Below are 72,089 nucleotides of genomic sequence, written 5' to 3'. Positions count from 1 at the left end.
GAGGGCTTTACAATTATATTATTCATATCCTTAAACTTTTTGATGGTTTGAAAAAAGTCTCTATCCCTCTGTTTGAATTTGTCCCAATTGTGTCTAGTAGTCTCATTAATTTGTCTCAATTCTCTGATGAGGTTTTCTGAGAAAACACCCAGATTGTCCTTTGCCATACTAGGAGTATATCTTGATCTGGGTCTAAAGGGGGTGATGCCTCCTCCTTCAATATTGACTATAGTTTCATTAGAACTTGAAGAAATTTGTGTAACTCCCAAGTCTTAATGAGAAACCTGTGCATGGCGGGGGCGTGCGAAATAGTTACCTTAGGGCACAACTGCTGAATTTCTATGGATTTGTGGGTGTAATATCCAAACTTAACTATATAGTCCCTGTAACCTTTGTTTTTTTACTGAATTTCTAATATGTTTTACAATTCTATTTACTAACAAGAATGTCCCTGTAACCTTTTTTTTTGGGGGGAGGGGGCACGGACCTCCCAACTCCTGAAGAAGAAATCACGGACTCCCACACAGGATTAGTGGGTGAAGCAGTGCAGTTTATTCAGCAAAAGAATCAGCTAAGACCAGTGTCCTCCATGACGCGTTACGCTCCTCCTGGGAGCTTGATCACATGAAATATATATATATATGTGTGTGTATATGTATATATATATATATATATATATATATATATATATATATATATATATATATATATTATCTACTGGCGGTCGCCAGTAGATAGTTATAGTTACAACCTAGTTTCCATAGGAAATCTCAAAATTCTATTTTGAATAACTTTGGCGCCGGTTGACGAATCCTCACGAAATTTTCAAAACTAATGGGGCGCTCCGTTCAGCTCCTACCCTGAAAGTCTCGGGGTGATTCATCAAGCAGGGACCGAGAAAAAAGGGGGGTCCCAAAACGCGTTTTCCCCATGCATTTTTCCATAGGACCTTTAGACACAGCTACAGCCCGAACGGCTGAACAGAATTACTTGAAATTTGGCAGAGAGGTAGCCATAAGGTCAAGGAAGTGCCTTTTGCAGGTCTGGTGTAAATCTGTTCAGTATTTCCTGAGAAAATAGCATTTAAAAGCATATATATATGTGGGCGGAGCCTAACCACACATCTCATCCTGAGATCTGATTGGCTGTCAGCACTTCATCCAAGAAGTGTTGGCAGCCATCTTGGGACCAATATACATGATAGCACCTCATTAAAAAGCATTGCAGTTAATAGAAGGTTTTAAGACTTTAGTTACATTATAAATCATTTGTTGATGGTACCATACTCATTTTAGGAACTGTGGTATGTTCTAAGGTGATTTCACCATGTGAAAAAGACTTCTGCTGGGATATCATGATTGAGAGAAAAATATTTTCTCATGCTTTTACCACAGAGGTTTGGAAGGTGATCTATAAACTAAACTGAGAGCTTATTTTCTGTAAATTCACATTATCTTTCTCAGTCATGTGAGAATGAAGTCTGACATTCTCAGTAAAACATGTACATCCAACAAGGGCAGAGACTGTCAGTTGATTCCTTTGTGTTCTACTGCAGCTTCCCAGAGTGTTCCAAAGAACTACTAGAGCGCTAACAGTCCTACTTATGATAAACGTATGGCACACCTGAAGCCATCTTGCTTGGATTAAAGTGGTAACTCTTAAAACATTTAATTTAAAAAGGAACAAAATGAGGGGGTTCATTTTTTCATAAAAAGTATGATTAGTGCTGCAGAAAGAAAAATTAGGGCACCTTTTGAGTGACTTCTCAAATCCTCTTCTATTTCATTAAAAAATTCTGACATGCAGACTGAAACATGCACTTTCAATACCAGCAGCAGTTTTCCCTGGTGAGCAGTAGCTTTACTACAGTGATCTAATGAGCAAAAAGAGTGCTAACATTCTGAATTTGTGGCAAATGTGTGACACATCTGAATGCCTTCTTGATGAAATCAAAGTAAAAAACAAAGTATTTCCTACTGAGGAGACTGCAGTAAATGAGGAAATTAGGAAACTTCATAACAAATAAGTCTCCCAAGATGGCCACCAGAGACAAAAGAGCCCAAATGTAGCCCAAATATCACCCAGATGTAGCCCAAGTATAGCCCAATGACAGAATGTCCCAGAATGTTCTTAAAAACAACTAGAGCGCTTACTGTCTTCATTATGACAAAAGTATGGCACACCTGAAGTCATCTTGATTGGAATAAACTGGTAACACTTAAAACATTTAATTTAAAAAGGAACACAATGAGGGGGTTCATTTTGCGATAGAAATTATGATTAATGCTGAAGAAAGAAAATGAGGGCACATTTTGAGTGACTTCTCAAATCCTCTTCTATTTACTATCTACTGAGGAGACTGCAGTACATGAGGAAATTAGGAAACTTCATAACAAATAAATCTCCCAAGATGGCCACCGGAGACAAAAGAGCCCAAATGTAGCCCAAAATCACCCAGATGTAGCCCAAATATAGCCCAATGACAGAAGTGTGCAAAACACTTATTATTTTGTGTTTTTGCAGTGTTATATAGTGCAGACTTGTCAGGTATTGGAGTGCTTTACATGAGCATTGGTTACATCACACAAGAACAAATTCATTTTGGTTGTAGACATGGGGAGACTAAGTGATTTGACCAGAATCACAGAATGTCGAGCTGAAGCAGAAACTTCAACCTGGTTCCCCAGTTGCAAAGTCTGCAGTTCTGGAAGTAACACCACATCCCTTTCCCCTAAGTGCAACATTTAATCAAGTGGTCAACTGGATAAAAAAACATAAAGATAACAAATAATTTAAAAGTGCTTTGTCGCTATTTGAAAACTCAGAAAATATGTCCTTATTTTAGTCTTTTAGAGCACTAACCATAATTTTGATGCCAATAAGACCCTCTCATATATGTAATTTCTAAAGGAAATGCTCTAGGTATTACAGTTTTGATTACATCAAGATGATGTCAGGCGTTCCACACTTTTGTAATAAATATAGAATGTTAGCAATCTAGTTGTTCATTAGGATACTGTTGAGAGGCAGAGGCCAGGGGCATGGACTCTGAAAATTGAAGGCAGGTAGGAGGGTGCAAAGGCAACAATTTAACCACACTGAGCAGGCAGGAAGGGCCGTGGAAGCACAACAGACTATGGAGGGCAGTGGAAAGGGGGGCAGGGGCAACAAACCAACAATACAGGACTTGCAAGAGAGGCTGTGGCAATGTAATAGACCATTGTGAGCAGAAGGAAGAGGCAATGGTAGTACAACCATACATGCCAACAGACCCGATTCAGCCAGGAAACGTCCAATGTTTTTAAGCTCAAATGGGCTTTATTTGGTCTGTCTCCTGTCTACAATCTCCTCTTTTTCAATGTAACTCAAAGGGGAAAATCAATACCCCAGTTTTTTTTCAAAATCTCCCTCTTACCAAGTTCAAAATGTTCGCAAGTATGGTACATTGGATCATGGAAGGAAATGGGATAGGGACATGGACTTGGATAACAGAGGACCGGAGGGACATGGAGAGGTGCACCAAACTGACCCTGAAGGGCAGGCATCAGGGTTTGCAGCAGCACAATGCACCACACAGGGCATGCAGGACGGGAGTGCAGCACAACAATCCATAGAAAGCAAGAGGGAGGGGACAGGACCATGCACATGGACAACAGAAAACAGAGGGGCAAGAGGCAATGGTAGCTAGCTGACCATAATGGACAGACAGGAGAGAAAGCTGCAGCATAACAGACCATAAAGGGCAGGAGGGACGGATCAGGGGCATTAAAATGGAACAGACAAGCCAGGAGGGAGGGAGTAGGGGTCTGCACATGTAAACAGAGGGCTGGGGGCAAGGGGGCAGGAGCAGCAAGATAGCCATGGAGGTCAGGCAGGATGGGCACTAGAAGCAAGACACACCATGAAGAGCAACAGTGAGACTGTGATGGCATACACACAGACCATGGAGGGAAGGTGGGAGGGGGTCAGGGGCAGCTAACTGACCATACAGGGAAGGTGGGAGGGGCCATGGCAGCACGGAAGACCATGCATGGCAAGTGGGAGGGTTAGTGGCAGCACAATGGCTATGATGGGCAAGAAGGAGGGTGCAGGGGCATGCACAAAGGACGATGGAGGATAAAAGGGAGGGTCAGGACCTGTGCACAGACAAGAAAGTTCAGGGAAAGGGGCCTCACAACAGACCACACGGGGCAGGCAGGAGGAGCAGTTGCAGCACAACAGACCAGGGAGGGCAGAAGGGTGTGGCAGTACAATGGACCATGTAGGACAGGAGGAAGAGGATAGGGGCATGGCATGTGGACAGGCAGGGTGGAGGTGGCAGGGACAGGTTACAGTCATCTGACAATGCTAGGCAGGTGGGAGGGGAGTGGCAGCTCAACAGAACACTCAGAGTAGATAGGAGTGGCAGGTCCATGGGACATGGTGGGTAAAAAGGATGGAGCAGGGGCATGCACAAAGACATCGGAGGGCAGGGGGAAGGAGAATAGGGGCAGCAAGCTAAGCACAGAGTTTAAGCAGGAGGTCAATGATGGGGCATAGAATTGGGCAATGGAGGGCAGGAGGAGTGGACTGGTACATCATACTAAATTGAGGGCAGTGGCAGCACATCAGACCATGCATGGCAGGAGGGAGGACGCTAGTCCATGGATTCACACAACAGAGGATAGGGAGGAGGGGGATGGGGCAGCAAGCTAACTGTTCAGAGAAGGCGGGTATTAGGAACTTTATTGTTTTTAAAACATTGTGTCTGTGCGAACTACTTAAAATATGAACAAGTATGCAGCATAATCTCCCTTTTATTCAGGAAGAAGAGGACGTTTGTGACTGTGACTCCGGGCTCACTTGGCAGAAACACCCCCTGACCCTCCACCCCCTATCGCAAAATGTAATGCCCGTGAAAAGGGTAGGTGAACACAGTGTTATATAGAACATAGTCCTGAGAGCACGATTAACAATGAAAACTAGATATAGTGTATGGTATAAACTATGCACCAAAAAGTGTGATATAAGATGAACCGGGCGTGAAATATAATATGCAATACATTGTGCGCAATGACAGATTCATTGGAGAGCGCGAGATAGCACAGGCACTAGCGCGTGCTATGCGATATGCGCCTTGGAGTGTAATATGCACAGGGCAGTGTTGTGTAACCTAACTAGTCTCTAAAGTTGTAATATAAAATATGTGCTGGGGAGTGTAACGTTGCATATGCACTGTGACAAAGATATGGATCCCAGATTGTAATATGTATGGCATAGCACTGTGCGTTATAACATAGGCATCGAGGAAGGCACGTTAGATGGGGCAATATAACCCGTGCGAAGACAAGTGTGGCATGACATATTCACGGGGTGGTGTTACAGTGCACATGGGCTAGAGAGTGTCATAGCATATGCACTAGCTAGTGGAATACAACACAGAGGTGTGTGGCACTCAGCAGGCAATGGTGGGTGTAACACAGCATTGGGCTCTGTCAGGAGCACGCTGTGACTCTCAAGTGATGTTCGTCCCCTTTCCAGAGAGTAAAATAAAAAGTATTACACATCCGGCAGTGGATGTGTGTTTTATTAACCGTGAGGGGGGTTTCTTGCATAGTTTTGGTCGAATTTTTGTTGAATCCCCTTTGAATGGCTTGGTGTGCATGTGTATTAAATGTGCCCATCAATAGCTACCCATGTTTGTATAAATAAACGACAAGGGTGTCTACCGGGATTAGGCACGGTAGGGCATCAGACATGTCAGAGCTTCACTAGTGGTGTAAATACATTCCACGTGGATTCATTGCATGCATAGTCGCCTTTTAATGAATATCACGCAAATCGTCATGGTGATAGGTACGTACAGTTTGTCCAGCATGTCCTAGGTGTGTCTATAAATATATATATTTTAAAAATAATAAAAAAACAGTGGCCGGACCTGGGGATTGGGGTCAAAAAAATATAATTAGGAGACAGGCCCTGGGGGATGGGGTCATCAGGGCCAATAAATTAGAATAAGAAGGGGAACCACACAGCCCCCCTTCTTAAAAAATTAAAATAAATAAAAGACTGGCATTGTGCCGGAGGCCATGCCCCCTCCGTGCAGCACTCTGCAAACGCGCCCCCAACAGGCATCTCCAGTATGCGCCAGGGAGCTGCGCTGCAGACAGGTGTTCTGAGGCCAAGCCCCTTTTTACACCTCTCTGCAACGCAGCTCTGTGGCGCTTACTGGAGGTACCTAGTGGTCTAGTTTGACCCTAGGGACCCTTAGGATTAAAGGGGACTTAATCTCTCAACTTAGAACAGCCACAGGGCGCGTTTACACAGTGGTGAAGGGAGGGGACGGGGCCTGAGGTGACGTGTGCAAACACGCACTATGGCACGTTTTAAATTGGGGATATAATTTCCCTTAAATACTGAGGGCCCCTGGGGGCTAACTAGCCCACCAAGTGCTTCCAGTAAGCGCCACTGAGCTGCATTGCAGAGAGGTGGTCCAGGCCGTGCCACTTTTTACACCTCTCTGCAACGCAGCTCTGTGGCACTTACTGGAGGTACCTAGTGGGCTAGTTGGACCCTAGGGACCCTCAGGATTCAAATGAACTTAATCTCCCAACTAAAAACGGACACAGGGCGTGTTTACACAGCGGTGAAGGGAGGGGACGGGGCCTGAGTTAACGTGTGCAAAAACGCCCTGTGGCCTGTTTTAAGAGGTAGTTTGAATCCCCATGCCCTATTATATACTAGGGGCTTACAGAGGAGGTCATGCTAATCACAGGGGGACCCCAACGCATAATGTTCCCTAGTGTATGTAGGTGTTTTCACTGTATTCTAAGTGTCTTTTAACATAGCACTGGCTCTAGGACTGGTTAGTCAGACTTAGTTACCACCAGTATCCGTCTGAAAAAGTTGAGGGTACAGGATGATTTTGCAACAAGGCTTCTTTCTGCTCTTCTTTTTGTTCTTTCTGCACGTTATCCTTCTTCCTGCACTTATCTTCGTATTTGAGGACTTCTGTTGCTTCTTTCTGCACTTCTTTTGTTTCTTTCTGTGCATTTTTTCTTCTTTCTTCACATGTCCTATCTCTGTAGGCATAGTTAGAAATTAGCATTTAAAAAACCTTTGAAATTCACAGAAAAAAACATAGGTTTCAGGCACGTTATAGTTAGGAATTAGCATTTAAAAAACCTCAGAAATTCACTGAAAAATCCATAGGTTTCAGGGGTGTTATAGTTAGCTGGACTTTTCACTTGTACAAACCCATTGAAATTCCCCCGTTATAGTTAGTTCAGCTAACTATAACTCGCGCGCCCGCAATGCACTGCTGATGACGTCACATATTACATCACTCATGACATGGTCAGTGACATCACTCATGACATCACTGATGACATCTCAAATGACATCACTGATGACATCATCCTTGTGATAGAGTGGCAGACCTCCTCTCACCCTAATATAACCTTTGATACACACATTGAAAAATAGAGACTAACATTTTCAAAACAATGGACATACCAATACCAGTTACAACAACCTCTTCAGTAATTCTAAGATCCACATACACATCCACTCATTCACCAACAGTCCTATACAGTCACTCATACATGTACTCACTCATCATATGTACTCATACACCTATACATCCTGTTACACAATGCCACTCATCCATAGAGTTACTCACACACATAGTCACTCGTGCTAATAAAGAATCAAACATACATTTACTTGCATATACAGTTATACACACACCACCACACTTACTTCTACGGAAACTTACACATACTTAGTCTTTTAAACAATCACTTATAGAAACACATACTTATTCATACAGGAACTCTTTCAATCTCTCACTCTCACATATACTCACTTATATACACCAATAGTCACATATACTAGCTTAAAACATATGAACATATGTAGTTACTCATAAAGACACTATTGAGACAGTCATTCACTCACTAACACACCCATACACACACTCATCCACCCATACAGTCCTGCACACATGCTGTCTTCAACACATACAAACAGTGAGTCACTCATTCATGCACCTATGCACTACGTAATACCCCCCACCGAACCATGCAGACACTCAGACTGATACTCAAAAAACCAACTAATAACCTATATAGACACCCATGTAGCTACTCACCAACCCATGCAGCCACTTATACACAAAGTGAGAGACTGATACAGATATTTACATATTTAAACATTACTCACTAAGCCATGTATTCACTATGATACACTTAATCAGTCAGTTACACAATCAATTTTTCAAAAACAAATCATCCATTTAGACACTTATATACCCATTTATTCTTCCATCGACCTTGAGATATACATATATAAAACATATTTAATTTTCAGAAAAACACACATTCACTGGATGATGTCATCAGTGATGTCATTTGAGATGTCATCAGTGATGTCATGAGTGATGTCACTGACCATGTCATGAGTGATGTAATATGTGACGTCATCAGCAGTGCATTGCGGGCGCGCGAGTTATAGTTAGCTGAACTAACTATAACGGGGGAATTTCAATGGTTTTGTACAAGTGAAAAGTCCAGCTAACTATAACACCCCTGAAACCTATGGTTTTTTCAGTGAATATATATATATACATATATATATATATATATATATATATATATATATATATATATATATATATATATATATATATAAAAGGTTCGTGTTATCTGTGCCCAATACGCATAAAGTGATACACTCGCGGGGGGGGTTAGTCCATGAAAAATGTATTAGAACTCTTGCAGCAAACAAAACAAGACGCGTTTCGGCAGTCCCCTTCCCCTTCGTCAGTGTCAGGCGTGCCGGAAACGGTCTCCATTTTATCGTTTTTGAAATTCAGAAAAGGGGTCATTCTAATGAATTGGCCAGCGCCATCTTAACATGGTAAAATGTACATCAGTGCCGGTATGTTAGCATCATTACATACACACTGTAAGTAATACCATGATGACAAGGTCCGGCGCGCCTTATCATTTCAGAGGTCCTCACCTCCTTGAAGGAGGTTCCACTTTGTGAGAAACCTAACATTCTCAATAGGGCTATTTCACAGATGTTCTACCACCAGGGGTAGCAAGAGTTTGATTTGCTGCTTACAAGGCATGATCGGTTCAATGTTGTCTCATTCTCCAAAATTGGACTCAGTAGTTGTCCACAGAAGAGGCTCTAGGCTGCCATCCCCACAACAACAATTGCCCGACACTCGCAGTTGGTCTCTGTGATATGTAGTTACTGGGTGGGCTTTGTGGAGCTTTCTGTATAGGAATTGCTGCCATCTCCTTCCTGTGAGAAGGGTTCAGTGCAATAGTCCCTATCCTATATTCAGACTCTGTCATTTCTCATAGAACTTTGAAGGCTGTAGGTCATGCTCCTGGAGAAAGGCAGTGAACTTCCTTTCCCCATGTGAAAGTGTTTATGCTGTTTACTGACCATTCGAGAGGTTCTGGTCTTCTGCTCCTTCAGCCCCAACTTATGTTCCCCTCCAGCCCTAAAAGGGTACTTTCTCTGCTTTTCATCCAAGGAGGTTGGGGCGCAAAACACTGCTCACTTGACTACAGATGGGTCTTTGCTGCTTCTTTCAGTAGAGCGGTAGTTGCCTGCTCCCCAGGATAGAAGACAGCTCTAACGACCCTCTATGTTGCTTCTCTGGGTAAATGTGTTGGAGGTACCAACATATTGATAGACTTCTGCCTGTGACAAGTCATTTTCAGATTTGACCTTACTAATAGCAAACATTAAGGAGTTGGTGTCTCTGAAAAGACATATTGGAAGCCAAACAGCTACTCCAGGTCATGGTAAGGAATCATTCTGGCAGCATTGCAGCACAAAAGAAAAGAATCTCTTTGCATTTGAGGAAGCTGCCGGTAGAGTCTGATGCTCACTATAACCTAACTGCAACCCCCCCCCCCCAAGAAATAGCGCCCACCTCTTCCTTGGAATTCCTTGATTGGTCCAGCCAGCACAGACACCAAAGCTTGTCCGCTGCTGCCTCATGGATAAAAGCCAAATCCTTAAAAATCATGAAAATTTGGGCACATCAACTATTTTATTTCTTTTGTGGTGGCTTTCACCATCCCATTGAAATCTGTAAAGAACTTAGGTACTGTCATCCATCAATCATTGATTTTGTTCAGGACAAATCAGTCCTGTGTCTTCTTTTTATGTTTTTTTTACATCAGGGTGCTGCACAGGTTCATTCCTCTTCTTCCCTCTGATTGCAGCAAGAGGCTTGGAAAATCTATCCCACCCAATTTCTCTGACCTTCATTGTGGCAACTCAGTTGATCCACCTCCTTATCTCACTCATTGTTTTCAAATAAAACAAAAGGCAGCACCATGAGTAGGTCTTGGCTTCCCTGAGCGCTTTACCGTCTCTGCTCATTTCGCAGCACTCCATTGGCCCTATATCGCCAAATGCTCCATCTTCAAGGCTTTGCGCCTCTGCCGTTAACAGCGCCTTACAAAATGGTCCCTTTATCTTCAGCAGTTTATTATGATTGTCTTCTCTATGGTACCTTATTTTCCACTACAGCTAATCTTTTGAAAGTGCCACTTTCAAGAAGGTGCGTATTCAGGGTTACCCTTTTTTAGGTCTAGCCTGGCGTTGCAGCGCAAAGCGCTGCTCGCTGGGCGAGAGATTTTGTAGGAGAGTAGATTTGATAAGGGGACTTGAAGCCCCGCCCCTCATTTTCATTGGCTGGCATCACCGTTTATGCTAAACGGTGGCCTGCCATTGGAAATTAGGGTTTTTAGTTGACGCCTTTTCGCCTCCGATCCGGGTCGCCTGCTTTGCTGCTGTCGCAAAGCACTTTCTAATTACAAACACATGGCCCCATAAAGACAAGAGATTGAAGCTTGTTTTTATTGCTACTCTGGCACATTTAAAGTTAGTCATCAGTGAGCAGAATGGCCATACCGGCTTGGAAACACTGAATTTCACTTTTACTCACATATTTTCCCAGGGCACTTCTGTGTCCTATTTCACCCTTCCGCCTTCTTTCCTTCTCCCCCACCGCATGTTCCTCTTTGCCTCCCCTCCCCGACCCCCACAAAAAGTGAAACAGGAAGCGGCGCAGCGGAGCTCTCGTGGAATTGAATAGGAGGAAGTGAGCTTGTTTAGGCAGAAAGAAATCTTGCAGAAGTCAGGTGGAGAGGGGACAGGCTGGAGCTCTCTGCCGAGGCTGCGATGGGTCGGCCGTGCTTGGGTCAGGTCACCCCAGCGCGGTGGGGGTGCGCCTGCCCGGGCTCATTCAATGATGCTTTTGGGTGCAGGTGATGTCCCTTGCTGGTTGTGGGAATGGGTCCCTGGAGGAGATCTGAGGTTTGGAAACACAGTATTTACTTCTGGCTTTGGCTGGTCTGTTGCCTTCTGGTGAGACAGGGTTATCCTGTGTCCAGCTTTGTGGGGAAACAACCGAGTGGAAATAGAGGGTGTGTTTGGGTGGGCTGCACAGCATGGAGGTTATTGATGCTTGGAGCTGCCAGTGCTTGGCGCCAGGTACCCTGTCTGTGCTCGCAGACAGTTCTTGGGCTCCAAGGAGCGGGTTCAAGAAAAACAAATCTGCGTCCTTGCCCCACGGTAATATCGCGTCTGTTTCTTTAAGTGTTGACACTTCGAGGCGCTGCGCCTTCGGACCTCACTAGGCCCCCCTGCTGCTGGAAGGCCAGGCGCCAACTATTGATCCTTTCACATGCATGTACCATTTCAGATCCTGTGTAAACTCACAGGATCCATGTGCATTCCGTCCAGTGCTTTCCACGTGCTTTGAGGAGCTGTGTTTACCCATGAGCTGTCACAGGTGTGTCCGAGCATCAGACTAGGCTGGATTTGTGTCCAGGTACTCATTGGGGGGCTGGGAGTCCGGATTCCTGACTCCGGAACAGGCTGGGGCGTGGTAATAGGCGGGCGGGAGTCTTACGTCCATGCTGACCACAGGGCCCTTCTCTGCCCATAGAGCCACGGGTTGCACCGAGACAGACCTTTCAGGGGCCTTGATAGAGTGTGGGCTATACAGTACCGCAGGACCAGTGGGTATTGGTATTGGGCACAAGTATACCGTCAGACTTTTCTCCTTTTACACATTTAAGGAATAGTTAAGCGTAAAGCATTAAATGCCTTTACAGTGATTTGATCAAATGTGTGCCAAAGCCTTTTCGTTTACAATAGACGGTGTTGTTTATAGCACTCCAAATGAAATTTGACTAGTTGCACGTGTGCCTTCTTCTAGTAAAATGCAATTTTATTTCTTTTAATAATTATTTTAATTGAATAGTCTCACAGCCAAGTGTTGCTCTCCAATTACATGTGGGTGAATTAATTTGTGATGATCCCCTTTGTAACATTTCATTTTACCCATAGTTCAAAAAAGTATTTCTTTAGTGCCGCCATGATTTATAGATTTCACAATAGTCCTTCAACCCCATTTCAGACCTCACAATCATGCATTGTGCCAAATAGTTTGCAGGCTTCGTAATCATTGCAAAACTCGTTAGAGTTCATTTAACTGCACTGTTTATTTCACAGTAATTAATTCAGGTGCATTGTTTTAACATCTCATTTTTATGCAACCACCCCCATTGTTTGTAATCTTGGATTACTCATACGTCACATTGTTTGCTAATTTCACTGTGGTTTAACGATCTCAGATTATTCATCAATCTCATTGTTTGCTAATTTCACTGTGGTTTGTCGATCTCTGATTATTCATATGTCCCATTGTTTGCTAATTTCACTGTGGTTTATCGACCTCGGATTATTCATACTTTCCATTGTTTGCTAATTTCACTGTGGTTTATCGATCTCGGATTATTCATACATCCCATTGTTTGCTAATTTATACTCTCTCACTGACTCTCTCTCTCACTGATTGACTCTCTCACTCTGACTCACTGACTGATTCACTGACTCTCTCACTGACTCACTGACTCTCTCACTCTCTCACTCACTCGCTCACTGACTGACTCTCTCACTGACTGACTGACTGTCTGACTCTCTCTCTCTCATTGACTCTCTGACTCTCTCTCACTGACTGACTTACTCTTTCTCACTAACTCGCTCTCACTGACTGATTCTCATTCTGTCTCACTGACTGACGGACTCTCTTATCACTGACTGACTCACTGACTGACTCTCTCACTGACTGACTCACTCTCTCAATCTCTCTCACTGACTGACTGACTCTCTCACTCTCTCTGACTGACTCTCATACTCTCTCTCTGACTGACTCTCTCACTGACTGACTGACTCCCTCATTCTCTCTCACTGACTGATTGACTAAATGGCCATTTAGTGGACAAGTTGTTGTGCTCCACCCACCATGGTCCAGTTATGGAAAATCCAAGATGGTTTGACAAATCCTGCACCTCAGCCCTCAAAAACTTAAAAAGTTGTTTAAAAATCTTACTAAGGGACAAGTTGAAAGTAAAAGAGTTAAGGCTGATATACAATCAGGCCGTTAAATGCAGGAAAAGAGCCATTCAAACACAGGCCTGGGAAGACCTAAGGGAGGCTGCCTTAAGGAGGGACACATCCGCTTTCTGGAAAACAATTAATAATTCATGTTTCCAGGATGCCAGTGTTCCCGTACTCGGCACCAATATCTTGCCGGAAGATTGGGTAGCTCATTTCAAAGGCCTTTATAATTATGTAGCGGAAAGTACAATTCCCTCTAAGGTGGAGGCAGGGGAGGTACCTGCAATTATGTTTACGTTGGAGGAGATCATTGGGGGAATACAGGGTCTATCCCCTAATAAAGCGCCAGGACCGGATGGCATTCCCCCGGATCTCTTTCTAAGTAGTATTGAGTTGTGGGCGCCCATACTGACAAGAGGGATCAATGCTGCGGTAACGTTTGGTTGTCCCAGTTCGTGGTCCACAGCGATAATTGTCCCTATATTAAAAAAAGGGTATAGGGACACTCCTCAATGTTATCGCCCGATCTCTTTGATCGACGTTACAGCGAAAGTTAGGGGACGTGTGATTTTAGCACGATTGATGGATTGGTCGGAGGAAAATCGGGTCATTACTGATGTTCAATATGGTTTTAGACCAGGGAAATCTACATCCGACCAGTGTATAAATTTATATTTACTAGTGGCTAAATATACATTAGCAAGTGAGGGGATGGTTTATTTAGGCTTTATGGACCTAACGGCCGCATTCGACCATGTAAACAGGGAGAAATTATGGGCCCTTTTAAGTAGGTTGGGGGTGGATGGGGGACTTATAAATATACTTAGGGACCTACACTGTAATACATCTGCTAGAGTCCGATATAACCATGAGGGGAACTTATCAGCATCGTTCTCTTGCACTAGTGGGGTTAGACAAGGGTGCATTTTGGCCCCCTTTTTGTTCTCCCTATATATCAATGGACTGGAGCAAGCATTACTTGATCTTAAGGTGGACTCCCCCAGGGTAGGATGTAGGCCAATTCTGGTTCTGCTTTACGCAGATGACGCGGTACTTCTAGCGCGCACACCCAGGGGCTTGCAGCGTCTGATAGACGGTTTTGTTAATTTCATGGACACACTGGATCTGTCGGCCAATCTCTCTAAATCCTATGTTATGGAGGTCGGACGCAAACCCATTAAGAAATTCAGTTATAAAATGGGTGATAATAGGATAGGGAAAGTACAACATTTTTCATATTTAGGCATTTTATTTGATCGGCGATTAAATTTTAAAATTTTGCTGGAGGAACGATGCACAAAGCTAGTCTCGGCCACAGGCTCCATTATGAATTATGGACGTAGGCTGGGATGGTGGTCCCCGGAGCAGACAGCAAGATTGTACACCTCAATTTGCTGCGCAAAGGTGTTATATGGAGCTGAACTTTGGGGCTGTAGAGAAGCCCATCAGCTTCAGATAGAGGAGAATAAATACCTGCGATCCCTTCTTAACATTCCCCAAAGTACCTCGTCTTATGTTACTCATGAGGAACCAGGATTGGCTTATATAGAGGATGTGGTTCATTTGAAGCCGATTATGGCCTGGATTAGGATTTGGGCGAACCCAGAGGCTGAACTAAAAAGGCAAATAATTATGGACAGCATCAGTAGGGATAAAGGGTTGTCCATTCCTTGGCTGAGACATGTAAAGTCCTCTCTTGAGTCTATTGGATGTAAAAACCTTTTTAGTACCCCCATGGTAATTACTTGTTTGGACAGGAAATTTGTGATGAAAAGATATTTTAACTATGTCCAATTGCAGAGAGAAACAAAAGAAGGGGGTAAGAACTCTGTTATAGCTTACAATATGTTGAAAACGGTGGTGGGGATGGAGCCGTATTTGACTCTTATGTGTAATGCTCAGGATAGGTTTATAATCACCCGTTTTAGGCTCAATCTTTTACATCATTTGCTATCTGTGCCTCATGGTTTTACTGTTTCGGTTGAGCAGAAGGGTCCCTGTGGCTGCGATCTATGATCTCCTCAGGACACCCTTCATTTTGTACTGTTATGCCCATTTTATTCAGTGGCGAGACGTCGATTTTTAGTTGGTATTTTAAAACAGGCTAAATTCAAGCAGGCCAGGGTCGCCTTGCTACATCTACAAATGGTAAATGACTCTCGGACTCTGTTTTGTGTGGTGAATTTCTTGAAGATGGCCTTAACAATAAGGAAAACAAGAGGGGTTTGTTGAATCAAAAATTAGTACTGTATTTGATGTATATCAGCATGGATTTTAATGAAATTTTTTATCTTTTTATTGTTATGTGCTTTTATGGTGTTTTTTAGATGCCGAATAAAGATTTTGAAAATGAAAAATGGACTAAATTACTGACTGACTCTCTCACTCTTTCACTGACTGACTGACTCTCACTCTCTCTCTCACTGACTGACTGACTCTCACTGACTGAGTAACTGACTCTCTCACTGACTGACTGACTCTCTCACTGACTGACTCTCTGATTGACTCACTGACTGACTGACTGACTTTCACTCTCACTGACTGACTCACGCTCGCTCTCCATCTTACTGACTGACTGACTCTCTCTCTCTCTCTCACTGACTGACTGACTGTCTCTCAATCTCTCTCTCACTGACTGATTATCATTCACTGAATGATTGACTGACTCTCTGACTGACTGACTCTCTGACTGACTGACTCTCTCACTGACTGACTGACCCTCACTTTCTGTCTCACTGACTGACTCTCACTGACTGAGTGTCTGAGTCTCTCTCTCTCTCACTGACTGACTCTCTCTCTCACTGACTTACTCTGACTCTCTCTTTCTCACTGACTAACTCTCTCTCACTGACTGCCTCTCTCACTCTCTCTCACTGACTAAATGACTCACTGACTGACTCTCACTGACTGACTGACTCGCTGACTGATTGACTGACTGACTCTTACTCTCTATCTCTGACTGACTGACTCTCACTGACTGACTGACTGACTCTCTCACTGACTGACTCTCTCACTGATTTACAGACTGACTCTCACTCTCTCTCTCACTGACTGACTGACTAAATGACTGACTCTCTCACTCTCTCTCTCACTGACTGACTGACGCTCTCATTCTCTCTCACACTGACTGACTGACTCAGTCTCTCTCTCACTGACTCTCTGACTGATTGACTCTCTCTCTCTCACTGACTGACTCTCTTACTGACTGACTGACTCTGTCACTGACTGACTGGCTCTCACTGACTGACTAACACTCTCACTCATTGACTGACTGACTCTCTCAATCTCTCTCACTGGCTGACTGACTGACTCTCACTCTCTCTCTGACTGACTCACTGACTGACTCTCTCACTGACTGACTGACTGACTCTCTCTCACTGACTGACTAAATGACTGACTCTCTCACTGACTGACTGACCCTCTCATTCTCTCTCTCGCTGACTGACTGACTCTCAATCTCTCTCTCATTGACTGACTAGCTCTCTCACTCTCACTGACTCTCTGACTGACTCTCTCTCTCACTGACTGACTCTCCCTGACTGACTCTCTCACTGACTGACAGACTCTCTCACTGACTGACTGGCTCTCTCACTGACTGACTAACTCTCTCACTCATTGACTAACTGACTCTTTCAATCTCTCTCTCACTGACTGACTGACTCACTCATTCTCTCGCTGACTGGCTGACTCTCTCACTCTCACTGACTGACTGACTGACTTTCTCACTGACTGACTGACTGACTTTCTCACTGACTGACTGACTGACTTTCTCACTGACTGACTGACCGACTCTCTCAGTGACTGACTAACTGATGGACTCTCTCTCACTGACTTACTCTCTCACTGACTGACTCTCTCTCTCACTGTCTGACTCTCTCACTGACTGACTATCTGACTCTCTCACTGACTGACTATCTTACTCTCTCACTGGCGGACTCTCTGACTCTCTCTCACTGACTGTCTCTCTCACTGACTGTCTCTCTCACTGACTGACTCTCTCACTCTCTCTCACTGACTGACTCTCACAGACTGACTGACTCTCTCACTCATTGACTGACTCTTTCAATCTCTCTCACTGGCTGACTGACTCTCACTCTCTCTCTAACTGACTGACTGACTGACGGACTCCCTCACTGACTGACTGGCTCTCTCACTGACTGACTGAATGAAAGACTGACTCTCTCACTCCCTCTCTCTCTCACTGACTGACTCTCTCATTCTCTCTCTCACTGACTGACTCAATCTCTCTCTCATTGACAGACTGACTGACTCTCTCTCAGACTCTCTCTCACTGACTGACTCACTCTCTCACTGTCTCTCTCACTGACTCTCTCACTCTCTCTCACTGAATGACTCTCACTGACTGACTCTCTCTCTCACTGACTGACTCTCTCACTCACTCTCTCTCTCACTGACTGACTCTCTGATTGACTGACTGATTCTCTCACTCTCTCCCATTGACTAACTAACTGACTCTCTCACTGACTGACTGACTGACTCTCTCACTGACTGTTATACTCGCGTAAATGCGAGACCTATTGCATTGCAAATGCTTGTTGTTCTTAGCTGCTAAGCACTGGAACTCTCTACATGCGGCTCTTTTCTTGTCATACCAGTCATCCAGTCTTTTAGAAAGAGTTGAAAACTTGACTGTTTCCTCTCTTCTCTTAGATCTGCTTCTCCATTTGCTAATCGGTCCAGGTGACAGGATACCCTATTATCGAAAAAGCATGCTATCCAAGTGTCTTTCATTCATTCATTAGAATCATACAGTTAACATTATAATAAATGTGCAAGGCCACTTTAAACATTCTAAATTCAAATAAATGCCAGCTCTAAATTCAAATAAATCCAAACATACCTCTGCAATGAGAGATATCGGCATCCATATATTTATGTTAGGAATTCTTCCGTTTTCTGGACCTACATCACTGAACACCAACTATTTAGCTTGGTTTAATATAAATGAATGTGGATCACAGGATCATGGCGCCCCTCCCATTACAATAATGTTGTGCAGAATCTGCCAGTATTCTGGCGAAGGGAAGAGTTTTGTGGGACCCTTTCTTGACTTTATCATATGAGCTTATCTGGATTCAAAATTACACTGGGCATTACTTTTGAGGACCGCATGCTGCCAATTACACTCAAAGCAAAATCTGAATTTTAAAATAAACATTAGACTTTAAGTTTTTGACTGATAACTATTTAATGTCAATCAATGTGATTTTTCTAAATCAGTTCTAATGAGTAAGTGGAGATGAACACCCTTTCTGCCATCAATGCTATGCCCAATCTTGAACACAGTGCTGGGTTTGGCAGTGCTTCACAACAAGCCCTAGCTTCTCAAAAACAATAAAAACAAATTTTTTCTGTAAAAAAACAAAAACATCACAGCCAGTAGGAGCTAGAGGAACTCGGATTTTGTCCCGCAGGACGGTAAACCTCTTAGTGGTATGGGGGTACTTCAGCAGTGATGTGCTATGCATGGGACAGCTCACCAGTGCCATGAAGGTTCTATAAACTGCACAACACCAGGGATCATGCAAAGCTAGCAAAAATTGAAGTGGCCTCCAGTCAGGTGCATGTCACTTGTGGAAATGCCATGTTTACTGCACTGCAGAACGGTGGGAGGAAGTGCTGGTGGAACGAGTACATCTAAAACAGCCACACTAGGCAGAGGGAGGGGAAACATAGGGAGTAATCTTATATGCTACTTACTGATATTATAAGAAATCTGATTATTAAATGGGGATGGTGACTATCCACCTCAAGGAATAATCATCATAACCCCTGTCAGGGTGATTCCTCAATGTAAATAAAGTAACTTGAGCTCAACCCCCTGATAGCTGTGGCACAGAGCAGACAGAATTAACTTTATGGCAATTTATAAAGTATTTATGTAATACTAAAACAGTACTAAAGTCAAAATTCAAAACAATAAAAAACACAAATCGAATTATTAGAAACGTAGAGTAAAAGTTAATTAAAAAAATTACACCAAAATGAAACAATCCAATATGGGGGACTGGAGAACTTCTAAAATTTTAAGTAAAAATACCACCGAAAAGCACAAAATGACAATGATAGTCAATAGCTGCAGTAGAACAGGACCTAGGTGCAATTTGAGGCTGATCGGTCTGGATCACGGGTCGTTTTATATTTATTTTCGAGTTAAATAAACTAGTTATTATATTTCCCTGTGCTTTACCATGCAGAGATATCCGTCCTGACTGTGACGTCTCTCTATAGTAAAGGATAGGGAAATGTTTTTAAAAATGAGTTAACTTGAAAATAAATATTAAGATTCGTGCCAGAGGGCAGAGGAAACAGTCTACAAAAGCAGAGGGTGTCTTAAAAAATGGGAGACGGTGTGGGCTGCCTGGCGATCCTACAGGGGAGAGATGTTGGGCCCTGTAGAAGCTGAAGAGGCCTCAGCTGATTAAAACATGGTGCTTTGGTGGTGTGGCTTCCCCCTTGTCCGTATGTTGTTTTCCGTCCCACCTTGATATCTGTCTTCGTAATCATTGTAAATGTATCCCTGAAGTGCTTGCATTCACATATGCTATTGTACTGTCTTTTGAGCTTTTCAATAAAAAGAGGTTAAAAAAAAGAAACTAAACATAAAAAACATTTTTGCTAAATGTTAATTCATTCGATATATTTATATTGAATGTACAACAAAAATGAAAAATGTTACAGCACTATTACATTCATTTTGAATTAAATCTTCAATTATTGGAAGTATATTAATATAAAAATATTTGAAGTATTATGCAACTTGCACATTTTGCAATAGCTAACCAGATCATGGCTGATTACCTAACTGCTGAATGTTTTGCTTTAAAAAACTTATATTCATAGATACCATCATGTCCTATATGGACATTCGTTTACAAAACAGATTAGTTGAAGGTAAAAGCTACATAGCTGAGCCAGGGACAACTATTTTTGGTTGGTATCATCAGTATGATCTCCGTATTAGGATTGCTCCGCATGCTGCGGAACAGGTAGTGGTTGTAGACAAATTGACTGTGGAAGATATTTTGGAGGGTGCCAAGGAGGTGTTCAGGGAAGAGTTAGGGCTCTTGAAGGGGTATGTACATAAGATAGAAGTTAGACCAGGGGCCATACCAGTTCAGCATAAGGTTAGGAGAGTTCCAACAATGGTTAGAGATGTGTTAGAATCGGGGGTCTCTGGCTTGCACAGGTAAATACGTGTGACAAGCAGGGACCCTCTCCTCTCGTCAGGGCAAGGAACTTACTCTTTAAAATAACCCCTGCTCACCCTCTAGGTTGCGTGGCGCGAGCAGACAAGGCTAATCTCAGAGAGTTATGGGTTAAGCATTTGTAAATACACACAGCAACTCAGTGACAACACCACACCACCACACAGGGTTTGTATAAAAAAAGTCTTCTTTATTAAAAATAAAAAAAAAAGGCTTAGCACAAGACCCAAATAACGTTTTTTTAAAAGGAGGCCACAATACTATCTTAGGAAGGAGCGTTTCTTGTTACAAACAAAATGCGTATCTTTATGTCCCGTGCGGTTCGCGCTGACTGTGCAGTTCGTTTTGGGGAAGATCGTATCCAAAAGAGTTAGCTAAACGTTTCGGACTCGCGGGTCCGATGCGCACACAGTCGGGGGCGACTCTCACAGTACCTTTGAAGTTCGTAGGGGTCGACGCGGATGATGCCGCAGGTGAAGGTGTTCCAGGAGCGTGCGTTGGCTCTCCTCCGGTGCGGCCCGGCTCCGGTAGATACCTCGGTTCGGGGCATCTGGGCGGAGCGGACGGTCCAGGTTGAAGCGGCTTCACTTGTGGAGCAAGGGATGCGCGTCGTGCCTTGGAGCGGGGTGCCAATCCGAACCCAGCAGCGCAGTACGGGGCGGCCGGTACGCTTCAAGCGTATGAGCCGTACCCTTCGGTGCGCGGCTGTGGGTTCGGGTTCTGGAGTGCGGCGCCAGGGGAGCCGGTACGCTTTGGCGTACGGGGCAGATTCTCCTTGCGGGGCGCTCCGATCCTTAACTGCCAGCGGCAGGGGCGGCGAGATGAGCAGTGCGGCTCACGGGGGGAGGGTGCAGCAGGGTGTAGGGGGCCCAGCAGTGGACAGTGTGGGTTATGACTTGTACAGAGCGGAGCCACACGGTGCGGGCAGCCACGGACACGGCTGCAGAGCAAACAGGGTTTCGAGTCGCACTTCGATCGCAGCTCCAGCGGCAGGGCAAGTTTTGAGGCAATGTCCAGCGGCTCTTGAGGCAGGAGGAGTCCAATATTCCTGGGAGTCCGTTCAGGGGGCAAGCTCACCCACAAGCCCTTGGAGATTAGGTTAAAGCACAAGTTCTACAAAGTCTCTTTCAGTCTTTTCTTCTCCTTTCTCAGCAAGGCACCCACTGCAGGCCAGTCCCCCAGGTCAGGGACAGTACTCCTCCTTCAGCTTTCCCAGGTCCCTCTAGTCGGGCAGAGGTTCTTCGTGGTTCAAGCAGGGTCTGATTTCTTAGGAGCAGGGCTCCTATCTTTATACTGCATTTCTTTTGTTCTTTGAGGCCAGGGGACCTTTGCCTTGTTCAGCCCAGTTCTTGAGCACTTTGTTGTGGTGACTCTGGATTGTCTTTTCAGTGTGCAGGGCAGAGACATCAGATGCTCCACAGGAAGCGGAGCCAGCATTGTGGTGGCAGAGCACAGCCCTATTCAGAGTTAAGGAGCACTCCTCCCACCCATCCTGGTGTAATCTTTCTATTCACCACCTGGCTGCCCGGACTGTCTCCTGGAATTCCCCAGCCCTGTCACTCACACAAACCAGACAGCAGATACACATCAGAGCAGAGGCGGGCTGAAATGGTTAGGCAAGCAAATACCAACTTTCTAAAAGTGGTATTTGCAAACACAGAACATTAAAATAAACGTTGCTAAAAGATTAATTTTATTATTCTGAGTTCAGGCATATCAAACTCGAGTTTCTACCATGTTCCCTGAGTCTGCTAGGATTTTAGAGTGTAATAATTCCAGCAGCCCATTCTGGCCTATGAGAACAGGTAGCCTTACAATAGTGAAAAACGAAAATGGCTGTAATTCACTATTAGGACATGCCACACACATCAGGGCTTGTCCTACCTTACACTTACAATGCACCCTGCCCTGGGGCCTACCATAGGGGTGACTAATATGAAGTTCAGGGAAGGTTTTGGGGGTGCCCTTGCCCAGTCAGCATGACAGTACCAGCCTGCACGCAGGTTCTGCAATGGCAGACCTAGACATTTTACAAGGCTGCTTCTGTGGGTGGCACAACCAGTGCTGCAGGCCCACTAGAAGCATTTGGATTTACAAGCCCTGAGCACTCCTGGTGCACTTTATGGGGGCCTGACAGTAAACCAAATAAGCCAATCATGGAATCCAATTAATGTATACACTTTATACAGGGAGCACTTGCACTGTGGCTCTGAGCGGCTAACACCAGCAAAACCTACAAGATGAGTAAGGAAATGTTGGACGAAATGTTGGTTAATGGTGTTATAGAACCAGTAGAAACATTAGCTGGATATCTCCAGTAGTCATCACTGAGAAGGCTATTGGGAAGTTGTGCTTTTGTGTTGACTTAAGAAGCCTTAATCAGAACATAGCTTCCGATACATTTCCGTTACCTAATATAAATGAGTTGGTCTTACTGTTGCAAGGTGGAAAGTATTTTTCCGAATTAGATCTGCAGTATGCATATCACCAAATTTGATTGCATGATTCTTCTAAACACTTGACGGTATTCATTACGATGGAGGGCACTTTTCAGTTTACGAGGATGCCATTTGGGCTTTCCTCAGCTGCAAGTGTTTTTCAAAGGATGGTGACTGAAGTCTTCAAGGGTTTGAAGAATATTATCTACTTCCAGGATGGTATCTTGGTTTTTGGTGATAGTGTAAGCACTCACAACTTGGCTCTAAAGGAGGCTCTTGCAAGACTGTCAAGAGTCTGGATTAACACTGGGCAGAGAGAAATGTGCATTTTTGGTCACTGAGGTGGAATATTTGGGTCACACGAGTTCATTTGAAGGTGTGAAACCAAAAAATACTTACTTGCCTCAATAAGGTTGGCTCCAGTTCCTTGTCATAAAGACAAGTTGGGTTCATTTCTAGGTCTATGTAGGAGAGTAGGATCTCCCTCTTATGTTGCCCCCACTTTTTTTCTGATGTGAACACTGGTTTCTGGCTGGGACCCTGCTAATCAGGGCCCCAACCTCTGTTCTCTCCAAACAACATGGAGTGCATATTAGATGCACTAGTGATTGGATACAGTGGTACCTTATGATCCCCTAGTATATGGTACCAAGGGCATAGGTACTTCAGAGGCCTACCAGGGGCTGAAGCATGTATTATGCCACCCCTGGGAAGCAGATTAAATCAGACACCACAGGCCTGCTACTGCAGCCTGGGCGAGGTAGTATTAGCACTCCTCACTATAGGTTCCCTATATCTCTACCTGCACACACATATAAACCTATCAGTCACCCCTAAGGCAGGCCCTATCAATCCTGAGGGCAGGGTGCTTGGTTTCCATGTGAGGGGGTGCCTCTGCCTGAGCAGGGCCCCTCTGCAGCTCTCATAGTCCATTCTCTGGGGCTGTTTGTGAATGCGGTCAAACCATATACTCTGAAGTGCATTCGAACCTCGCGGTAAATTTTAACTCTGGGATGGCAGCATCAAAACATGTTTGGTGTCAAATGCTTTGGAATCGTACCCCCACACCAGTAACTGGTGTGGGAGTATGATCCCACCCTTCTAGAGGGATAGACATGTACCCACTGTGGAAACATGGTAGAATCCAAAATGGATGCCACCAGACAGACACTGGGCTGCCCTCCTGCTGCTGACCGAAACTCGCAGTGGAGGAGGCCCAACAATAGGCATCCTGTCACAAGGAGGTGTAACCACCTCCGACAGGGTTTAGTGTATTGGGGCTGGGGGGGGTGCACTCCGAGTGCTTTGAAGTCATGCACTGGGGGAGCAGTAGGCTCCTCTGTGCATACACCAGTTGAGACCGGCTCATGGGCTACCTGCCCCTGCGTGAAACTGGACAAAGGGTAGTGGGTGTAGCCACCCACTCCCCTGACCCTCCCATAGGTGGGGTCAGAGCTAATCCCTCCCTTCCTTGCAGTATAAGTTAGGGAACCTTGCCATTGCAAACTAGATATCCCTGGACGACGCTCTGAAGAATCTGACTTCCAGTGAGCCTTGGCCAAAAATCCCAGATTGGAAGCTCCAACTGGATGTGGATGGCCAGGAGCTTGTTACCAGACACTGACAGTAGCCCCTGTTGGTTGTTAGCAATTTGGGCAGAACTTGGGGGCTTGACCTCTAGGGCAGATTAGGCTACATAACTTTGTTTGCCATGGGTGTACAGTCCACTTACTGGATACATCTGTGAGCAAGCTAGGTTGCATTGCCTCCCAAGTAGGGTCTGCAGGTGAAGTGAGGGATTCCCAATCAGCCAGATTAGTGGTTGAAACACATGTTGACATAGGGGTGTAGACCAGACAAGTGCCACTGTAGAGACTTCAAATTGTCAACACTGTCACATGAGCAGGGAAGCCCACCAATGGATTGACATCTACTCAAGCTCTTGGCTGAGGGTCCCTGCGTGGGAAATCAGCCTTTCTGCATGGTCACCCCAAATTTAATGCCAGTTGCTCGACCCTATACTTTTTCTGGCTTTGTAACTTTGCCCTATATGTATTGTAACCAGAGGGAAAGTGCCGGCGTTACTCATTGCAATATGATAAAATTGGTATACTCCCAATTGGAATATTAATCCTATACAATTCCCTAGTATGATACATGTACCCAGAGCCTTTATGTAAAATGTCAATAGTGGATGGCAACACCTATTGTGCAATCCACTACAGTGAACATTAGTGTGCACCAGTTTAGCCTAGCTCTAGCAGTGTAAAAAGTATTGACAGGTCAAAACCTCCCCTATTATTAAGGCACCCATTTGAGGTTAAGATTGTGTGTAGGATATATAAATGTAGTACACAAATGTAATGCTGGCCCACAGAGAAAACCAGAGTACATATTCAAATTTTTATAGCGTACTTTAGGGAATGTAACTTTTAGAAAGTTACATTTTCCATGCCTAAAGTTCATGGAGGCCAATTTGCAATGGCTCTCAACCTTCTCCCAACTATTGATTAGCATTTGAATAGCAGTAAAAAAGTGAAATTCCACCCCGGAGCAAATGGGCTGACCTGAATGGGCAGTTTTGATGCCTCTGAACCTCAAATATGCAGGTTTTTTGGCATTAGTGGCAAATCCTGCTAGAGTGTAAAAGTGGGCACACTTGAAATTACAGGATGGCTGCATATACTGTCTCGTTACCGATTAATCCAGTTCTATCCTACCAGACTTGTGTCCTTGGGATGTTTGTGCATATAGTGGCTGCCCTAAACCTGATTAGTGTTAGAACACTTGGATTACCATAGTACTCTTCCCACACACATCCCTCAGGTCCCAAGTTTAGTGTGGCCAAAGATGTTCACTAGCTGGAAAATGTCCACAATGGGTAGGGTGCCCCAGGAACTTTTAACCACTTTGATTAGGGCGTGCTCAGGAGTCATTCACTAACTCGTCTCTGGCATAAATGTAGGACCTCACGGCAAGTACACCATAGTTAACACTATGCTTGTAATGGAGTATCTAGTCCAGACTGCAAGGAAAGAGCAGACAATATTTTAGGCCTGTTAACCAAGTTATAACTAAGCATGGGGACAAGCTGAGGGTGGAGAACAGCGCACAGGCAGGGGTGCTCCCAAGGGGACAGCAGCACACAGGGTAGACTGCCGGAACACATGCACTTTCATGGAGTGCTTACAGAAAATATTTTACTGTATGGAGCAGTGGAAGGAAATGAGTCAGCCATAAACAGGTCTGCTGAGAGGATACACTGCAGGGAGGGAACATTCCCGATATACAAGGGAAGCCATTGAATAATAAGCAAATAATCGATGCCAAAGCCAAGCAGTGGTAAGCAATGGGCGAGCTGCAAGGCCCTCCAAGTTCTTGCTAAGCCCACAATAGGACTCAGACATCTTCGTCTGGTAAGCTCGACCTAAAAGGCCAGAACTAGTAGAATCTTGGGAGGCAGCAGACTTAACATGTCTGAGCCACTTGGCCTGAAGTAAGTCTAGTTTTAATCAGCAAGCCCAGATAATTTCACTAAGGGAAATCCTGGAGCAAAGTAATGTTGCCATACAAAAGTTTAACAGCATTGTAGGCAAGGGTAGTGGGTCTTGGTAAAGCAGGATTCTGGTGCACAAGCACCCGCATCTTCAACTGCTGACAGAAGACCCTGGGTTTCATCATGTTCAATAAACAGCCTAGCTCGATGAAGCGGTCTTGAACAACACTGCTGGAAACCGGCAAAAACCACTGGGAGCAGTAAAAACTTTAACCCTAATCAACAGCATGACAAAGGTTTATCAAATGTTTCATGCATAGGTAAGGCATACTCCCTGCAATATTGGCACGTTTCCTGTAGCATCCATAGGGTAATACCGTACCAACAGTACTAAGACAGAATTTTAAGCAAACCAAAAGATCATAGTACGTAGCCATATTCTAAATTAACCTTTGTAGAAAGATAAGCGGAGCCTATACCTTTAAGCTCTAAGAGTCCCCTTATAAAAGTAACTTCTCGGTCAATCTCTGGGGTCTGACCGCTGTGCATATGGCATACTAAATAGGTGCCTGCAGTAAAAAGAATTTATAGTTCCAAGACCCATGAAGTCAGAGCTGAGCCAGTAGAGAATTGAACAAATGTGGATAGGGTGATCTGGTAGCTATGCTGTGTGGGGCCGGACATGTATTTTTGCCACCAAGTCACATCCCAGGGTAGTCCTTCAATAGGTTTGCACAAGGGCATCAGGTTGTATATGGTAAATGCAGGACGGTGTTAACAGGTACAAGTGAAACCCTGCCTAAATTGAGTTCTTACCTGTATCCTTTCCCCATACTCCATAGGAGACTGCTCACATCAAGTATCTGCAACCAAAGCCTAGTTTGTCACATTAGACAAATCATGCTAAACCCCAAGCTGACCCCTTCTGCCCCACAAGATCATAGTGAGTAAACTGCCGATCCAATATTACTATTGCAGTTTATTAGCACACATTTGACTAGGTCCATTCTTTACCCCCACCTGCCCCTCCCAACAGCCAGTTGCTGGGGGCCACATCAGAACAGTCTTAACGTGCTGGTAATCACTGGGGTCAGCTTCGTCCCATTTGCAGAACCTACAATTGAAACACTTTTATGTAGCCTGTCCATGTGACCATTGCAGATATAGTATATCCAACTGAAATTAGGAAATGCTACATTCTTGCAGAATTACTCCAAGACAGGTGTCAATTCCAGATGCTGAAATCATACCGCTTGGAGAAGGCAGTCTTGCTAGTTCCACTCAGCCATAACACTGCAACTACATTTTCCTAAGAAAACTAACCGAAAAGTTGAATTTAAGCTACTGTGATTGAATAGTTGACAAATAGGAGTCGCAATGAACTTGGGAAACCATTTCAAATTGCAATGTCTAGGCACCACAAAGCAGATGTCACTCCTTTAACATGTGCACTTTATTTGAATGTCTTCCAATTAAGTGTACAGGTAAGCCCCCCTCCCCACATAATGGCACCACATCTTACTGATGTCAGAAGAAAGTTTGTAAACCTTCAAACAGCTAATTGGGGATTGTCCATAAAGGACTAGAGGAACAAAATTGAAGATACGGACCAAGTGTTTTAAGGCGAAAGATACAAAAGACTTGTTGGGTAACATAACTTCACATACAAGCAATACTATCACCAATATATGATTTCCGTACAAGTCCCATGGAACTGGGCAGCCTTCACAGAGGCAAGTAATGTCCTGTAACAATGCATTTGAACAATTTGGAATGACAAAGTACAATCAAGTCCTCCATGCATTGTAGAACATGGGAATGTTTGCTCCACAATACTGCCATCCTCCTCTGTTCCAGTTTTCAATCCTGAGTCAAGCGCCAAAAACAAAGTAAAAAAGCCATGCCTCGTCTTGGTTCTTTTTTGCGAAGTTACGTTCGTCAAGTTGCATTGAGCTACAGTCATTTAGAAGCATTTACGGTGGACAATTGAAGGCCCAGATTCATCGTACTCCTGCTTGCTGATCCACATCTGCTGGAAGGTTGACAGGGAGGCCAGGATGGAGCCACCAATCCAGACAGAGTACTTGCGCTCAGGTGGGGCAATGATCTAAGGATGGAGGAAAAAAAAACATTAGTTCTTAAAACTAAGAAAACTGTGCAGGGAGAGAAGAGTGCATTTAAAGAACAGTTGGGATTTTAGGTGTCAACACCAGTTGTTTATTATCAGAACAGGGCCTTTCTAAGAGCTATCGATTCTAAGAGCCATCGATACTAGTCCTCGTGGCATTCAGCCCGATTTGTGACTGCCCACACATCCATTTCTGACCATTCCTAAAGGGAAACAATCCCAAGCTCTAAAACAGGAAGCAAATAAGAGCTCACCTTAATTTTCATTGTGCTTGGTGCTAGAGCTGTGATTTCCTTCTGCATTCTGTCTGCAATACCGGGGTACATTGTGGTACCACCAGACAACACTGTGTTGGCGTACAAGTCTTTTCGGATATCAACATCACACTTCATGATGGAGTTGTATGTGGTTTCATGAATACCACATGATTCCATACCTGTTTGGAAAAGTAAAACCGGTTTCAATGGCTCAGTTTCACTCAAAACTACAGTAAACAAGGTCCAGGTGGAATTCATTCAAGTCAAGAGAAGCAATCTACACCATGACTTACCAAGGAAGGACGGCTGGAAGAGAGCCTCTGGGCACCTGAACCTCTCATTGCCAATGGTAATCACCTGACCGTCAGGCAATTCATAGCTCTTTTCAAGGGAGGATGAAGACGCAGCAGTGGCCATTTCCTGCTCAAAGTCCAGGGCAACATAGCAGAGCTTCTCCTTGATGTCACGCACAATTTCTCTTTCGGCTGTAGTTGTGAAGCTGTAGCCTCTCTCTGTCAGGATCTTCATGAGGTAGTCTGTCAGGTCACGACCAGCCAAGTCAAGGCGCAGAATGGCATGAGGCAGGGCATAACCTTCATAGATTGGCACAGTGTGGGTGACACCATCACCAGAATCCATTACAATACCAGTGGTACGACCAGAGGCATACAGCGACAGCACAGCCTGGATAGCCACATACATGGCTGGAGTGTTGAAGGTCTCAAACATGATCTGTAGAAATGAAATACCATTCATTAAACAACTGTTTTTGCAGGCTCCTGAAGGTGTAAGCACTTTTGAAGTCATGCAGGTGGAGATGCAAAACACGTGATCAATCTGCACTCTGGTAACGTGAGCTCCTAAACAGTGCTCCCAAAACTCCAGCCAGGCAAAGCCAACTCTGGGTAGGGAGGCAAACGGCACCCCAACCAAACTACAAAAACTACACATTCCATACTGCAAGGTACAGTATTGTTAGTAATTAGAGAAAGGTTGGTTACACAAGCAGGTAATAAATCCACAAGACAGTTCAGGAAAGACAACCTGTCAGACTTCCTGGGAGAGAAGACTCAGGTCATGGAAAGGAAACCTGTGAACAGCAAATTCGAGTAAATGGAAAGAAAGACATGTTGGCAAATAGCCATAGTAGTTAAGAGTGTAAAATATTCAGATCAAGTTAGAAAAAGCACCTGTGTCATCTTTTCTCTGTTGGCCTTGGGGTTGAGTGGAGCTTCAGTTAGAAGTACAGGATGTTCCTCTGGGGCAACACGGAGCTCGTTGTAGAAGGTGTGATGCCAGATCTTTTCCATATCATCCCAGTTGGTGACAATACCGTGTTCAATGGGGTACTTCAGGGTCAGGATACCACGCTTGCTCTGAGCTTCATCACCAACGTAGCTGTCTTTCTGGCCCATGCCAACCATCACACCCTGCATGGCAAATAATGAAACAAAGAAACCGCATTAAGTACATGCATCAGCAGTGTCGGGGATCCATACACTGGTACATCAAGGATCCAATTTAGTATTTGAATAAAGTCAGCTAGCAATTTGTCGTTTTAAGTACAGCTGGTCAAACCATTAACTAATTAAATATCGACGTGGGGGCTATATGCATGAACAGATACTTTCTCGAGGAATAGCTGTCGTGACAGACGAAAGTTGGGGAATAAGAAATAAGTGTACCTGATGTCTTGGGCGCCCCACGATGGATGGAAAGACAGCACGTGGAGCATCATCTCCAGCGAAGCCGGCCTTGCACATACCGGATCCATTGTCAACAACGAGTGCGGCAATATCATCATCCATTTTGATCTGTAGATAAAAAGGTACGTTTTAGAAACAAACGATCACAGGTTAGCTGCACATTCTTCTTGTCGCCCACGCCCAGAGAATACATTCCTTGCTTCCCTCTATCAGTCCCAAAAGTACCCTCAAGGGGGCGCATCAGTCAGTAGTCCTTTCACAGGACTTGCAAGTCCATTGTTTCAGAACCCTTAAGTGTGGGCAAGTAGCTAGGACCCCTTGAAGCCTCACTATAACCGGGCACGAGTTGGGGGAAATGTTCCGTTTTAAAGATGGTGAAGGTTTGCGAGGAAATTGACAGCGACTACAGCCAGCCAAACTAGGCATCACGTCCCAATTAATCCTCAAATTATAGTTCCAGGATTTTACGATGTAATCATTTTACACTCCTCGAAAAAACATGCGGGAGCGTTCATAGCTAGACTTAAGTTCAGGTCAACAGGGGATATCTTACCAAGCACGAAAGCCAAGCCACCAAAGTTCAGAGCTCAAGCTCTGTGTGGGCGATGCCACGCCCACTTGTATGTGGTACTAGTTTAGCGACGAGAGCCACTATTCATTAGGAGCGTGCTCTCGTCTACCCACATACGGCTCATATAACCAGATTAGAAATAAACCGGTTAACCTGGACCCCGGACAGGCCCACTTAAGTTCCCGGGTCCATAAAGTTGAACTAACATTAATAAGCAATCTATAGAGCCAATGTGTTGCACAAATGACCAGAAGAACAATATGCCCACTCACCACGTCATCCAGAGAGGTCCACAACCACAGTTACCAGACTGCCAACGCCCCCTGCATACCAGCGCAACATGCTGATTTGCAGTTAACACCGTACTGTATTTAAATCAGATTACCATCGTGCACCTCAGTCCGGATTAGACAACAAATCAAGCCTGCCAGACCACCAGTCTAGTCGCGCATATTGTGTCCTACATCCTAAAGGAAGCACTGCACACGCTCCCATAAACATAGCCAATTTTAATTAAGAGCCTAGAGTTCTTCACTTTCGAAACACTGCAATCAGTGAGACCCGGACATAAATTGGGGGGGGGGGAAGAGGAATGTGAAACCGGTACAACGCCTGCATAGAACAAAGGCACTTCAGGTTTGGGACACGCCCAGTCGCGGCATGGTACATTCCAGGGAGCCCCTCAGACAATGAACGGTAGAGCTGCACGCCCCACCCATCTTATCCCACCCTAGTGGTACAGGCCGAGCCAGTCCACTGACCGTTAGAAACGGAAGCGCAGACGGAGGGCCGCGCCCTACCGGCGCTCGCGGGCCCAGAAGCCCCGCCCTCGAGGCGCACGCACGTTCTATGCCAAACCTCCCTAGACAGTAGCCCGGCACCGGACACCACAGGAAACCGGCGCGAAGCAAGTGTAGCAGTGAACCGCCGAAGCTTCTCGCTAACCCATGTGGTACCGGGGGCACCACCAAGTATCTCCTTTAGGCAGTATGGCGCCCCAGCCCCCCCAAAACACGACATGTTCAACAGTTCCATTGGGAGCATAGGACAAATCACCGTACACACCCTACCAGCCCCACACTTTTGAGTCATCTGGAATAAAGCTGGATACACATTTAATCACACTATTACGGCGATTACAAACCAATTACTGCCCGCACATGATCAGTACCCGCCCCAGGGCTTGTAGACAACCTCCAATCCCTCCCACGTACCATATTAAAACCCTCATACCAAGGTAAATAAAAAGTTGGAACACTGAAGCGACTAGCTCGCCCAGCACAAAGCCCCTCACAACACTATGCCCTCTCCCCCACACTAACCCTGGACCCACACCTCAATAAAATGTCAGTATAAACTTCATTACATCCCCATACCAACCCCACTTGAGACCCTTTCTTACACCCTCATTCAAACAAAAAGCACGTGCGATCCTCTGAACACACTTTAATGAATGGGCTAGCTTTCTAGCGCACACCCCGCCAAAACTACGCTGCGCACGGGTACTCCCCCAACATTGTCTGTTCACCGGGGACCACTTTTCCTACCTTTAGGTGGGCGGTTCCGGGGAGATGAGAGACAGGTCCTTAGGCACGAGAGTGGTGAGGAAGCTCAGAGCGACTGCAAGGCCAGTGGCGCGAGCCGGTACCATTTATAGCGGCGCGCGCAGCGGCCGCTCCTGCCATAAAAGGTAAACTCTGGGAAGCGGCGCGCTGATTGGCCGAGCCGTTCTTGCTCAGAGCCCTGCAGGCAGCAGCCGGCGCTTTTCTGTGTGTTTTTTTCCTGGTTCTGCTCGGGCCTCCTGTGGGTGCAGCTCAGCCCCCACCCCTGCATGCCTCATGCTTTCAGCCGGCACTGCCGTGCGTGGCTTCCTTGTCACAGCGTTATGAGGGGCGGCCCGTATCATTCATTCACCGTAGTACTCGCACCTGGTTTGAAACCCCAGGTACATAGCAAGGGACAGTAAGATAAATGCTAAAATTGGGTAGGGGCATACGCTCTGGGTGAAGCAGGAATACCGGAAGCATGCACCCGAGGAACAATGAGTCTGACACGAAATGGGCGTGTGAACCGAACAGTATCACATGCACTGTTACAATTTAAGGACAAAGTAGCCTTCTCTGCCCTCTTAATATTTGAATGGGCAACTACTGTAAAACGAGAGCAACAAAGCAAATCCATTCGCACTATTGTAATCTGAAGATAAAACAAATACGGATCTGGAATGGATGAACAATGCATTGCTATGTACACTAATGGAGTTTTGGGGTGTGTCGATTCAACATCTGAGGAAGAGTGTACCAGCGCAATGCAGCGTGCCCTTGTCAACTGTGAGGTAAGTATGTTTCAAATGGAATGCAGGACTAGTTGATGGGAGTTGCCCCCTTAGGTAGTATTATTGGCTTTGCTTCCCCCCCACCCCCGTTTTGCAAGCTGGGCATTTTTATTTGTCTACCAGCTATGCTGGCAGCACACTTGGCAACTGCCAAGTGTTTCCTTAATGTTGCTTCGTCCCAAGGTGTGACCGAGCAGCAATACCTACAATAATAACATAAGGGATAGAAGAGTAGGGGTTCATGCATTTTAACACGTGGGGCAGCAACCTATGTTCCTTGCTAGAATGGAGGAGGCAATAGTCTGGTGGCTCAGTGGACTAATGGGTCCACTGCAGGGGCCTGTGTTCGACCTCATTGTCACAGGTTCAAATCCCGGCGGGTCCACTCAGCCTATCATCCATCTGAGGTCGATAAAATGAGTACCATTGAGTTGGGTAACAATACACATCTGTTATTCAGTGCCAAGAGACCTATGGGGTGAATGTGCACTTTACAAATACACATGTTATGATTATGTGTTATGACTATAATAGTTCACGCTTGGTGAGAAGCGTAACCGTGAACAACATGGGCGTAGAAGAGTATGCACGATAGGGGCTGCCACTAAACAGGGTCATGCACTGTTACAATTGGAGGAGACTACTACTACTTAAACAGTGAACTAATGTCCTGGGGTGCGCTTTTGAGATGTCTTCAAGTAATCACTCAAATAGGGCAAGAAATCACTGTCCTGCATTAGTTGAACAGCTGACTACTTGAACAGTAGAGTGCAGCAAAGCAGTGTCAATCAGTTCCAGTTTGATGGAGAGACTCAACGCACAGAAGTCTTGCAGCCAAATAGTGCAAAGCACCAACTTAAAATGTAACAGCAATCACCCAAAAGGGAGTGGCTGAACAATACTAAGTGCCTGTTTAAGCAGTATGTCAATTACAATATGGAGTGACACGAAGCAGTGTCAGGCACTGTTTGAAAGTAAGGGGGTATCTATTAGAAATGGGTGTAACCTACAGTATCTCATTCTTTACACACATAAGAGTCAAAAACTCTCAAAGGTGCAACTAAAGCAGTAGCTCTGTAAGAATGCTAGGGAGGGTCACTGCACTGCAGAGAGAATGGAGATAACAAACTAGTCAAAGAAGATAAATTCCCTTCGGTAACCAAATAAAATAATTGTTCAACCAATCGTCTCAAATATACTGCATAACAAACTCGTGCCATATGTACTATTTGAAGTGGCGAGTGCAACTAGGCAAATGAATGGCTTTGTCAAGGCAGTGTTATGTCTATTGTGAGCACGACAAGTACTCAAACAGAAGCCCAAATGAACAGTGTCGCGTGACATGCTAAAGTTTGAGGCAGACACTACTCCAAAAAGAGTGCATCAGAGTACGCTGATGGAACCCAGGCCACCATTTTCTTGTAAAGAAGTGTGCAGAGGATCAGTGAATGGCTGCCTTAGAATGTGAAAGTGCGACCCCTCAGACAGACGAGGAACAACAAAGATGTGCTCTATTAATATGAGAGCAGGCAATTTCTAAAAAAGAAGGGGTGCATGAGAGTACTGCGAGCAGATGTTTAATCTGTAAGTGGGCGGCTGCTGAAAGGGACGCAGCAAGACTGTTGGGTGTACTTTAAATATATGAGGGGACAACTACTGAAATAGAAGGGGGTGTAGCATAACAGTATTATGTGCATGGTTATTATAGGGTGGGACAACTACTGAAACCATACACTGTATGGTTATGGTATTTCTGAGGCACATCCTCATCATTGTTTTACCATCAAGGAGTTGAAGAGACCTTCCAAATCATGCTCCTACAATAGTGTTTGGCAAAGAGCCACATTTTTGTTTCTGAAAGCCCATGTGGTTCTCAGTGTAGTACTGGTTGCCGGGAGTTGCATAATGAGGGTTCGAATATCAACAATGTTCATTCGTCCCGCCATATCCTAAAGAATGTAGGAAGCGACAAACAATGCATTGCAATAATCTGTAAATATAGGTGTGAACATAATCGTTAAACTCAGCAATGAGGATGGGCTGACTCTTGAAAGAAATGCACAATACTTTTAAATGTACGTGCTGAGCGGCGGAGGCCTACTCAGAGCAGCAATGGCTAAGAGATATGGCTCCATTTACTGATTTTCAACATAGGGAAGAAGCTGTTTTCCGAAACCTCAGTAAACACATTAAGGGTGTGAGGGTGGCATACTTTAACAAATGGTGTTTGTAGTATAAGGGGTATAACAAAGCATTTATGAGTAGAGTAAGTACTACTCATTTACGTACTCTTACATGCCTTTATAAATCAGCCCAGAAACATGCAACTCACTGGAAGTAAAAGTGCAAAGAGGGCACACACCTTTCTACTCGTGCTAATTGTATTTGAATATTTCCTGAACATTTTTGTTAATTTCCTACTGTAGATGGATTGCTGCCAATTCACAAATGGATGTAAGAGTATGTAAAAGAGTACTGCAGCAATACTACTTCACGTAGTTCAAAATGTCTTTCTGTATAGGCCACTGTGTGTGAAGAAATAGTTTCTGCGACTGTCAGTGCTGCCTTATGTGGCTAAAAGGGAAGAATCATCTCAAGGGCTTTCAACTGACGAAAGCCACTAAACTACTGCATCAATGTACAATTGGAATCAAAACTGATATTTGTGTTCTCAGAATCAGAAACCACACAAGGAATCTGACTAGAATTCCAGCCTCCAAATGTTGTCATTGTTGCCTACAACTACCAACTTTGTTTTGTGTGTATTTTATTTTCACTAGGTACACAACACCCAATCCCCTTGTCCAGCAGACAAGAGTGAAACTTTGGCATTGTCTATCCCTGAATTGCCTCAGTCTTCAGTGGGATATAGGTATTGCCAGTGTATATATTTATCTATATTTATATATATATATATTACTACAGTACTACTTACCTACTACAAAATGCAAACAGAACTACATGTGGAGACCTCCACCTCCTCCTCGCCTATCTTTCCTATGGAGAGATCTCCACTCATGTCAGTTTACTACTTAGTAGAAAATGTGAGAGGGGCCCGTGGACGTAGAAGTTAGGAAATATGTGCTACAAAATTGGAGAGGTTTAGAAGAATGTAAATAGAGGATTAGAGGGGGTAAGGCTACTACAAACACCCAGTTACATACAACTAAGTCCTTTGCTATTCACAAACTACACTTCTAAAGTTGATAAAACAGTAGTACTTCAACCCAGCCTTGGTGTAAGTAAACCAACACGCAAGACTACTCACTCATCATACTGCAAATGAGTCCCATAGAAAATAATGGAGGCAGGATCTTAACAACACCCCACGGGAAATAATGTTTCATAATTAAAATGAATTACACAAATATACACGCATACAAATATGCGCCATTTGATGAATCTTGACAACATTTTCAAAACTAGTATGCCAGTCAGTTGAGCTGGTGTCTAAATTAATTTGGGGTAATTCATCAAGCAGGGGGTCGAGAAAAAGGGTGGTGGGTGGTCCTAAAACACGTTGTCCTCAGGCAATTTTTATAGGGATTTTAGACACAACTACAGTCTGAACCGCTGGAAGGAATTACATCAAATTTGTCACAAAGCTAGACCTTGGTCCAAAAAGAGCGCTTTTTGTAATTTGGCGTAAATCTGTTCAGTAGTTTGGAGTTAGTAAAGAAAGAAGATTTATGTATATCTACAAACGCAGATCCACTGCGGTGGGTCAGCGAATCCACCCGCCAACAGCAATACCATGATTGGCTAGCCGCCACCTAAGAGAAAAGTTGCAGCTGTCATTTTGTGAAGCGGGATACAGTCCCCGGGGAGGTGTGCAGAGGGAGGATAAAGTCTAAATAGAATATAAGGGTTCAGGATAGAGGTATCATGACCCCATGGTACTGATGGAGGGATCTGTGAGGGATCCCTTATGGGTAAGAAATTGTCCAAAAACATTTTTTTTTTTTTGCGCTCAAGTATCTGCGGATGCACAACAGTGCAGCCCCCAATGTGAATCTGTGGCACATCCAAGATTCCAGATCCCAATTTAAAACAAACACATACACTCACTCACACACCCACTCACACCCAGTCACTCACACATCTACTCAAGAGGCCCAGAGACCGCTCACGCACCCATTCACAGTTTCACACAGGCACTCACACACCATTACAGCCACTTAACCACTCACGGACCCACACACCCACTCATGCACCTATACAGCAAAACTACTGACACACCCATACAGCCACTTACACACCCATTGACAAACCCACCCACCACACTCATTCCCACTTACACCCACACCCAGTCACACACCCATACAACCACTCACACACTAATCCACTCAGAGAACCAGAATATCACTCACACACCAATACAGACACACATCCAGAGAGCCACTCACACACCCATACAGTCACTGATACATCCACTCAGAGACACATTCACGCACCCACACAGGCACTCACACACCCAGTCAAGGACCCAGAAAAACATTCACACATCAATATAGACCCCCATTCAGCCACACACACACCCATACAGTCACTGATACATTCACTCAGAGAACCACTCACACACCCAGTCAGAGACCCAGAAACCACTCACATATCCGTTTACACACCCATACGCCCCTCACACATCCATGTACAGACCCAGAGAACCACTCATACATCCACTCACAGACCTACACAAGCACTCACATACCCACCCAGACACTCACACACCCACCTACACACTCATAAAGCTTGTGACACTCCCACTAACAGACCCACACACCCACTTACACATTCAAGGGCCCACGGGTTGTCTGCCTTTCGGGGGTTGGCCACATGGCCTGGCCTTATGTCAGGCTTTGTGGCCAAGACCCTACTGCACATGGTTGGTCCCCCGATAGGGCACGGCCAAAGGCCACGCACAGCATTGGGTTGGCTGCATGCAAGGCATTGGTTGCAGGGCCTGGCCACCACCCCCTGCTATGCACCGCCAAAGGCCACACATGGCAACGGTTGGTTTATGATATGGTAATGAAATATTATATATTGGTAATTAATTCACTGACAAAAACAAAGGTTACAGGGACGTTATAGTTAGAAAATAGAATTTAAAAAATCTTTGAAATTCACTTAAAACCAAAAGATTACAGGGATGTTAATATTGGACAATATGATGTCGGTGTATACCATGATATATTTATGTATAAAAACGAACTCGCATCTCTGTTGTTGAATTTACCCGATGTGACCTCTCCCTCAACCCTGAGTCAGAAATACGTGGTTAGGCAGACCCTGTGACCTATGCCCAAAGCAACTGATTGACAGATCCCAGGTGAGGGACACATAACCCTGAGACAGAGCGCGCAGTCAGGAAAACCCGGATCGATCCCACAGATAGGCAGAAACACCACAATAGTATCAGGAGATTAGCCCCAACAAAACGCATTTGGCTGGAGGAGCACGCATTCCCCAAAACACCATAAAGTCAGATGCCACACTAAGTTAGGAAAATGCAGCAAATCAGAAGACAGCATGCACAATACAGACAGTGATCACACGCTCCTCATGTCGGACATCTGGACATGTACCCACTGACCCTGCATTATGTCCACACAAAAACGAGACCACCTGTGCTTCTTATCAAACCCCCGATTTATGGCCCTGTGACCAAGTCCAAATTTCTGACATCGTTTTATGATGCTTCATATAAAGTATAAAATAACTCCCCTGTAACCTTTGGTTTTTAAAGTGAATATATATATGTATTCCACAGCAGGATCCCAAGGGTACCACCATCCATAGAAAGGCGCAACACCAGGAAACAGACTCCAAAGGCAAAGTTGAGAGTTAAATGATTTATTCAAGCATCAAGTGTCCAAATGACGCGTTTCGGCTGCCAGACATGCGGCCTTGATCACATAGCGCTGTACTGGTGAGTGAGTGGTATTTATATATATGTGTGAGTGGCAGTGTTTTTACTATGTTCATTGCAATGACTGAGTAGTTTTGCAGCGTGTGACTGTGGGCAAGACGCAGTAAAGCACATGAGTGACATCATGTTTTACTACAGTTAGTAACACCAGTATAAACAGACTATAAAACTGTCAACTATCTGCTGAAGCTGGTGATTGCCTCAGTCCTCCCGCACATGCATCGTGGAAGCTGGTACAAGAGCATATGGCGTCCCCAGATGCAGCCAACCGATCGTGTAAGTACACATTAAAACAGAAAGCATGCCCCTCGTAAGCAATCATGTTAGTGTTACCGATTGCTCACAACTAGAAACGCGAGACCTAGCACAACAGTGTGTGTGTCCATAACTCCCTGCTCTCGGCGCGTCTCATGAAGCACAAAGTGAAAGTGCTGCATGTGAACAAAGGCTAGTGATAAGATGTGCGCGTCTAGCCCCGGTACAGTAAAGATGCAAACAAACTAAATAACTGCATAAATGCAAAACAAAGCTGACACTTAATACAACATAAGTTGAAAGTGTGATTGAGGGTGAAATGTGCACATAGGTGTGTATATACATGTTGAGGAAGGCGTGAGTGCGCATATAGGCCAAAATATATGTGTGGTGTTTGTACCTCCTCAAGAGCATTTGAGTGACAAAAAAATGCATAGAATGTACTAATAAAAAATGTGTGAAAGCGCAGGAAATATTCTAGAGTCTGCCAGTGCTTGTTCAAAATATCCCTTGCTATGAAGCAATGGGTATATAGCATAGCGTATTGTGAAAAAGTAACATTCTAATTCATAATCATACGCAAACATGGTCTAAATACATGTGTAGCCATTCCTGCCGCAGCATTGGTTACAAGCCTGTAGTGCCTATGCTTAAAGACCGACTATAGACAACCAAAATGACAGTAATACTGGTATTCTCTTTGTGGTTGCACATAGCCTGATGACAGGAAACCCAACTCTATGTGAATACTGAGAGTGCACAGGTAGAACCTGATATAAACAGTGAAATATATACAAGTGATAACATTAATATACAGTTACAATGCGATGGTATGATCACTAAGGGTGTGAATGCAATGCTATGTTACAGGAAATGGTGCAGATCATCCGTGGTGTTGAGACCAGCGGGCGCCTTGGTGTTAAATTGCAGAATATACCTACTCTCCAATTGCCTCAAAAGCTTCTCCCTGTTGCCACCCCGTCTAAGTGGTGGGATGCAATCAATGACTGAATAACGGAGGTGCTCTAGATTGTTATTATGCATCTCCTTAAAATGCCTGGCTACGGGGTAGGCTGGGTCATTGTTGACTATCGCTCTGAGGTGCTGGAAAATTCGCAGGTGCACTTGCAATTTAGTGCTCCCGATGTAACGCAGCCTGCAGTTACATTCGAGCATGTACACCGCAAATTCCGTTCTGCACGAAAGTCTATGTCTGATGGTAAGTGGTGCGTATCTAAAGGCTGAGGCTATCTTCGTGATGTTCTTACCAAACCTGCATGCCCTACAACTCTGGCATTTAACAAAACCCTTTCTGTCTGCTAGCCAACTCTGTGACGTGGCGATCTCCGGACTGTTTCTGACTAGTGCATCCCTCATGGAAAAAGCTCTTCTGTATGTATATATATATATATATATATATCGAGAACACCAACCATCGCCCCGCCTGTACTGCCTCCTCGATGCGATCGCAAAATAGAAGGGCACAAACTCCACTTTTAGGTACGCAATTTTTTTTATTTCACGCTTCAGTAGTCATAACGCGTTTCGGTAACAGCCGTTACCGTGATCACATCATATATAATGAGTTAATGTGAACTAACATTTCCTTTTATTATTTCTATGTTAATATTTTAAATGATTTTACATTTATATTTTATAGTGAAATATTTTAAATATTTTTTCAAATAATTATGCTCTTTAATAATAATCCTTATTCTTTCTCATATGTACATTGCTGCCACGGTGAACAAGGTCTCCACTTACATGTGAAAAGTCACTAGTACTAACGTTATGTACAAAAAAGGAAGGTGCACCAGGAAATAATCAGCAAGTTTCAAGTCTATTCGAAAAATATATATCCTTTATTGTAGCTGTAGTATTAAAATTGGTCATCACCCAACGCGTTTCGTTCCAGAAGGAACTTCCTCAGGGCGTAAATTCCAAGGATTCTTCAGATATTCAAATTTAAAAATCCTACAATCTTCCAAATTATAAAGGCCCCCAAGTTTGCCCAAATTCTCGCAAATCCTCTATAGGGGACCGGACTGCCACACAATGTTCCTTATAATATTGCCGAATTCCAAAAGTCAGTGTTGTAATCAACCGTCCTTATCAATGCGCTGTCTCTGTTGTTAATGATAAGTATGGCGCCAGGCCAATCTTAACAGCAACGCAGGTAAAACACTCTATATCTTTTCATTCCATTGCAATCGTCAAGCCAAGATATCCACGATAATATTAAATGTCCAAAATAACGGAAAAATAGTAAAATGGAACGTGGTTCGTTTTTGAATGTCTCCGTGCGGCCAGTAAGTATTTTAAGTATGGGCTTCACTCTATGTCCAAAGGATTCAAATTTCTATCTAATATCAATAATGCAATGTTGCGTTCTCCATACACGTGCCGCACAACAGTCTATCTGCAGTATAGGAGGTGCTAAACTGCGGTAAGCCGCATTTTGCTCTGTAATTGGACTAGTACTAACGTTACACATATAAATTCAGTCTTAGATGTTCCTACTACCTGAAACTGAGGGGTGAAGAAACAGATGTGATCTCCACAAAGCTTGTATGTGCACTGTTGAAAGGTGTTTGTTAAAAAAGACGAGGTGCAGCTAACAAAAGCAGGCTCACATTTAGAATGTCAGTGGGGCAATGGACATGCGAAGGGAAGAAAGAAAATGGGACAATGTTGGTGGAATTACGATGGTTGAATAGGTGCCACTGAAAGAGGATGAGGTTGAAGCAGTGTGCAAGGAGGTTCTACACATAAGTGAGAGAACACAAAGTTCATGAGAATTGGGGTCAGCAGTGTAGGGAAGACCATCAATTTATGGTATGTGTCAAAGAGAAATGTTGCTTAAACGCCTTATGAATTACAAGTACATGCACACATTTAATTTACAAACACGTTACCCACTGAAGATAGTTACTTGTTTAAAAATCATCTGCAGATGAAAGAAAAACTGCTTTGTCTAAGAATAGTTAAAACAATGATGGCACAATGAGGTCCTGATAATAAAAAGCCCCTTTGAAAGGCCTAAGAGTCACACCTGCATCTCAAAAAATAGAATGTTAATAATAATAATAATAATAATAATCAATCTCTTATTCACTCCACAAATTACTGTACATAGCTGAATCTGCCCATGTTTCATGAAGTTTGGCTGATTATGCAAACCAGCCAGGAACCTTTGATCGAGGAGTCTAGACTTTATCGAACAACAATACTCCAAAAGACTAAAATATGGAGGCTGTGTACTGGGTGTCCTGGTCTAAACTCTGGAATGGCTTGGACCCAGTCTGAGACCAGAACCTTAGCACCCCCTGTTCAGAAAACTCCTGAGTGTTAAACACTTCAAACAGACTTTGACATGATCTTTGGTGTCAGCAAGAACAGTGGTTTTTGTATAAAATAATGACAGTTAAAACTGATAAGAGAATCACAGAATTTGGCAACATATAAACCATCCACGTTGCCTATTTTCACTCACTGAGAATATAAGCAAAAATCATTTTTGTCTCAGTTTTTATTTTTATTTACTTGAGCAGAGCATTATGACTTAGAACTGCTGCACATAGCAATGAAGGCAATACATCAAATGTAAATGTATTTGTTCTTATATAGCGCACTTCTGCCCAGGGGTCTCGTAGCGCTGTATTCATACCGCTGTGGAACCCTTCCTGGTTTTCCTGTGAGATGTCCACTCCTGGGCACCCCCAAGGTGAAGCCAGGCATCCTAGCGCTGTGGGGGCCATTGTGGAGATTAAGCAAGCTATTGCCCAGAGTTGCACAGTGGGACCCATGATTAAAATAGGCACCGAGGCGAGAATTATCAGGTCCGGGGAAATTGAATCCAAGAGCCGCCGAGGCGGGAATTGAACCCTGGTGCCGGGCCAGACCACTGCATCAGGGTCTGCCGCTTTAACCATTGAGCCACACTTCTCCTGGTTACATGGAAGGGTAGATGAGAGATGTGTGTTTCTTTCAGTGCTATTGCTTTCTTGTGCCTATCACATGGCTGTTTTGAAAACTAGTTTCCAGTTTTGCTTTCTCAACTTCTTTTCCAGGTGGATAGAGAGAGTGGGGCTTTCCTGCACATGCTAGCTATGTCACATGTTGATTTCTGGTTCTAGAAGTAGTCTTCTACTAGGAAAAAGTTTGACACTGGTACTGATTTTATTCCCTTTTTGGGACCCGAATCCTTCGTCACATTCCTTGAGTCCCACTGTTCTCAAGTATTTATATGCATACATTCTTCACTCTCTCATCCTAGTCCTTGTGATTAAGCATTCATTTGATGACACAAAGCATTAATTTGATGACACAAAGCATTCCTTGGTGACAATTGATGATTAAAGCATTAATTCGGCCTAATTTGGCTAAACTGTCTCTTGTCTATCTTTATCATATTTGAAATATGACGCTAGAGCTAAATGTAATACCACAGAGCAGAGCTTAATTTGCAAAAGAATAAGTGTTGTGGCTCAAAGTTTTGCTCAGAAGCACGCGGCCAGTGCTATTAAATGTTGGCGTACCGAATACCAAGGCTGCTTAGTCTTGATTCCACCTCATGCCTCTTTAATTCACCACCAGATACTCTCTGCCCCTTTATCTCAATCTTGCAGGTTCACTTATATCCCCGCTTTATCCTTTTTTCGTGGTTTTTCTGTCTTCTTGGCCCCACCACTAAACACCAGCTCAAACTAGGCACCGATAGAGGAACTCACAAGATAGGTGTGCAGTTTAACAAAAAGCCTGCTTTTCTTCTCACTATGTGTAGCCTAGTATAGCCTCCCCTGGGTCTAATCATCACATTGTTTGACCAACTGATGTCATCCAATATGACAGTCCCAAGATTGTTCTTTAATGCGGTGACCGTGAAGACCTCACCTCCTTCCTCTATTCGTCCTAAATTATAATGTTCTGTTGCCTGTGACACTCCTATTGAAAACTAGATTTCTATTTCATTCTTCTTAAATCCAATAAAACACAAGGCACTGCGCCCTACTTTGTTCTTTAGCTTTCTTCATGCACCAACAGTAGCAAGCAAGGCAAAACACTGCAGGCTCATCAGTGGCTTGCTCCAGCTGACCCCAGTAGCATCCACTGTCTCCATGCAACCGTAACACTCTCCCAACCTTCTCCCCCAATGACATGTGGCCTTTCCATGGAAGCTGAGAAGAACTAGGTCATAACCATTGAACTTCATGTTGTTTATTTGGAAGCATAAGGCACATAGAGGATTAGAAAGAAGAGATAGAGAGGCATTTAAGCTTTCCTGAGAAGAGGAGAGAATGCCATGTTTAGACACATGCATAACTGGATCTTAAGCGCAAGGTGCCAGTCCTCTGAACCTGGTGCTGTATTCAATGATCTGGATACGGAAGGTAGACCGTAATGACTTAAATGTCTTCAATAGTCTTTTGACTTTTATCCCTGCCTGGTCGTTGAACCAGCTTCTATGAAAGGGCCCAACTTATTCCCCTTTTCTTAAGAGCCAATTGAACACAAGTTTTCTCTTCGTAGAGTACTTTTCAGCCTATTTCAAGTGAATCCTCTAGAAGAAACCCTCACAGAAGGACCAAGCGCCTCCTGCCTTTTACATCCATTGCAGTCACCTGCTCCCTCATTTCCACAACTGGTTGAAATCCTATTACAAGGGCCCTGGCCAGCGAAATGAGAGGCAATGACCAGTTGTGAAATCATGTTTGGGGACCTGCACATTGAAAACAAGAGTAGGCTTGAAGAAAAGGAGAACCCAGACCACAATAGAGGTCTAAACTGTGAGCTTTTTCCAGATCACCTCACTAGCATTGATGTTATGTAATCAGCAGTTGCTCAGTGGTCACTACCATTATTTACGCATTGTAGTCCATTCTTAACCTGGGCACTCTTTTTGTGTGGATCTGGGAATGCCATCAAGCAATTGAGTTTGTTGTCTGTGGTGCTTCAGTTGTTTAAGTTTAGTAAAGAGTGTATTTGATACTTAATTTAAAAGTAGTTTGTGCAGGTTAAGGTTAGCGCAAACATAAAATGAGTTTGGTCTTGGAAGATATTGTCCCTAATTGCTGGCCATTGTGCTTCATAGCTTCAAGCCCATCACCCTTATGTCTACAGATTCCCTCACCAATTTTGCAGGTTTGCATGTTGTTATAACATTTCTCCAGTCTAGACTAACTTAAATAAGTTTTCGGGAAATTCTGTGGTTCTCATTTGCCAACGAGCTGGCCCATCTATTGCTGGAACTTCCTGCTGTGGCCCCAGTCGGACCGGAAGTGAGAATGTAGGCACAGGCGACCCTTTTACAGGAGGCCTTGAAGAACAATGCTGCTGTAGTGCACCCTTGCAACGTGTGCATACAGCCAATCGACTCTGACCAGGTCAAGTACAAAAATAGAACATGGTACACAAGGCCGACGCCCTCTGCCTTTTGCAGTGAGTCAAGTTCAATTAGTTGGTCGCATCAGTGTCTAAAGCCTGCACGAGCTCATTGCTGAATGCCCTTAGGGTACGTCATCCACCATGAATGACAATTTTGGTATGAGGCCAATTCCTGAAAGTGTCTTTCAGCGATGTCCTTACTTTTTGTCCAGTGTACAACGATCCCGAACATTCTGGTTACTCTCAAGCAAGGCTTTCTTTTTGATATTCAACACAGGGACGTAGCTACCATTGGTGCAGCAGGTGCAGTGACACCAGGACTCACCGAGCCCTGTTAATTGCCGCATTTTGCTACCCCATCATCAGTCAAAAGGGTAATTTTCCTCGCTTGCACCAGTGCTCATTGCATCCATGCTGCACTACTGATACAACAGAAGGTCACCCAAGGCCACCCACTTGTCAAGAGAAACTTTGTCAGATGGCAAATAAATGAATGGCTATTAGCGTTTTTCCTGTTCCACGCAAATGGAGTTTTGGCTGTGCACCCTCAGGTGACTGGGAAATGGGAAAGAAAAAATGCAAGGGTGTACCGGGCAATGTGCGTTTCCTCAGGAGGCTGGAAGGATGAGGGCAGTGGCGTAGCAATTGGGGGGCAGGGGGCCTCCCCTGCTCTTACCTGCTGTCTTGGGGTGGGCATCTCCGCCTCCCACCCGCTCATCAAGCGGCCGACGCGGGCGGCAAATGAAACGGAGATCTTGCTAGCACCCCTGCTCTTCACTCCGCCCACCACCCACGGGGCAGCAGCAAACGCAGGGACCACCACGGGTGGCCAAAGGGCTAGCCTAGCTGCACCATTGGGGGCCGGTTGTGTAGCAGTGCAGCAGTTTTAAAAGCACTGAAAAGTTTCTTGTATATTCAGCAGTTTTCAGGCAAAAACAAAAGTGTTAAGAAAATTGGTGATTAATGTACTACCTTCTGGAGGGATGTGGGTTTTGTCCAGTGGCAGTTTTGACTCCTATAAGGTAGTGCAAACGGTTCATGGGGCAAAAAACATGTACCGTGCATATCAAAGAACAATAGTTCATGTACATAGCTCAGTGGGTTACTGCATTTGTCACAGAGATTCTTTTATCTGCACAGTCAGCTATGAACTGCCATCAAAGAGCTGCATGGTACAAGGTTACAAAGTTATGTTTTTTCCCACTCTCATTATCCTGATGTTGCTAAAAAAAGATTTGTTTGGGTAGAAATGCATTCTTATTATTAAAGTCAACCCTAACCACTGTGTTATGTTCTGAATCCAGAGTTTGTGCTTCTCCAGACCAAGCGCTCTTCAAAAGGGCCTACCAGTATGGCTGGCATTTGAATCCTACACCTTGTAGTCCCCTTTGCCTTATGTAACATTTTCTTTTAACATGGGTTAAAAGCTAATACAATTGAATATATAATGAAAATTGTGCTGTATGAATGCACCATGTACCCCAAAATTGTCTTGGGGGTAACCCTCCCCCAAAGCTCCCCTTTGTAGTGGTCAGGCTCAATTGCTGCACTTGCTATGAACCATACAGGGGCTGGGCTGACAAAATGTGCCACGGTTGCTTTGGATTCCCAGTCCGGCCCTGAAAAAAGGCCAGGGGACCACAATAAAAGCGTACCCATTAGTGAAGTAGAAACCTGAAAAAGTGGTGTATGTTTGCAAATTGAGGCAGTTTTGAACTTGTAAGGAGACTCTGTACACGTGTTTTGCAAGGTATGAGAGACTGCACAGATCTGAGCTTGGTTCAATCAATGTTTGTTTTAATATCGTGGAAATCAACAGTAAAAATCAGCAGACCATAAAACAGGCCCCCAAACAGCCCAAAAAACAACCCACACACTGGCCTGTCAGACCTGCCCATCAGGCACTGCCTAATTTCCTTATAGGGCAATCCGACACTGGACGTGTAGAGTCACAGTGGTGTTACCGTGTCCACCCTTTATGGCTCATTGAGACGATGTTGTTCAGCACAGCGAGTTTCGAAAGCTGACAGTCTGTGGAGCGATGTTGCAATAGTTTAGGTGTGGCTCGCACGCGTCATTGAAATTAGTTTAAAAATCTGACCGTCTAGGAGTGAAGCGTACACACATTGCCTTGAAGGTGTACTCGAGAGGTAGGGGATGTTCCCAGCACTGAGCACAGTTTTACTCATATTTCCTGTGACGCCATTTCACATGTATGACAACATCCGGTTGGGCAATGCTGTTGCGGATGCATAAGTGGTCTATAAGAATAATTGTTCTCTCTGTCTGTGCACCAGAGTCAAATATTCAAAGCGTTCATAAAACATAGGTGAACAGTACGTCATTATGAACTGACATGTAGAAATGTGTAATTGTGAATGGGCCGGACTGACCACGTGACTAACCAGATGTTTTCTTCCCCCACAGTACGCCCAGATTTTGTTTTTATAAACTGCAGACTCCGTCCGCAGCAGCGTTAAAGGGCTGTAAAGTGAACGTTCTGATTCCCTGAACTTCCGGGCCGGTTTACACGCTCACCGGAAGCATTTTTTTTATCACGACGGTTCAGGCTATTCAGTTGTGGCTAGGTTCTCCTCCCTGTGATATCACTCCCTCAAATGAAGAGGAGGGCTTCCTTCGGAATGAAATCCAGCCGCTCTGTGGTCGACTGTGCCCCTCATAGCGTCATTGCTACAAAACAGCAGCCAGAAAATAAGGATTCGTGTATGCATCTGGTACTGCGCCTCTCATATCGTGCAAAAAACTTTTAGTGTGTTTTAGTGTGTGAGAGGTGGTGCCGATTATAGTGTGGCAAAGATGTCACTTGTGGCATTGTGCCAAATAATTTGTTCTATGTCGTGTGCCACGATCATGCTTAAAATATTGTGCGAGAGTATATAATGTAAGAGTATATGTGGGTGTCAGACCCCTTTTGCTTTGGGTTTGGGGGTGGGGGGGGGGGGTGCTCAGGGCAGTCAGGGGCTAATGGGACTCACATGAGGCCTGCCAACAGAAACAAGCATTGGCCAAGCCAATAGGTCTCGCCTATGCAAGAGCTATTGGCTTTGATAATATGTTTCTGCAATGTTGTACACCAGATTGGCTGCTGTTCAGCAAGACTAAAAGTGAGTAGAGTAAAGGAGAGTGGCGTGAAGTGGAGTGTCGTAAAGTGGAGTGGCAGGCAGTAGAGTTGAGTGTTGTGGAGAGGAGTGGAGTGTCATGGAGTAGCGTACAGTGTTGTGGAGTGTAGAGGAGGGAGTAAAGTGACATAGAATTGAAGGACATAGAGTTGAGTGGCATGAAGTGGAGCACAGTGTCAGAGTTGAGTAGAGGGGAGTGACATAGAGTGTTGTAGAGTGGTGTAGAGCAGAGTGGAGTGGCATAGAGGGTGTTGCATAGAGTGTTGTATAGTAGAGTGGCATACAGCGAAGTAGAGTGGCATAGAGTGAAGTGACAAAGAGTGTCACAATAGAGTGGCATGAAGTGGAGTGGCGTTGTGTCGAGTACTGGAGTGGCGTAGAGTAGGGTGTCATAGACTAGAATAGAGTAATGTGGCATAGAGAGAGTTGCATACAGTGTCGTAGAGTGGAGTAGTGTCATAGAATAGCGTAGTGTCGTAGAATGGCATGGAGTGGAATGCTAGAGTTGAGTAGCATAGAGTGGCAGTGGAGCAGAGTTTAATGGAGTACAGCATCATAGAGTGGAGTATCATGAAGTGGAGTGTCGTAGAGTGTACTGTTGTAGAGAGTAGTAGAGTGGCCGAGAGTGAAGTGGCGTAAGGTAGAGTGCTGCAGAGTAGATTGGCGTAGAGTGCAGTGGCGTAGAGTGCATTGGTTTTGAGTAAAGTGGTGTAGAGTGCATTGGCTTTGAGTATCGTAGAGTGCAGTGGCATAGAGTAGAGAGGTGCAGAGTAGATTGAAGTGGCGTAGAGTGAAGTGATGCGGAGTGGAGTAGAACGGCGTAGAGTATAGTGGCATAGAGTGGAGTAGTGCAGGGTAGAGTGCAGTGGTGTAGAGTGGCGTACAGCTGAGTGGTGCAGAGTACAGTGCAGTGGCATAGACGAGTCATGCAGAGTTGAGTGTCAGAGTGCAGGGTCGTAGAGTGCAGGGCAGTAGAGAGGTGCAGAGAAATGTGGTGCAGAGTAGACTGGTGCAGGGTAGACTGGTGCAGGGTAGAGTGGTGCAGTGAGCAGTGACGTAGAGTACAATGGCGCACAGTGGAATAGAGTGGCATAGAGTGCAGTGATGTAGAGCACAAAGATGTAGAGTGAGGTAGTGTACAGTGGCGTAGAGTGCAGTGGCGTAGAGTGCAGTGGCATAGAGTGCAGTGTTGGAGAGTAGGGCAGCATTGAGTGGAGTGGCGAAGAGTGCTGTGGTGCATAGTTGAGTAGTGTGGGGTAGAGTGCATTGGAATAGATTAGAGGGGTGTAGAGTAAAGTGGCATAAAGTGGAGTGGTGCAGAGAAAAGTGCAGTGATGCAGTGTGGAATGGAGTGGTGTAGTGTGGAGTGGTGCAGAGTAGAGTGCAGTGGCGCATAGAGTGGTGCCGAATAGAGTGGATTGGGGTAACCTGGAGTATGCATGGTATGGTAGCGTACTGCCATTACAGACAACACATCTTCAGTTGAAATGACCATTACATTTGCACTCAGATACAGTTTTACTACAAAAGTATACAGCGTACAAACTATAATGTGTGTAAATGTCATCACTCAATAAATTGATCTGATTGTCAGCACAGTTTGTTTACAGACATTTAAATGTTGTCGTATGCTAAAATAAAATAACATCTGTACAGCCTTCCTCAAGCAGAAACCCACTAGCATGATTGTCACATAAATCCTCTCACTTTGAAGTCACACAAAGAAAAATAAACATCAAGCTCCCTGGAAACCCCTAGCGTTGTAGGGTGTTGGAGATTCCTCGAGGATCTGAACACTCTGGTTGAGTCATTAGTTTGGATGGGTGTTCACGTTGGGGCATCTGTCCTGGGATGGGGGTGTTGGGGTGTGTTTAGTTTTGTTCAAGGGATTCAGGGGAAAACCAGTGTGCTCCAGATGACACGACAGGTGGATGGGACTCAGAGATAAGGTAACGGCCTCTTCCCCTGCCTATAAGTGTATAACCTGGAATGTACGGGGTCTCCACACTATGGCCAGGCGTCACCAGGTGCATGCCTACCTGGTGCGCATAGGAGTACATGTGGCTCTACTACAAGAGACGTTTCTCACGGGGGCGGAGGGCAAGACGCTTCAGCGTAGATGGCGCGGCCAAGTTTATTATACCACCTATTCTGCATATGCCAGGGGCATGCTAGTATGGATCAGAGCGGGGGTGCCATTCCAGTTGCAGCACAAGATGATAGACCCTGAGGGGCGCTATGTCCTGCTGACAGGGCGGCTGAACGGGGAGGACGTCATGGTGGGGAGTGTATATGCCCCTAATGTAGACCAGGGCAGCTTTTTTGACCGCCTATCCGGGGTCCTGGCGGTGCATGCACCGAGCTCGATGCTATTAGGAGGTGATTTCAACTCAGTGCTCGATGTGAGTGTAGATAGATCGCATCCGCCGCTACCGGAGTCGGCGAGTGCGAGGCTGGCGGAAAGAAGGCATAGATGGCAATCAAATTGGAACTTACTGGATGTATGGCGGGAACAGCATCAGCAAGAGCGTGATTACTCATATTATTCGGGGTTGCACGATTTGCATGTGAGGCTGGATGCGATGCTGGGAACGCCTGATGTCTGTGTGAAAGTGCAGCACAGTGAATACTTGGCTAAAACAATATCAGATCATAACCCCCTACTGATACACTTGGGATGGTTTAAAGAACGGGCGCTGATTCCAACATGGCGGCTGAGCCCTGAAGTACTGGAGGATCCGGTGTTTAAGGAAGAGCTCCGGCAGGGGATCCTCCATTACTTTAATGAGAATGAAAACACAGCGACCTCCATGGAGGCAGAATGGGAGGCTTTCAAGTTGGTGGTCCGAGGGATATGCATCTCTAAGAAGGTGGGGGTGCGGAAACTCTTATTGGAGGAGGTCCAGAGAGCGGATGAGAGACTGCGGTAAACGGAAAGGCGTAATCATATCAGAGGCAGAGACCAAGCAGAGGTGGCAGGAGCAAGGGAAGAGGTTGCTCGGCAAGTGGAAAGACTCAGAGCGTTTGACTATAAGGCATATAGAGCACGCATGCATGATGAGGGGGACAAAACAGGTAGGCTCTTGGCGAGGCTAGTCGGTCCTGATAGTGGGGGAGCGCCCATTCTGGGGCTCCGCACGCCGGAGGCATCTATGGACTACACCCAACGGGGAATTAATAACCTGTTCGCGCACTATTACGCCACATTATATAGTAGCTTAGGAGAAGTTGATGTTGAGGAACTGGAGGAGTATTTTGGGGAGCTGGACTGGCCCCAGCTGGAGGAGGACCAGGCGTTGGCACTGGGGCAGGAAATCTCGCTAGGGGAAATTAAGTCAGCCATTCAGCATATGGCCCGAAATAAGACTCCGGGAGTAGATAGGCTACCAGTCGAGTTCTACGCTACGTATATAGATATACTGGCCCACCCGGCTGCAGGCACTGTACAAGCGGGCCTGGACGGCGGGAATACTGCCGCCTTCTACGCGGGAGGCCATTATCATTCCCATTCTAAAACCAGGCAAGGACTCCGCCGCATTGGCGGCGTATAGACCGCTCTCAATGCTGACAGTGGATTATAAAATACTAAGTAAGATACTGGCGACCCGCCTGCTCCCATACATGACCTCCTTAGTTCACAATGACCAGGGGGAAATTTATCCCTAAGCGGAATACGGCTGGTAATATCAGACGCCTGTTGCGCATATTGGAGGAACACCGAGACGCTACACCGGGAGCGGTGGTACTGGCGGTAGACATCGAAAAGGCCTTTGATAGCCTAGAATGGTCTTTCTTACAAAATGTGATGGGGAAAATGGGAATAGGGGACGACTATGTGAAATGGACCCGGATTCTCTACAATGGGGCCACGGTCAGAGTAAGGACGGGTGCAACACTTTCACGGGCATACAACGTAGAAAGGGGGACTCGACAGGGCTGCTCCCTCTCCCCGCTGCTCTTTGCGATTGCTATAGAGCCATTGGCGATGCTGGCTCGCACAGGGGAGCAGTATCGGGGACTAGTGCTGCGGGAGAATGCGCATTACATCTCGCTGTATGCGGACAACCTCTTAATGTTTTTGGAGAACGCGGAAGAGGCGGTGACAGCGGCGAAGCATTTGTTGACTGGGTTTGGGATTAGGTCGGGGCTGCGGGTTAACTGGTCAAAGACTTGCCTGTTCCCGGTGAATTCGAGCCTCTCAGCACTACCCCAGGTGCAAGAGATCAGATGGGAGGCGCATTGCCTGCCCTACTTGGGAGTTCTTGTTTACCACACACAGGAGGGGCTCCTCGAAGGAAATATTAGTCGGGCACTCCGTGGAGTTAAAGGGAGTATGGAGTTCTGGGCTGCTTTGAAGCTGTCGGTGGCAGGAAGGGTGGCCCTGCTCAAAATGATAGTATTGCCACGGTTGTTATATTTCTTCAGGACTCTCCCAGTCTGGATACCCGGGGTGATGTTCCGACAGTTGAAAACGATGGTGGGGGACTTCTTGTGGGGATCCGGTAGGAGGCGGGTAGCACTAGACATAATGATGCGCCCGAGGGAGGCAGGGGGCTGGGCAGTGCCGGACTTTGAACGATATTATCTAGCAGCTCAGCTCCAATGGCTCACACAGGCGGTGGCGGCGACGTTCAGAGGGCCCAACCTGGGCCGGGATTGTTGGGTACCGAGACACGTGATATCTTATATATTGATGGGACAACGCCTGCGTAGAGATACCATCACGAATGAGGAGAGAACAATGCAACGTTGTTGGATCCGAAGTAACAGAAAGCATGGAGTGGAGTGCCCTTACGCGCCTGAGATCCCGATAGGGGCGTGTACAGCGCTACCCCATGGCGGCGATTGGTCGGCATTGGGGATGTGGGAAGAGCAGGGATTATTTATGATGGGCGACCTCTATGACGATGGTGTCTTGCTGCCGTTCTCGAGTATGCGGGACCGGTTTGACTTACCACGGGGGCACTACCTGATGCATGCGGCGCTAGTAGCGGCGATACAGCGCAGGTGGAAGACGGGGCTGTCAGAGCCAGCGACATCGCTAATCTGCCAATATGTGGCTATCGCGGCCGGAACTTTTAGGGCTGTCACATGCCTTAATGGGAGAATGGAACAGGAGGGCAGGCAGCCGCTGGGTTGTCTTAAGGAGAAGTGGGAAAGGGACTTAGGTAGGGATATCCCGGACACTACTTGGCCCAAGCTAGTAGAAAGGGCATGGAAGAGCACGAGAAATGCCAGGTTCCAGCTCATACAGTTTTATGTGCTGCACAGGGCATACATGACCCCGAGCCATATCAAACGGCTCTTCGGGGCGGACGAGGCTTGCTACCCTAGATGTGGACTAGAGGAGGCGGATTTCCAGCATATGCTGTGGTCCTGCCCGAAGCTGACGGCGTATTGGGAAGACGTGATCGGGGCGTTGGAGCTGGCAACAGAGCGAACACTTAATAAAGATATGGCGGTGGGTTTATTGCACTGGTTCCCGCGGACGAAACGCAATAAAGTAACCAGCAAATTCGTAGATTTGGGACTGATACTAGCCAAAAGGGAAATAATCAGCCACTGGAAGCATAGTCAGGGACCTAGAGTGCAGAGGTGGAAACACAAATTCCTTAAGTGGGCGGCGAGTGAGAGTGTGATCAAGCTACGACTGGCGCATAGGTCCCAGAAGGAGACAATGTTGGAAGTGGCACGAGCCTGGGAGGCGCTAATTGAAGCGTTACGCGGTTCTAGAGGAGACCAAGACGATGAGCCGGCCCACAGTTAGACCACGGGTGGTTAACAGCGCAAGGGAGAATGAGGGGATCGAAAGCACAACCGAAGGAGAGGAAGATGGGTGGCAGGGGGAGAGAAGCCGAGCAACTGCAAGAGTGCACAGAGAACACACACCTATAGATCAAGGCACATTGAGATTAACGACTGGGGGGGGAGCACACTGGTGGGGAGGGTAGGGGTGGGTAGAAATAGTAGTTCTGGATTTCGGGAGGGTTGTGGGGAAAAGGGCTTAAGGGGGATGGTAGGGTGGAAGTTGGCGAATAATAGGCAACGAGACTGTGGGTAATAATGTAAATCATTGTGGTTGCATAATATGACAACTTTGTAGGGATGAAGGGTGGAGCACAATCTTCCTGAATAATGCTTACAACACCTGTGTAAGAGATGATGTGGAGATGGAAATGGAAAATAATAAAAAATTTCTTTAAAAAAAAAAAAAAATCATGCTCCCTGGAAGACAGCCTGACATTTGACCTCTATCTCTGAATGCATAGCAAATGTGACAAGATTAGAGCAAGATTTACAGGAAGCGAGTTCTTAGAAGAATACAGTAAACAAAGTTTGGGCAACAGGAGAGACGAATGCGAGCTGGACAGCCTAAAGCAAATAAAGCCAGCAAATAGAAAGCCAGAAAATGTTAGTTACAAACTACAAAGCCAATGGCAAGCAAAGGGCGGAATGCATTCCTAGGTCAACTTTCTGAATGTCCCCAAGATGTCTTTAGTAAACAAGTATCCACGCGCTTCAAAAATCCATAATTCTTTCATTCAAACAAGACAGTTGCTCTGACTGGTAGGCTGCAACCTAAAAATGAGCCAGATACAGAAATGTTTTTACAATCACAAACACTCCGATTCGAAGTTTGCGACCCCAAAAATAATTTTTGTAATGTCAATCTCATTTTAGGAGTCTGTAAACTTGTACAATTCCTAAATGTAATTTCAACGCCATGCGGATTCAGTTTTCGAAAGGGGATGTTGTAGGCGTCTCTTCCAAATGTCAAATATGTATGACATTTATCAATGTTTTGCAACCAATCTCCAGTCCAAATATAGTAAAAATATACAGACTCCTGAGCAGTGGTGGTAACGCATTTACCTTTGTGAATGTAAAAAAAAGTTTGTTGGGGCGTAGGCAGAGGTTCAGGCGATCACTGTCAGTTCTTACTCAAATGTTAAAAAAAAGAAAACATTTTTTTAAAGCATAGCCTGTTTCCTTTAAGGAAAACGGGCTCAATAAAAAAAAAAACGTTACTCCGATCACACACATGGTAGTCTGCTGACTCTAGCATCCCACCATCCCAGTGATAGCCACCAATTAGAGTGAGATGCAATTTGTGACCCACTTCATTAATATTTATGAGGTAGGTCAGATTACGACCCACTCCAAACCCGAATTTAAAACTGGACAAATTAATTCATAGGTAAGTTCATAAAATTCTTTACTGGTTGCAAAAATACTGGCCACAAATTGCAACCAGATTTTTGCCAGCACTATTTGTTTTCATTGGGTCCAATAATCTTAATGCCCCAGTCTGTCCTTGTCTTTACAGGGAATAAAGTACTTTAATCAAACAGTGGCACTAAATACTACACAATTCAATGTTCCTGTGTATGGTACAGCGTTACACCCTTCCTTCTCCCTGTAGTATTTACTCTTGGAGGGTCCCACCTAGCTCTGGGTTCCCCTTTCCCATATCATGAGTAGCATGAATCAAGCTAAGTGCAGTGTATTTGTGCCCATAGTCAAATGTACTCTGTTGGCCTTATTACATCTAGGGATAGGTGACACTTTACGAGTCTTCGTTCGCTGCTTTGCATTGGGGTGGCACTTGTGCAAACACATCAGGGGTTGTGGTGACCTGCCAAGTCTGCTTGAGTGTCAGAGCCTGGCGTGGGCCACGTTTAGCAGGCGCCTGCCTAGCCTTTATTAGAGAAGTTGCAGCACCAAGGTTGTGCATGCACAGGCATTGCCACAGCAGTCTTCACCTGGTGTGGTGATGTACCCCACACATGCACCAAAGCCACTTAAGACCAAGGATTGGATGGTGGCAGCTTTGGAGGTTTTGGTCCCAACTGCACATAAGGTAGTTGTTGTCCCAACTTGGCTTACAGCAATTAGACAGTAGCAGCCCCTGTTCAGGCTGACGTCAGTCAGATAGTTGTAACCATGGTGCGGGCCAGCAGCAGTCACACAGTTGCAGCCCTAACTGTGCCAATGAAGGGTACAGTACAACGATTCCTAAGATCAGCAAGTTAGATAGTCATTCATTTGTTTGTTCTGACCCGCTGCTCAACAATGCGTTGTTGGATCCCTTATTCAGCGGTGCATCCTGGTTGCGTCTCAGTGCTTGCTGACACCCGAAGAGGTACCTGCGGAACATGAAGGGTGACAATGGGACATCCAAATTCAGTGAGGAGCAAATTATAATAAACTTGAGTTGCTTCTTTATGAATAGATTAACACCATCACTTCCAGGAAAGGGGTGTTGACAAAACTTATAAACAGTGTTTTCCGAGATGGATGACTAGCCATAGGATGTTATCTGAGGTTCTCAATCCAAGGTGAAATAGGGCCAGTGTCCAGTGTTGTCAGTTGCTGTTTGAATAATATATATATTAGAGGCAATCACAAGAGGAAGATGTGACACAAAGCATATTTCCCCTGCTTTTTCGTTGTGCTCTTTCCCCTTTGCTATATTTTTGTCCCTGTGTTTTGCTTCTTAGCTGGAACCTGCTTAAGAAAACACTTGAAACCCTTTGCATATGCTATTCTGTGTAGGGTTGCACTGTGGCTACTGAGAGGAGTCACCCTTTCCTCAGGCATTGCAGAAGGGGACTGAGCAGACCTTCTCAGCGTCCAGTCTTTGACACCCCTTAGGCCATGTGGAACATGGCTATACAGCTGTTTAGTGCCACATGTGAGGATGTGTGTTTTTGCTGTTCAGTGCCATATGTGAGGATGTCTGGTTTTGCTGTATTCAGTCTGAGGTGGTTGTCATTCACCCATGTTATCAACTGTTCAGAAAGCAGGTGCCAAGGGTGTAGTGGCCTAAGTTGGTTTATCGAACCTTAGAACTGTTTCCTTGAAGATGGCATAGATTTACTAACTAAGACTGAAGATTATGATGATATCTTGGAGTGGTTTGATGTATGTTAGAGAGCAGGGCCACAGCAGTGAAGACTTGAAGTATCCCTGCTTTCAATATGAAATGAAGATAATTTATATAGTGGTAAGATGACACTACAACCTACTTGTGAGGTACAAACAGATCCATTCTAAGGCATTCACTTGGATTGTGAGTTTCTTGAGTCTGAGCTAGGTGTGGAGCTAAAGTGAGTCGAAAGCTGGTTAGAGGCTGAGCAGCTGAAGAACCACCAACCCACCCCACTCCGCTCAACTGTTGACTTAAAGTCCTCCTAGATGACATTCAGTGAGGGCTGTGAAGCATGTCCCAGGTGAAAGCCATTCTGAGAGTCAGACAGGATGCCCTTATGTTCAGTATCGAATGGTATTTACATAAATGCTTCCTTCTCAATCAGGTTGCCCATGAAACATCCTTTGGCAATTTGTCTGCAGGTATATGGGTCAATAAGACCTAGTCCAGTTTCCTTTAGCAGTGTTAGATTCAAGTTGTCTTGAGAGCACAAGGGGAGGTACCAGTGAGTAGGTTTGAGTTTATGATTGTTCTGGATGATAATGCTGCAGAGTGAGACTATATCTATGAGGAAGCCTGATGGGCTTCGATCTGTAAGGGAGTCTGATCTGCTTCAAGGCTTTACAAATTCTTCTACTTCTCAGTGTACCCTCCTTGCGACACCTAGGATGCGTCATATTTACTGTATGACGCATCATGTCGCAAGGAGTTACAGTAATACTGACGTATCTGTTGGCGCAAAAGTGGCCCATTGATAGAGTTGTGTTGGAAGTGTGACGCAACTCCAGCAATGTTCCTTTCACATGGGGCAAGCTCCATGTGAAATCTCATAGATTTCGCTGCGCCACTCCTACAGCCCTCTCTTGCGGGGGAACGCCCACCTTGCATACATTATACCTGACGCAGGTATAATGTAGTGCAGGGCTTTATGAAGTGACGCATCTGCCTAGATGCGTCACTTCATAAATATGGCGCATTTTTTACGCCACCGCTGCGTGACTTAAAGTGACGCAACAGCAGTGTAAAAGTGACGCAGGCCTTCATAAATAAGGCCCTCAGTTTTTTAATAATTGCTGACCATTTGGTGATATTTAAACAGGAATAGGCTGGATAATATGATTCGACTTTAGGCATGAACGGACTCACAATGAGTATTCTAGGTACAAAAAGAGTTGAATAAAATTTCCTAAATCATGTATGCAGCAGCCTCTGTTCCCCATATTCGGAAAGCTTATAAAGTTGTAAACCAATTAAAGGATACTAATAGAGAGGGTGCTACATTGCATTTTGTGTACCGGGTCCCGTGGACACTATAACACGCATCACTCACTTCCTTGTTCGGACATGGACTGAACCACGCCCAGAGCACACTTGTCATTGTGGCAAGCCCTGTGCTGGTCCGGCGTATGGCTGGCCAGACCACTCCGCTTATGCTCCGAGGGGGGACCCTCGTTGCTCCCCGTCGCAGGCAAACTCGCTTGTGGTGTGCAGGTCATTGGTCTAGTTGTCAGCATGTCACAGCCACTCCCTGAGGGCAGGTTTGCACGCTCACCACACACATCCGGCACAGGCATCACAGGCCATGTGACTCCGCCACCATAAGGGGCTGACGGCGTCACATTCTCCTCTGCCCGTGGTGACTGGATGACGGACCCCACGGTTCCCAATCATGAAGGGCACATGAGTTTTGTAGCGCACAGGGTTAGTGGCAACCCAGGCCTGCCTATGGCACGGGCCGACCACCAGGTGGCGCTGACAGGGTTAGTCGCACCCGGCGCATTGCTGCAGGCACAGGTACCCCGGCACGGGACAGTGACTTTGGATGCACTGAATCAATAGCACCTGAAGCTGCTGAGCGGGAGGGCACTCTGCGATGTTGCCCCGTCCCGGCGGTCTAGGCAACTCGGGTTTCTTGTGCTGTGCTGGACCGCAGTGTAGGCCAGAGCCAGCGGGCAGCGCGGGCCTACCGCCACGTGGCCTCGCTTCCGGGTCACAGACTTAGTGGCACCCATTGGGCTGATAGGGTGTGCAATAGACACACAATTGATGTACGTAATGCTGAACAAATCAAAACTGAGCAGGTGTGCAGCCTGCGATGTTGACGGGTGCACTGGTATGTCCTCAGCCATGGAGTATTCCAGACCCAGAAACACACGTGAGACCTGGTGGCCTGCGGAGCGTGGTTGCATGGTGTGAGGGTGCCATGTCCGCAGGCCCTGGGCTTGTGGCTTGCAGCGGCACGTGGTGGGTCATCCAGTCTACACGTCGGTGGCGGAAGGTGAGCAGTGAGACCTGGGTGTGCATGGGCGGGCATGCTCCGTGGGTGGCGGGTGCCTTTGTGATGCCTCTGCCTGGGTGTGCATGGGCGGGCAGGCGCTGTTGTCTTGTGCGAGTGTGTGTACTGTGCCAGTCATGTATCTGAACTCTGTTTCAGATGACGGCTCTGACTCAGATGTGTGACCTAGTGGACTGCACTACATGCCGGCAAGTGGTTGGAAACACACCGGTGGCAGCAGGTGAGCAGTGTGGCCTGGGTGCGCAGGGGCGGCACTTTCTCTCTCTTTCCCTCTCTTCTTCTGTCTCCTTCTCTCCCCCTCTCTTCTTCTTCTCTCTCTCTCTCTCTCTCTCCCCCTCTCTTCTTCTCTCTCTCGCTCCCCCTCTCTTCTTCTCTCTCACCCCCCTCTCCTTCTCTCTCTCTCCCCCTCTCTTCTCTCTCTCTCTCTCTCTCTCCCCCCCTCTCTTCTTCTCTCTCTCTCTCTCTCTCTCTCTCTCTCTCTCTCTCTCTCTCTCTCTCTCTCTCTCTCTCTCCTCTCCCTCTCCCTCTCTTCTTCTACTCTCTCTGTCTCCCTCTCTTCCTCTCTCTCTCTCTCCTTCGCTCTCTCTCTGTCCTTTGATGTGCGCAGGACACACCTTCTCATCATGTTTTTTGTCTTGCAGGCTGTGACCTACTGACTGTCCCGCAGGGAGCCGTCATGTGTCTTCATTTTATTTCGGTGTTCATTTTAATAAAGTTTTATTAATTGCTTCAAAAGTGAATGTGTGATGCTCATTTCTGTGATGACACATGAATTTCAACTGTTGTGATTGTGCGAAGTCATGCAGAATATTTTGTACGTTTTAGTGTAGTTAATGTGGCAAGTCTTTGGGGGGGGAGGGGTGCCAGGGAGAGGTGGTCCTGGGAGGTGGTGTCGGTGGGTGTTGTGGCCCTCTTGTGTGTCCGGGCAACATGATGTGTGGCTCCATGGCATCTGTTGCCCTTCCGATGTGGCCCTGGGCTGGTCTCCCTTTTGTGGTGCTGGCTGCCGTCCGACTTAACACCAGGTCAGAGCAGGTGTAGATTTCCTGGTGCTAACGCGCCTTATCGCCTGTTTTGTGTTTTTATCGCCGATCTGTCTGGTCATTGAGAATGTTGAGGAGTGGTGTGGTCGCGGCTTTTGGCACGGGAACGCCCACTCTGCATCTCATTAGCGATAGTTGCGAGGATCCTCTGTGGCGATGTTTTTTGCGGCTGCTATCGCGGGTAAACTGGTGCTGTGGGCTGTTAACACCGGCTTGTGAATGCGGAGGTACATTAATCACGACTTTGGTTGCGATAAAGTGCCATTAATTCGGCAATAGGTCCGTGTAAATATGGCCCTAGGTTGTCTGCTGCAAATATGGTGCTTTGACCTACTGCCCTATATCGTTTGTGTTAGTCGGTCAAAGTTGTCCTCCAACGGAGCCCGTGGCGGCTCCAGCAGTGGAAGTACAACGGTTCACCCAACTCGAATTAGGACTAAGGGAAACTGCAAGTTTGGTGTACAGGGTACTCCGCCTCACTTTTGGATGAGTACCCTGTCAGTGAAACTCTAAAATAAGGCTCCAAAAAGGAAGAGTTTTGAGGCAGTCCACACATGGTTCAAGAGAGAGGATTGTTAAAGAGAGATGAAAAATAATGTCTTCCTTCTTTGGACTCTCCCTCTAGCCAGCAGACACAGCAGGTCTCGGTATAGTGACGTTTACTTGAAGTGCTCTGGCCACTAACCACACCTCATCAGGATCACATGTTTACGGGTCATCACATTAAAGAGTCAAAATCGAAATTAGAGCATCTGAGGATACTCAAAAGGGTGCAAATACTACACTACCAATTGCATCATGGAGTGTGGTATTTTCAAGAAGTCTACCTCTTCTTGCCCTGTGGGATTGTAACTATATGTAAGTGACCGCTTCGCAAAAGTGACTTACAAGCAACAGAGCGTTCAACAGACTGTACCCCATTTTATTTATTTTTTGTTAAAATCTGTTTATTGCTTTTCTCTTTTATGCTTACCCTTACAAAGAGGAATATGATTCCAGGATAACGTTGCACAATGATGACAGTGATTCACAATTGTGTATCATTACTTTGCAATAACAGTAGCAGTGTTAGATATTGCATTTTTGGCAACATTTACTGGAATCAGTACAGACTTTGTCGCTCCAAGTACCTGCGTTAGTGATGGAAGACAGGCGGTAGGAGTTATATATGCTGAACATAAGAAGCGGTACTGCAATTGGATCAATTGATCGAATTGATCGCTCCCTGTTTGTGGCAAGCAAGAATACACAATAACAGAGAAAAACAGTCGAGGGTCTTAAACCACAAATGTACCCCCTTTTATTAAAGGAGGTCATAAATGTGTCTATGCCACTCACCACAAATTAATAGAAAGGCTCACATTTTTCAGTTTCTACTGATTTTTAAAGTTAAATATAGACAGAAAACAATGTGTTTCCCGTCTGTATATTTTTTTAAGTGGAAGATTATAGAAAACTGTGCTTCATGTGAGTGACTCTCCGTGCTGTCTTACGTGAATTCCAGGCCAACAGATGAGCAGATACACATCATGAGCAGTTAAAAAACAAGACGAGGTCCCTTTAAATACAGGCACATATTAACATATGTTTGTTTATTATGCTAATGTTTACCTGTGGGTGTAGTGTTTTGTTATAATGGGCTGCTTCATTTGCTAAAACGTGACATGCATCAAAGTATGAGTGCACCAGTTAAATAAATATAGAAATATACCACTTTACAAATTAATTTATTCTCAAAAAACAAAAAAAAATGGATGAATACCAATAAGATGGCAAAAAATAAATATGGGTAAATGCAGACGAAAGTGTGAAAAAAATAAATGCCATAAAACCAGGATCCCTAATTAATAGCCAAACACCAGCTCTAAATTGCATAGTTTAAACTTTTGAAAATACATTTCTCTCTTCTGTGAATAAAGCCCTGTGTGTCTGAGATACCACATATACATTGGACACTATTTTCACCCGCACTAAGCAATCTTAACGCAAAAATGGTGTGAAAATGTACTGCCCGGCCCAAAAGTCGAGTTAAGCACAGGAGGAGAAAGGGTGATCTCAGAGCCGTGTCAAGCATCCGAAATTCCTAACTAACAATTTACTACAGGCAGAGCAGCGACTTCCTTCCCATGCTCTGCACGGAAGCCATCTTGGCAGACATCCAGGGTCTCTGGGTGTCTGGACAGCTGGTTCCATGCAGCTGTCCCAGCCACCCATTATTTGCTATGTCTATTAGATTTTATTACAAAAAAGAAATTTCGCTAGAGTACAAAAAAACCACATGTGTAAAGTTCATTGTGCTGCCCAGAAGGGATGTCTCATGTTCAAGTCATAATTAAAAAGCAATGGCTCATCTACTACGAATGGTGAACCCGCAAAAGACGCAGTCGCGTTTTTTGTTCCAAGTCACAGAGATACAGAAGAAATATGATATCTCTTTAGTATTCATGCCATTTCATGCCTCCACCAAGAAACATACTGCACTCTTATCTATGCAACAATGTAAATAAATTTACTATCAAATTTAAGTAGACACAACAAGACCTTTATTTTACATATTAAAGAAAGGTGACAGAATATTGACTGTAATTTGTTATTGTGAATTTTCTGAGTCTGTTATTTATTATAATCTAGCCAGGCATGTTCTAAATAGTAAATTGGCTCGATCTGAAGTGGCTGTATTATCCTTCCCTTATTGCTACTGAATACACATTATGCAATTTCACAATTATCTGTAATGTCTATTGAATAACATGTTTAAAAAAAGTATATAGGACAATTTATGGGGTCATTTGGAGTTTGACGAATGAGGGACAGCTACCCCAAAAAAAGTCTGATGCTCCGTCCACCAAATTTACGGTCCCCACACCCATGTAGAGCTCAGGGAACTGATCTGTGCTACAAAATGATTTACTTGACGGCCTAGCAGCCAGAGGACCTCTATGGCACAGTTACAGTTGCCACGCCCCATTTAGGGGGGAGGCAAGCATCACTGGATTTCTGTCTGGCACTGTCGTGTGAAGCATGGCCATCCCACTCAATGCACAGGAAGAGAACTCCATGTGCTTCAGGGCCATTTCGTAAAACAAACCCAGCAGTCTGAAGTTGAAGTACTTGTCCCTAGAACCCATGCATTCCTTCTTCAGCTGCCCCTATCATTTTTTAAGGCTTTTCCCAAGACGTCCTTGAGGAACCTCCCTATTCATTATTGTCTAATATCTGTTCTAGGGCTACCAGAGATTCCTAGACAACTTGTAAAACATCTCCCATCCAGGGTTCAGGAGTTTACCCTTCCGGGTGTGTAGGAACATGGTCAGACAAGGAAAGCATATTTGTTAAATTTGTACTTCTTTTTAGAATGCAAGCACTTGACTTCCTTCATTACCTACTGTGTCCAGCCACGAGGGATACAGGCCTCGGAATTGCTGAGTGCACAGATCGACCTCAGAGACCACGGAAACCCACCTCCTGTGCTGCAAAATTCTTCAGAGTCCGGCGGGAGATCGGAGATGCAAACCGGACAGATGCGTATTTGGTACCTGCCAAGTAGGGGAGTAACTCCTTTACTTCAAGGGAGATTCTTCAGTCATCTAGTTCAGTGTAGATCGTCGAAGTTCCAGGATTCAGTATCAGAGTTTCGTCCAGGTGTAATCTAAAGTCCTGTAGCCAGGGGTTCCTTCTTTATACCCAAGGAAGGGGTTGGACATACTCTGGGGACCCACCTATGGGAGGGTCAGGAAAGAGGGGTGGCTACACCCATTTCCTTTGTCCAGGTTCGTGCCAGAGCAGGGGCTATCAAACCTGCAACCGGTTTGAACTGGGCTATGCACAGGGACACCAAATGTGCCCCCATTGCTAAACTTCAAAGCACTCTTGGAGTGCACCCACCCAGCCCTAATATACTAAAGCCTGTCTGGGAGGTGGTGACACCTCCCTGTGACAGGAAACCTATTGTCCAATCCTCCCCTGCCAGAGTTTCGTCCAGCAGCTGGAGGGCAGACTCGTGTCTGGGGCTGGCAGCATCCATTTTGTGATGCCAGGGCTCTGTTAACTGGTACCGGCTATACCGGTGATGTCATGTCTCTCCCTCTAGAAGGGTGGGATCATACTCCCGCACCAGCTACTGGTGTGGGGGTATGATTCCAAGGTGTTTGACACCAAACACGACATGTTTCCGTGCAGCCATCCCAAAGTTAGCATTTACAGCGAGGTTATAATGCACTTAAGAGTATATGGTTTGGCTGCATCACAAACAACCCCGGAATAAACGTTCCGAAGGCTGCAGAGGGGCTCTGCTCATGCATGGGCACCCTCTCACATAAAACCCAGCACCCTGCCTTCAGGATTAGTAAGGCCTGCCATAGGGGTGACTGATAGGTTTATATGTGCATGATATGGTGAGATATAGTGAACCTATATCTCAGTAAGGGGTGCATGCACCACCTCACTCAGGCTGCAGTAGCAGTCCTGTGGTGTCATTTTGGAAGGCTTCCCAGGGGTGGCATATACATGCTGCAGCCCCTGGTAGGCCTCTGGGGTACCTATGCCCTGGGTACATAGTAACCATATACTAGGGACTTATAAGGATACCCCAGAATCCAATCTGGAGTGTACCTAAAGTACTGGTAATCAATTTAGAGAGGAAGCAGCTAGGCTGGGGTCCTGGTTAGCAGGGCCCCAGCCAGACTAAAGTCGAAAAACAGTGAAACATCAGCAAAAAGTGGGGGTAACTATAACAAGCAGATCCTACTCTCCTACACAACACCCCCCAAACGTAAGGACATTAAACTAACCTTGACCAGTTGAGTCTTCATGTTCTAAGTGGAAATATCTGGAGAGTCCATCTGCGTTGGCATGGTTACTCTCAGGTCTATGTTCCACTGTATAGTCCATCCCCTGTAGGGAAATGGACCACCTCAAAAGTTTGGGGTTTTCACCCTTCATCTGTTTTAGCCATAAGAGGGGCGTATGGTCTGTCTGAACAATGAAGTGAGTGCCAAACAAGTATGGCCTCAACTTCTTCAGAGCCCAAACCACAGCAAAGGCCTCCCTCTCAATGGCTGACAAACGTTTCTCTCTGGGGGTCAGCCTTCTGCTAATAAAAGCTACTGGCTGAGCCTGACCTTCATCATTCAATTGTGATAACACAGCCCTAACCCCCAACTCAATCAATCAATCAATCATTCAGGAACATTTATAGAGCGCGCTACTCACCCGCGAGGGTCTCAAGGCGCTGGGGGGGGGGGGGAGGGGGTGCCGTTACTGCTCGAAAAGCCAGGTCTTGAGGTGCCTCCTGAAGGAGAGATGGTCCTGGGTCAGTCGTAGGTGGGTGGGGAGGGAGTTCCACGTCTTGGCCGCCAGGTAGGAGAAGGATCTTCCTCCGGTGGTGGTTCTGCGAATCCGTGGGACCGTGGCGAGGGCGAGGCTGGCGGAGCGGAGCTGGCGGGTAGGTGTGTAGAACGTGAGGCGGGTTTTGAGGTATTCGGGGCCCATGTCGTGGAGAGCCTTGTGTGCGTGGGTGAGGAGTCTGAAGGTGATCCTCTTGCTGACGGGGAGCCAGTGCAGGTCTCTCAGGTGGGCCGAGATGTGGCTGTGTCGGGGAATGTCAAGGATGAGTCGAGCAGATGCGTTCTGTATGTGTTGGAGTTTTTTCTGTAGTTTGGCCAGTGGCGGCTGGTCCATTAGGGGCGTTGGGGCAGCGCCCCACAAAAGAATCGGCCAGTGAACACTACAGGATGGAATGTAAACAGACGAATTGACAGGCTCAGCTTACAATTCGTCTGTTTACATTTCCGGGCCGCCTGTGCGCTTCAATGCCAGTGAAAGTGCGCTGTGCGCATGTCACGCACAGCGCACGCAGGCAGAGACGAGCAGGAGTTAATAAGATGGTCTGCGCATGTGAGCGAGGAGCAAAGCCCCTCGCTCACATTCACAAACCATTAGGTTTGCTGCGCATGCCCTGTGTAGAGCAGGAGTTTGTAGATAGGCTCCTGCTCGGGCGTTGATGCGTTTTACGCAAAGTTGCCCCATGCCCAATTAAATACCAGGAAATTAAAGAAGGTTCAGCCGCCCGGCCCCCCAGTCTCCTGATTGGCAAATGAAAAGAGCGGGGAGAAGTTACTTCCACCACGTTGCAGAGACGTGATGCGACCGTCGGGACCGGAGCGGAGGAGAATCAGGAGATGCCTGCCTGGTAAGTTCTTTAATTCATTAAATTAACCCCCCCCCCTCCCAGCGCGTACCCCCCTCCCCCCGCGTGTACCCCCCTCCTTCCCCCTCTCATGCCGGCCGCGCCTGCCCAAATGCTTTTTTTAATTATGGTCAGGGTGTCTCTTCACTTCTGGAGTTCGGTATGTGGGATAATACAATGCGCTTTTGTAAAGCGCACTTTTCCCCGGGGGCCTCTCGGCGCTATTGACTCCAGATATTTACTGTAATCCAATCCAACTCAGTAGTTTAATTTATCGACCCGGAGAGGATGAAAGTTGCCACAGAGGGATTCACATTTGTGTTCATGCATGCGGGTTTAAGCCCAAATCTGCTCAGGCAATGCATTAGTCCACTGAAGGCTTGGCTCACAACAGAATACTCTTACTCATAAAATATTAAATAGAAAAGATAGCCTGAGTTTGGATTCTTGACCAGTGCTGATTATTTCGAACATTCTGTAAAGCAAATAAAGAGAGGTCTGTGTAATAATTGTTAATCTGTGTGCTCCAGAATATATGCTTGTTTAAATGTGAATAGAGGAATTTTGAGACAGTTATGTCATTCCGAGTGAATAGCATATTTCTGCGGCTGTTCCAAAATTAGAACCATTTATTATATCCATAGGTATCCTTCGAACATTTACATGCCACATGGCGAGGATATTAGCGCAGTCGTTTAAAGGCACCCGCAGTTTCTAGTAGAAGGTATTAACATTTTTGTAGCTGTATAAAGTTGCTTCTTATGGAAATCTGTGTGATACTTTTAGTATGAACTGCAGTCTGTAGATACCATTACGCCATCATTCTGAGTCGCCACTACCACTATAAAAATCACCATGGGATATTCCACGTGCTGTGTTTGCGCTGGTGTCTGAATTTTCCTGCTTAGATGAACGATAGCCTGGCTTGGTTTTGTCAATATAGTGAAAGTTTATATTTGACATTTTTTTTGCATGGCGCAGTCTTGACAAGTGACTGGGCTTCTAGGCGCTGTTCAGAGGCTGGCCAGTTCGAGCCGTTTGTGTGTTGTGGATCATTCCAGAAGAAAGTGCAGAAGGTGTTGGGGAGTAGGAAGGAAAGAGGAGGGAAGGAGATAATAAAAGCGATGACGAGAGCACGAAAAAAACTGGAGAGAGTTTGCGAGTCCTGAAACTAGAGCATCATGAAGATACATTCTAGTTTTTGTTAAGTTTGTGATTGGACGTTCCACTTGACACACCAAAGGAAGCATGTAGTTCATGAAAACACACTGTTCATGTCAAACACAGACGTAATGTGTGTTTCCATTTCCCAGTAAGTTGCATTTAAGTTTACAGATCTCTTTCAGTTTGGGAAACAATGCATCATCAAAGATGGGAAAAGGGAAGAGGTCAAAATCAATTTGTTTTCTACAGTAGTTGATTACGTGCTTTATTCGTTTTGACATTTCTTAGCTATGAAGCAAATGTTAGCTTTGAAAAGCCATTATCTCCAGCTCTTTCCTCAGCTTTTCGGCCATCCCCCTGACGTGTCGCTTTGGTTGTCTGCCTCAGCTCAGCATGCAGTAGCATTTGGCAAGTGAGTGGGCACTGTTTGCAGCTCAGTTTGACTGTATAATTCAATAGTGCTCATGTTGCAGGCTTCACTATGGCATATTTCATTACCTATTCCTCTGTCAAAGTACAGTACGCGCCATGCTTGTTTATGTACAGGAAGAAGGGCAAACACAATCTTGGTGAGAAACTGCTGCAGCGGCATTATCCAGAACATAACCTCTGTCTGCGATTGTGTCACTATACCTATGCGTACCTGTTTGTGCAGTATGATATACAAGTGTATGTCAACGTGCCACTCACCCTGCAAGTGCTTATTTGTCCTTGGTGCAGTCACAGTGTCATGTGTGATTGTGCTGGACTCTTCCGTCGCTTTTAAGTGCCCTTGGTGCAATGTGCTGTGCGTGAGCGCGCAGTGCTGTGCTTGTGTGTGTGTGTGCCTGAAGCTGGGCTGTCGCACCCTGGGCCTGGCTCTCCCAGGAAGGCCTCTCTGCAACGAGCGGCATAGGACGCCATTGAACCCCGTCCCCATTGAACCCTGAAGAGTACACCGTCTGGCCACGCCACCCATGGGCGCACAAGCCCGGCTGCAGCTCTGCACACGTCCAATAAATAAGGAGAATTAATATGTGCGGAGGTGCTGCTGTCAAAGCGGGCAGCCTTTCAGATGGCGCTTCCCAATGTCAGGAACCAGGGAACATTTATTTATTTGTTAATATGGCGGTTGTGCAAGGGGGAGTGAGTTGCTGGCTACTCTACTTTCTATTACCTTCTGTGTGGGGCCAAAGCTTGACTTCCTGATCACAATGGCTTTGCTTTACCTTTGTCACTTTATTTTGCACTTTTTACAAAGAGAGGAACAGAGAGAGATGGAGCTAAGCAGAGCCAGAATGAGAGAGTGTGGCAGAAAGAGAGAGGGGCATAACAGGTATGTTGAGCTAGAGAGAGAAAAAGAGGGACATAGGAAGTAAGACAGATATAGGTATGAGCATACGTACACAGTTATCTCTACTATAATCAGACACTGAAACAGACCATTGAATGTTGGAATGTAAAATCTTGTCCCGCTTTGGGGTAACTTAAAATTTTGTCTGCTACAGGAATTTTTAAATATGAGAGAATGTTAATTTGCTTTGGCAAGTCATGCATTGTAGACTGCACTTAACACACATGAAATGACACATGGGAGGCCTGCTTTGGCAGTGAATTGGATCTGGAATTTCTGAGTTTGAGTTGCATGGTCAATATTTGTGTGTCACTTTCATAGTTATTTAGACTGTGTTTCTGTTTTATACTGTTTCTGCCTACATATTGAGCCACAGTTTTGGTTGATTTTGATTGCAGTGGCTCAGTTTATTTGGTGATTCACAATTCCAATCATGGGTAAAACATGGCTTGTTGAACATAGATGAGATGTGCTTGAAAATAATTGTTGGATTGCGTATTGCAGTTCAGGTTTTCAATTTGACAAATCTTTTTACTTCTTACCACCGAAATATGAGTGTCTTCCTGGTCGAGGACCACACTGCTTTTTCTCTTATCTGTCTTGTATCAAGACCCTGCTGGACTATGGGGTGAAAGAAAGCTTGAATAAGCAGCTATCTATGTTATTTGACATCTCTTTATTCATGTAATAACTGCACTTTCACAATTGCTTTATTAACCTTCCTGCTTTCTCAAATTTGCTTGAAAATGCACCATTTGTCCACTCGTTTTTCAAAATTTTCGCGGGGGGGTAATCCCCCCGAATCCCCCTTAGGTTGTTCGGGCTCGCTCGCTACGCTCGCTCGCTGCGGTGCAGTATGCCAATACTTTTACGCCCCACCACTTTCAAATGTCACCAGCCGCCACTGAGTTTGGCGGTGGTCCCGGCGTAAAGGGCGTTCCCGTAGTCCAGTCTGCTGGTGACGAGGGCCTGGGTGACCGTCTTCTTGGTTCCAGTGGGGATCCATCAGAAGATCTTTCGGAGCATGCGGAGGGTGTTGAAGCAGGAAGAAGTAACGGCGTTGACTTGTTTGGTCATAGTGAGGGAGGAGTCAAGGATGAACCCCAGGTTGCGTGTGTGGTCCGTGGGCTTCGGGGCGGTTCCCAGGGCAGGGGGCCACCAGGAGTCGTCCCAGGTGGAGGGGGATGGTCCGAGGATGAGGACTTCCGTCTTGTCTGAGTTCAGCTTCAGACGGCTGAGCTTCATCCACTCTGCGATGTCTTTCATTCCTTCCTGGAAGCTGGCTCTGGCGGTGGCGGGGTTGTTGGTGAGGGAGAGGATCAGTTGGGTGTCGTCGGCGTAGGAGATGATGTTGAAGTTGTGTTTGCGTGCGATGGCTGTGAGGTGGCTCATGTAGACATTGAAGAGGGTAGGGCTGAGCGAGGATCCTTGGGGTACGCCACAGATGATCTTGGTGGGCGCTGCGCGGAAGGGCGGGAGACGGACTCTCTGAGTTCTGTCGGAGAGGAAGGAGGTGAGCCATTCCAGGGCCTTTCCTTGGACCCCGGCGCGGTGGAGACGGGTTGTCAGGGTGCGGTGGCAGACGGTATTGAATGCGGCCGACAGGTCGAGGAGGATGAGGGCGGCCGTTTCACCGTTGTCCAGCAGGGTCCTGATGTTGTCGGTGGCTGCGATGAGGGCGGTCTCGGTGCTGTGGTTCGCTCAAAATCCGGCCTGCGATGCATCTGTTTGAACAATGATTTATTTGGAGTTTAGGACTTTGCAGAATGGGAGCAGTGTACATGGCCTGCTTTAGGTCATCAAATGCCTTTTGACAGCTGACTGTCCTCTGAACGTTCTTGGGC

The 72,089-nt window shown here is 45.6% G+C and overlaps 1 protein-coding gene and 1 long non-coding RNA gene across 10 annotated transcripts; one reads left to right on the top strand and one right to left on the bottom strand.

Annotated features, from left to right (window-relative positions):
* Nucleotides 1-28,020: 28,020 nt before the first annotated feature.
* On the bottom strand, nt 28,021-32,871 carry LOC146796527 (actin, cytoplasmic 1). 4 transcript variants are annotated; one of them, XM_085629149.1, is made up of 6 exons: nt 32,650-32,871; nt 30,656-30,784; nt 30,161-30,400; nt 29,264-29,702; nt 28,968-29,149; nt 28,021-28,692 (listed from the first exon to the last, which is right to left on the bottom strand). In XM_085629149.1, the coding sequence occupies exons 2-6, from the start codon at nt 30,776-30,778 to the stop codon at nt 28,549-28,551; spliced, it is 1,128 nt and encodes a 375-aa protein (XP_085485275.1). In that variant the 5' UTR covers nt 30,779-30,784; nt 32,650-32,871; the 3' UTR covers nt 28,021-28,548. The 4 variants fall into 4 exon arrangements, with proteins under 4 accessions (XP_085485275.1, XP_085485276.1, XP_085485273.1 ...); XM_085629150.1 differs by having other exon boundaries at nt 32,693-32,871; XM_085629147.1 differs by having other exon boundaries at nt 32,795-32,871.
* A 173-nt stretch (nt 32,872-33,044) lies between these two features.
* On the top strand, nt 33,045-61,258 carry LOC146796526 (uncharacterized). Of its 6 annotated transcripts, XR_014969628.1 has the most exons (5): nt 33,045-33,582; nt 39,353-39,511; nt 41,090-41,266; nt 60,657-60,738; nt 61,160-61,258. It is a non-coding gene; the product is annotated as an uncharacterized LOC146796526 (long non-coding RNA). The 6 variants fall into 6 exon arrangements; XR_014969630.1 differs by lacking the exon at nt 39,353-39,511; XR_014969631.1 differs by lacking the exon at nt 41,090-41,266.
* Nucleotides 61,259-72,089: the final 10,831 nt, after the last annotated feature.

Source organism: Triturus cristatus, chromosome 10, assembly GCF_964204655.1.
Source record: "Triturus cristatus chromosome 10, aTriCri1.1, whole genome shotgun sequence".
NCBI classification, from domain to species: Eukaryota; Metazoa; Chordata; class Amphibia; order Caudata; family Salamandridae; genus Triturus; species Triturus cristatus.
Note: the sequence above shows the minus strand (reverse complement) of the source record. Positions and strands in the feature narration are given on the sequence as shown.

What these genes read in the sequence shown, in the direction of transcription:
- LOC146796527 (XM_085629149.1), bottom strand. Translation starts at nt 30,778, where the DNA reads ATGGATGATGATATTGCCGCACTCGTTGTTGACAATGGATCCGGTATG. An exon ending in TGGGGCGCCCAAGACATCAG is followed by an intron (nt 30,401 to 30,655) that starts GTACACTTATTT and finishes TTTGCCATGCAG; the next exon opens with GGTGTGATGGTTGGCATGGG. An exon ending in CAAGCACAATGAAAATTAAG is followed by an intron (nt 28,693 to 28,967) that starts GTGAGCTCTTAT and finishes CTCCATCCTTAG; the next exon opens with ATCATTGCCCCACCTGAGCG.